At 36.4% G+C, this 72,089-nt stretch overlaps 2 protein-coding genes, 1 long non-coding RNA gene and 2 pseudogenes across 3 annotated transcripts in view; 1 reads left to right on the top strand and 4 right to left on the bottom strand.

Moving 5' to 3' along the window:
• Window positions 1–6,633: 6,633 nt before the first annotated feature.
• Window positions 6,634–11,210, bottom strand: LOC109105426 (annotated as a pseudogene).
• Window positions 11,211–25,279: 14,069 nt separating this feature from the next.
• On the bottom strand, window positions 25,280–28,867 carry LOC122135129. Its single transcript, XR_006153362.1, has 3 exons — window positions 28,736–28,867; window positions 25,795–25,883; window positions 25,280–25,641 (listed from the first exon to the last, which is right to left on the bottom strand). It is a non-coding gene; the product is annotated as an uncharacterized LOC122135129 (long non-coding RNA).
• LOC109057752 lies at window positions 27,676–32,964 on the top strand (annotated as a pseudogene).
• Window positions 32,965–32,992: 28 nt separating this feature from the next.
• On the bottom strand, window positions 32,993–51,756 carry LOC109057751 (G-protein-signaling modulator 2-like). Its single transcript, XM_042713745.1, is given in 14 exon segments — window positions 32,993–33,745; window positions 33,816–34,042; window positions 38,682–38,841; window positions 38,926–39,117; window positions 39,284–39,360; window positions 43,547–43,685; window positions 44,826–44,934; window positions 45,013–45,168; window positions 45,872–45,897; window positions 47,064–47,186; window positions 47,379–47,522; window positions 48,817–48,952; window positions 49,045–49,266; window positions 51,321–51,756. Coding segments are annotated over 14 exon segments (2,034 nt in total). The 5' UTR covers window positions 51,470–51,756; the 3' UTR covers window positions 32,993–33,571.
• A 13,541-nt stretch (window positions 51,757–65,297) lies between these two features.
• The window catches only part of LOC109057749 (growth hormone-releasing hormone receptor-like), an 11,080-nt gene continuing 4,288 nt past the window's right edge, over window positions 65,298–72,089 (bottom strand). The window contains exons 6-10 of the mRNA XM_042713746.1: window positions 71,193–71,253; window positions 70,629–70,698; window positions 70,447–70,538; window positions 68,062–68,191; window positions 65,298–65,399 (exon numbers count right to left, since the gene is read on the bottom strand). Coding sequence (XP_042569680.1) covers window positions 65,298–65,399; window positions 68,062–68,191; window positions 70,447–70,538; window positions 70,629–70,698; window positions 71,193–71,253 — 455 coding nt within the window. The remainder of the gene's footprint in view (window positions 65,400–68,061; window positions 68,192–70,446; window positions 70,539–70,628; window positions 70,699–71,192; window positions 71,254–72,089) is intronic.

The raw sequence follows: 72,089 nt of genomic DNA on the forward strand, positions 1-72,089 counted from the left end.
CCCCGGGAAAGCCGTAAAACAGTCATTTGTGCTTGGCAAGGTTTCTCAGTGAAATACGGACAGCGTGCAAGAAAAATTAACCAAGAACAAGATAATGTGTGCTCATATCATAATACGAGTCTACGTACCCTCAAATATAATCTGCTGACTGTATAAATCGTTTCACAGCGATATACCTATAAGGTTTTAAATAAAAATCCTAATAATTAAATGGAGATAAAAAAAATCAAAAAAGAAACTGTAAAAATCGTTTCACAGCGATATAATAAATGTTTTAAATAAAAATCCTAATAATTAAATGGAAATAAAACAATCAATAAAGAAAATGTATAATAAAGGTTTTAAATAAAAATCCTAATAATTAAATTTTCAATAAAGAAACTAGATTAATATTGTACAATTGAATCCTCTAAAACAGACCCCTATCTTTCACCCCTATCTTGGGCTCTCTCTGTCTCTGTGTGTGCGCGTCTTAGACCCATAGACTCCTGTCATTTTTGTGAGAGTCAATTTGCATCTCTTTACACACTATACCTTTGTGTTCAAAAAATCTGAGGATTCCATACGACGTGACCATTTGGCATTTTCCCAGAATCTGTGTCGGTTATTTCATCAGTATTATGGTCTCTCCTATAAAATCCTCTCACACACTGTAGACACATCTGTGGACCACGCGCTCAGGTATCCTGTTGCATTTATGTCTCTTTTCACCCCTCTCTTGTGAGCTATCTGTCTCTCTCACACGCACGTGTACACATTCAATCATCCCCAAGCCTTATTTTCTTCTTTTAAATGAAAATAAATAAAGCGATCTCACATGATATAAAACAAACAAAAACATTTACACTAGTTTTAATCATCACTAAAAATATAAAAGTTGTACATTTTACCAGGATCAGACAGGTTGAACGATATGGGCTACATGTTTTCATTGACATCATTGACATGTTTTATTCAGACTTTCCATAGGCACAATTCAATTCAATTCATATTAATTGTCGCAACACATTTTCTACATTTTCTTTTTCAAAACCTGTATAATTATTCATTTTTACTGTACACATACCACCACACAATACATATATATCAGTGTAATATCCATGCCACTATACAAATTTGTATTCTGATAAATCATAAACAATCATAAACAAGCACACATACACATAAACATATCAAGTTAAAAAGAGACTTATCTCTATTTTAAATAATATGAAAATAAATAAATAAAATATATAATTATATATGACAGCATGCTACTAAAGAAAAAGTATTCACCATTCACCATTCAAGTTTTCGCCATTTAATTTTATTGAACTTATAAAACACATCGTAGTAACAAACATGTTACTAAAGCAAAGCAAATTATTTATTATACATTTTAATCATGTATTCCACATTTATTTGTTTATTGAACTAATAAAACATATTTTAAACTCATTTTAATTTTACTTTTTCACTAACTACGCATAAACGCTGCTTTCTCAAAAACACAAATATGTACATTCATGCTGTTCACATATTTTTGTAGCCCAGTTCGTGCTGAATTCAGTATATTCAGACTTTAGCCATTAATACGTTTTAAGATACTGAAAAAACACAAATGTCAGGGCATGTCAAAACATCTCCAGTGCCCCAAAACCCACACAGACTCCTGGGGGTTAAAGAATATGGAAATAAATAAAATATATACTTGTATATGACATCATGTCACTATTCATGTTACTAAAGCAAATCATTCATTTTTTAAAAGTATTCAACATTTAAGTTTATTGATCTAATAAAACAAACTATTCTCTTCTTTTAAAGAAGATAGAAGCAAATAAAATTGTAATTATATATAACATGCTGTATAATATAAACATTTATTATAGTTTTATGTCACAATAAATATGGCTTACGTGGATGTCCATTCTATGAATGAAATGTTTCCAATAAAATAAAATGCATTTAGTTTAATTTGAAATATAAACAAAAAACACATAAAGTTCAGAAGATCAAAAATTTACAAGACTAAACATTTTCAGACCCACTCAGAGGAGGGTGGAGTTACAGGTCAGAAGATCTGAGATGTAGTCTGTTAACCCTTTTCCAGAGTCAACGTCTTCATTAAAAAAAGAAGAAAAAAAACTGTATTATTACTATTAAAGCACAATCTTAAGTGTTCAAATAAGATCTTTCAAAATTAAAAGATTGTTTAGATGAAATCTTAAATGTTTTCAATTAAATGTTTTTCTTATTTGTTTTCAAATGTAACCTAAATTATGATTTTTATTAACATTACCTGTTCAAATCTTACTTTATCATTTTAAAGGAAACTTGTACTTAGTTTATTTTATTTCAAATCATTTTACCGCTTAAAAGGCTAAATAAGAAAAGTGACCATATCTCAGCGTTTTCCTAGTGTCCTGTAAGGTTTCCGTACTCAGAATCTGACATCCTGATCTATTTCTTCACTTATTGTTCTATATCAGACTTTTCTGAACCGTCCTTTTATCAGCGAGATAAATATCATCTACATATGTATTATTGGTTATCCACTGAAAATATATGTAGAAAGTTACAATATGTGATGTATCCGCTTTGTATGCTGTTTTTTGAAGAGAAATTGTATGACTTTTGTAGGCACTAACCCCTGTAAAGTTCCCATTCATTGAAAATGTTTGTCAACTACAGACACGTGAAAAGACTTTCCAAAAACGTCCATGTCACCATGACACGCATTCTTTGGATACTTTCTGAGTCATAAACCTTGCTTGAATGAAAGAACACATCCTTTATGAGGGACTTCTGGGTCACAGGGGCCTCTGAAAATATTTAATTGCACTTAAAAAGCACATATCAAGCTAAATTAAAAAGTGCACACCACACTCCTGATGTCATGCAGTAGAAAATACCTACACCATTAAAACCTATATACAATATGTTACGTTTTAAGATGGACTATGTTTTCATGTATATGGCTCTAGTTTTCTATTTTACAAAGATTCAATTCATTCCTAGTAAATATTGAGGGCCAAAACATGATATTACAAAAGTGTCATATTGCACATGTGGTTGTTACATAGTTTTATAATCCAAAATAAATCCAAACAGATCCACACAACACACCACACACACACACACACACACACACACACACACACCACACCACACACAAAGATGTCATTTCCACAAGGTCAGCAGTCCATAATTTCCCCCAAAATCAAGTATTGCAATGTACATTTTTATAACACTTTCTGATTTTAAAGCATAAACTTGCATTATTATTATTATTATTATTATTATGTACTCACATAGATATAGAATAAACCTTATTGTCCATGCTTTCCCTCTATACAGACCCCAAACCTGTTCTATGGGGGCAAAGTTGTAATTTCCTAGTTACCCGGAAAGTGTATTTAGCGTCATTTAAGAAAAGGGTCATATTGTATATACAGAAAAACCTCCTCTTGATCTACTGTGACTGTCATTTTACTAAATCAGATGATCAGGATTACGGATGACGCTGTACACATTTTGTTTGTTGGACTTTATATGACTGTAGGTGAGGCCTTCTCTCTAAGATCGGCCAGCATTCAGCGTTTATAGAAATAAATGAAAATTAAGAATTTTTCTACTTGAGAGCATTTGGACTAAGTCGGTATTTCTTTTTTGGACAATTGTCCATTTCCATATTCATACAATGAACCGTCAACACGAAAAGTAAATTTGCTGTTTTACACATACACCTATTACAACTGTAAACATATTCTAGCCTTTCTCTAAAAGCTACATATTCAGTAAAGTTGAGGTTGTAAACCCTACAGACACAAAAAAAGAAACAAAATAATAATAAACAAAATAACAAACAAAATCAATAACCAAAAAAACAAAACAAAACTACTAAACGAAACAAATTATATGAATACAGAAAAAACCACTCGTGATCATTTGGGTATATTTTTGTAAATGTTGTTTTAACCGTTTTTCCTTGCACCGTTTTATCTAGAGCTCTTGTTCAGATAGCTTATGACAATGTTCTCATTTTATTTGTCATACTCATTTCTTTTCAAAATTCCCGCTAGACATTAAAGCCTAGGACCGCTTGTACTACTTCCCATAGGTCATAAATTATAATCATCTAGCAAGTGCTACATTTCTTCTGTTTTGTCCACTTTTGACAGATTTGCTAGAGGGTCTACATCGACTTGTAATGCGATCACAATTAAAAACCATAACATTATAATACACCCACACTTTGAAAAGGTTATAGACATAGTCGTTTATACAGGAAATATATTTTCACAACAGAAATATGTATCGGTATAACAAATACCTGATACTGAATCTCTCTTTTTTCTAAACTATTATGAAAGTTTTTTAATGTCGATTTGATTGCCTGCCCACCTACCTGATGTCGCTATACTTTTTTCATCGTTTGTTTTTAGATGAAGAATTTCTCAGATTTTGGTCAAACATGCGGTGAGTGTTCGCTGGAAAAACGAGAACAAACACAGTATACAAGAATTAAATGAAAGTTGAGAGAGTGTTTAAACCGAGATTGTTTTTTAGAGCATTTTCTGGTCTGTCTACAAAGCGGGCGCGCGAGACACAAGGTCTCAATATACTATACTTTTCCTCTGTTACATGTACATCTATTTCAAATAGAATGCATATAAAGTTACACATTTACAAGTTTCTGAAGATGGTGTGGAAACACTATTCTCTTCGTTATTCGTCTCTAAACATGACTTTAATAAATCAGTTGTTTTCTAAGCGAAAGCAAAGACTCAGTCCGTTTTATTCAGTCATTGTGATTTAGGCCTCAGCCTTTTAGTTTTGTTTCAGGAAACAGGTAAGACTGTAAGTACACATTGTCATGTCTGACTGTTCATCTTTAAGAAAACATGAGACCAGCAGTTTTTAACTACTCTTAACTGTATGTAAACGTACAAATCTTTTTAGCGACAATAAGAACAATATAGCCTAACAACACAAACACAAATGATTGTTCTATGCCTTTTACACACCAGGCTCATTCAGTATAATTATACCTAAAATTGCTAGATATCTTGACTTTATCCTCATGTTTAACGGTGCTGTTGAGCAAGGCCTCATCACACCGTTGTGGGATATAAACCGCAAAGTTTTTATAGGGTTACACTGTGAAACAATTTTATATGTTACCATTACTTTGCTAGTTCTTTCTGTTTGATTTTGTTTCCATCTCATGGTAATTGTTTAGTTCGTTGTTTCCTCCGATTTTGTTTTCATGTTAGATATGTTAGAGGACAATATTTCTGTTAATTTTGCGTGAAAAAAAAAAACAATTTACCCCGTTACCAAGATCGTTTCTTAATTTTTTTTTCCATCTACACTCGTACATTCAATCATACCTGTACTCTTTATATTTAAATTAAATTGATTAAAAAAAAAAATCTTGCTATGTGTACTGCGTTAGACTGTCACAACACTTAGTCCTCAACACTTCCTCACTTGTCGACAATTTATCAAAAGCTGTCAGCGAGGGAAAAATCTGGCTAAAATCATGCAGTGTGAACTCGGTATAAGCTGTTTGCCAATCACAAGGCACTGGGACAGCTATTGCTTCTATGCATTCGTTTTGAACTTTCTGCTCGAGAGCGCCCTCTGGCTTCTAGTGTGATTGAAATGTAAACTGCATGAGAGTATTTAGCACTCTGTAATCTCACTGTTTTGGATATGAATAAAATGCCAGGTCATACATAGAATATCTTTTCTCTTTGAATTTACGTTTTATTAAAAAGTGGGGAGGACACGTCCCCATATCTCCCATGTATTACATGCTATTGCATCCATATAATCCCTCACCCCAAAATTCAGTATTTAAGGTTTTTTGCTATATTTCGCCAATAGTAAACAGTGCCTGCTAAAGTTTTCATTCTTAGCATCTCTGGTCTCTTTTAAAAGGACCTGTTTACAGACTAAGCCATGGTGTATTTTTCTTTATCACTGTCCCAGTAGTTCCCCAAAATAACAAATCAAATTAGTAAAAAAAATAAATAAATAAAAAATAAAGTAATAAAGATCGCGTTCGACAGGTTGGCCACCACTGGTCTATATTAATGTTCTGAGGTTTTAGAAACAAGCAGTCTGCAAAAATTTGGATAAATGTGTATATAAAATTCTATGTTATGGAAAGTATATAAGACAAGAACGTATTACTAATTTTAAATGACAAGAGGAATAAAGCCTCATTTTAATAGATCCCTCTCAAAATCACAAACAGACACAGTTTAGTATGCTGGATTTTTTATTTTATTTGTTTTTATTATTTGAAGCTGAAGCTACACATGACAGAGTAACCAACACCATGATACAATTACTTGAGTTTTCAAATGAGGAAAAACTGGTTAATGACTATTCAGAATTACATTAAGCTTTCAAACTCATAAATGTCAATTTCTAAAAGACTACTAAAAAATCTGAAAAATGAAAAGACAACATTGTCTTGCATAAAGCATTAGTGCAATTGTACTACATCATGATTGAATGCATTGTGAGAAGTTTAAGGTTTACAACTTGAAAGTTAAGAGAAACTAACAGCTGTCAGTGTTATCTAACACTGCACAAAACAATTCAGTGTGAGCACTTTCTATTCAATTGAGCCCATGACGTTTCTTCTGTTTCGGTTATTTGATTGGTTTAACAGTGCTGTTTGACAACAATGTTGGAGAATCCATGCACCTGAGTGAGCTGAGGACAGTCGAATGATGCCAGAAGTTTCTGTGGGCCGTGACACATGGGAACAAACTTCTCTGTCAGGCACACTGTGGAATGCCCTGCAATGTCACTGTGAAAGAAAGAAAGATGATTTTATACTACTATATATATTTTATTTTTATTTTATTATATTTTTTTTATTAAATAATAACACAACTGTTTAGCAACAGATATTGAGTTTACCATTATGTTCAGCAATCATCATTTATATAATTAATTGAAAATTAAATAGAATGATGCAAAAATATTTCATTATTTTTTTGAGCAATTAAATTAATTTTACCCATAGTTGACAACTCTGGCATGCTGCCCAAGTCCCACGAAGCGGAAATACAGAGTTCTTCAGGACACAAGGCAGTGGATTCTGGAAAGTGATTTTGACTGGCACTTCTTGACCCAAGACAGCATCAGATACAGGCTGAGAAGAACCATATAACAGGCACAATTTAGCACTAAATAATTTCAACCAATCGAAAGATTAAACAGTTAAGCTCTGACTTTAAACTCACAGCGATAACAAGATCTGGTGTGCGCAGTCTGAAGTTGTACTGGGTGGCCAGAACCTGCTTCGTCTGAGCCCACGTGTCCAAAGAGGTTGAGCATCAGTGAGGTGTGATCCACCAGGTGTTCCTTATACTCGTCATAACTCAGGGACCATTCCAGAGGTCTGCCTATTATGGAAAAAATGACAAACACTGAATGAATACTCATGCTTTCATTACAAGTCTCTTTACCCATAAGCTGCATTATGCCAACTGGGTGGTCTCTATTGCAACCCTTTATCATTTCTCACATTCAGCTTTATCATTGAAATCTTTATGATTTCTCACATTCAGAGGCCTTGAGCTCGATGCATCTCTGGTCTCTCTTCAGGAAGGTCTTTCTGACTCCGGTGTAGTATGTGGCTGCAGCCTGGCTGTAGAGGGTGACACTACGAGGTGAGCTGCATTTGTTTTTTAGATTGATGTAAACCACGGCGTCCTTGCCCACACATATTCCATCCTCTTTCAGGCTGACTTCACAGACAACATCCTCAGCACAGGGCCAGTGGGTATGTGCATCTTCTCAAGCCATGACGAAGGGCATTTCCAAAGCAGTGCTCTTCTCAGAAGAACCTGATCAATAAAAGATAGAATAATATGCCCATATGGCTGAATTGCAGGAGAGACACCAAACTTCATAATTTCCATAAGCACCATGGTTTCAAAGTGTGTTGAGAGCTGAAGCAGATGTTTTAAGAAAAATTCATGTGGGTTTTACCAAATGGGTGTTTGTAGAGGTGTGTGATGTCTACACGTTGATCTGAGCCGATAGCCTTGGTACTGATGCAGTGACCTACTACATCTTTCTCAATATGGACAACACCAAAGGTCCCATCACATCTCCGCTGCCAGTAAACCTTATCATTGTTCACCTAGAGACACAACAGGAATCATGAGTCATATGTCATTATAATTTCTGTATGTAAATTGTATGCAATGGTAATTTAAAGGAGATAACGCACTTCAGTGAAAAGGAAGGGCACATCATGCTTCAGGAAGACCTGCCCGCTGCGGATCGCAGCAACAGAGGTGGGGCCGCAGCGAAAGAAGCCCTGGCCAGTCAGTTGAGGAGTGGAATCAATCACCTGCCAACCTCCGAAACCAGATGGTAGATCTGACCGAGTCATCCAGGCCTCATTCCACACATGGTAGTTCCTACATGGAAGAGGAAGAAAGAAACTAGAAACACTTCATGGAAATTCAGAGGAACTCTTGGTGACATTATAAATGGTAATGATACTTACCAGATTGGATTACGGTTCATGTGATCGATCAGCTGAAATTCCTCATCCAAGTAGACATCAGTTGTCAAATAAACATCAGTGTCATGAGCAGAACAGAAGTTTGAAACTGGAACGAGCAGGAATACCCAAACACCTCAACACTACAAGAAAGAGAAGAAGAATATAAGTTAATTACATCTACAATCACTTTCTCAAAACTTTTTCTTCTTGTCCACTCTGTAGGATAGGATGACCAAACGTGCCATTTTCCCAGAACATGTCCTGGCCAGGATTTCTATATTGCCTATAATATCCACGTTTTGGCTTCGTTTGCGCTGCACAGACCAATTGTTGTATGACAAATTACCGAGAGAGCAGACGGCTTCTTGCGCTTTTGAGTTGCTCTAACGGTACTTTGATGTCTTACACCAATCGGTATGCTCAGTGCTACTTCAAGTCGAACACTAATATGTGCACGTATTTGCATCGCTTTGACTGTTCTCTGCAGATCCCACCTTCTCACACACCATGATTGGTCGATTATGTACAATGTCTGCATGTTATTGATCAAACGATCATTACCTTCATTAAGTATGAAAACAGGAAACCAAAGCCAAAACCTGGATATTTTAGGCAATATGGAAATCCTGACCAGGAGGTGTCCTGGAAAATGGCACGTTTGATCACCCTACTGTAGGAACTCTTACATGTGTTGGTGACTCCAGCGAAGGCCAAGCTCTGTCCATATCTGACTGGTATTCCTCCACATTGGTAGTACTGTTTCAGGATGGCACTGCTGCTGCACCAGGATGTAGGAGCAATTCCATCTCCATAGTAGTGTGACCAGTTACCCACCAGCACACCATAGTTTTTGTTAGCAATAACCTGTTAAGGAGAGACAACTGAAAATATTATAGAAATACTGCATTAAAAAGAGTCTGACCATTGTGTTAGGCTTTCCAAATGAAATCAGGGTGTTTATAAAAAGGAAATGAAGACTCACCATGTCAGAAACCACTCTGGAAATGTTAATGGGGCTTCCCCACCCTGAGCAAGGTGTACAGCTCTTCTCCAACACAAACATACACGCAGACAAGATTCCCTTCTCATACTAAGAATCAGACAGAAGAGTAAAGAAATTAGAGACTGTGAAAAATCTGTCATGTTGTATTGTGCATAAAAATTCTGTAGAATTATATCTCAGATGGGATTAGAAATGGGATGTGAAAAAATTTTCCAGCAGCTACCCCAATAGGTTCCACCATATTTAATTTGCACCTTTGTTACTTAAAGGCAGGGGTGAACATAAGTTTTTCAGCCTGGTTCTCATAAGAGCACCTTGAGATTTGGTTTGGTCCTTACAATGCACATAGTGAGACCCATTAAATAAAACCTATAAAAAAATGAAACTAATAATAGTGATAATACTGAACTTTATTTATTTATTTATTTATTTATTTATTTATTAATAAAACAATAAACAAAAAATTAAGTGTGATAATACTATTATATTGTATATAGGTCTGAACTTAATTATGCAGCACATTTTTTATTTTGGTCGCGCATGCGCACCTGCTTATAAGAACACTTACTAGAAAAATAACAATTTTGTCATTTCTAACATTTTCTTTGTGACGCACAACTCCCACTGAAGTCAGTGGATTCACAGCATCTCTCTAACATACACACGAGTTAACTGTAGACACTTTTGTAATATATTAGTGAGAGTTTGGCTCTTACTTGACCAAAGTTCCATGTTTTGCAGCCAATCTGCTGCTTAGTTCCATAGTAGATTCTGCCCATGTCATTCAGCACATACTCAGCTCTCTCCGCCTCATCACTCAGGTACACACAGTCATCTGATAATGAAAACATTGGATTTTAAATATATATTCAGGTTCATGTTTATGTTAAAGTATAATCAAATATATACCTTTACACCAGGGGTTGAACAGCATGTAAATGTCATTTTCAGGAGCATAAGGTAAAGTGAATCTGCCCTCCTTGACAGTGTGTCACGACACTGAGTTGGTATCGTCCAACGCAAGCAGTTGGAACAGAGTGCACACACAGTTGGATTCGGTTTTGGCTTCGTTCAATGATCTTTGCCCCCCAGCAGTCTCTCTTGAATTCTTCCACAATTGGAACGATCACATAAGTGCCGTCCCGGATGGATGGGATATGACCTGTTAAACAAGAGATTTCAGTGATGGTAGAAATGCTGGTTCAGCTCCTCACATGTTCCTCCTCTATATATGTAGATACAGTATATCCTCTATTGTCATGAGCCATATCGAAACTAACCTAGTTTGAGCTCCAGGTGAAGCTTGTCACAACTGGGATTGAAAGGACGGCACAGATCAACCCACATGTTGAAACACTGTCCTCTGCGGACGATGAGATGATCATCAAGGAAACGATGTGTGTGATGCTCCTGACGATTCAGTCCAGTCCTGCATTTGAGAAGGTCGACTTTACTCACCCGGAGAAAAAGCATCTGAGAAAACAGAAAAGCAGAAAACAGGTAATAAGTTATCAAACAAATAATTAATTGAGCTATTATGAGTGAGAATAACACATTTCCCATCATACACTGCAGGACAAAGATAAAGAAAACGGGAAGACTCTTACTCTCTACTCCACAGACTTGCGTGCTTGTGCAGTCATCCGCATATTTCTTGACGACGACTTCCCTTTTTCTCATAATCATGGTAATGAGTGTCAAAACTGCAAGGATTAACGTATGAAGTAGCACAAGGAGTAGCATATGGAGAAGCATATGGAGTAGCATGTAGAGTAGCATATGGAGTAGCATATGGAGTAGCATATGGAGTAGCATATGGAGTAGCATACTGAGTAGCATACTGAGTAGCATACTGAGTAGCATACTGAGTTGCATACTGAGTTGCATATTGAGTAGCATATGGAGTAGCATATGGAGTAGTCCAAGAAGTAGCACATGGAGTAGTGCAAGGGTTAACGTGTGGGTAAGCATAAGGGATAGTGCATGGGTTAACGCAAGGGTTGGTGTGAACCGGTGTGTAGCATGCTGCTTTTCTGTAGCCGTCTTCCTGCAGTCTAATGGCTGGGAAACGGCCAACGGTGCAGAGGTTTTTGTATGGGTTGTATACAAAAGGCATGCTGGGCAAAAAAAAGAAAGAAATGAGAAACATGAGTGTGATCTGTAATTGGTCAGTAGATGGTTAATAATTCATAAATAAGGTATCTTTGTTCTTAGAAATCAGATCTCCAGTTTATTTTTAAGGCTGTTCCCAAAATTATCAGGCCAAAATTTTTTACTATGTAACCTATACAATCATTTTTAACCAACTCTTGATCCACAGAACAGCCTATGAATTCTAGATGTCAGCTCTCTAATAGCAATTAATAATTTAATAAAGTTTAAAACAATGTCTGAGATGATTACTTACATGGATTTTGTCCTTGTCTGTTCAAGAGAAACTGAACCGAAAACTTGACGTGCTGCAAGTGAACAGTTAGTCCTGCTTTAACCAGCTTGTCACTCGTTCTGTTGTTTGTCTCTACAGCAGACGGGATATTTATACTACATCTCCATCTCCACCCCATCCACAGCTCATACAGGAAGTGTGAATAATTGTCCTCTTTTAGATATTAAAGGATTTTGAGTCTTATACATTTTAATGGTCTCTTTTAGAGAATTAATGGGACAAGTTTACATCTTAGTGGAATTGTTCTTAACCTTCAAAGTCATTTTAGACTAACATCTATACCAGAGAACAGAACCCATTAAAATCAGTGTGATACTGTCTATGCTGAATACGCCAAGATATTGACAACAGTAATAAAACTTGAAAATATATATATATATATATATATATATATATATAATATAGTATGTCTATATATTTCTTAATGACCAATATATATTCTTAATTTGTATGTTGAATTATACTTATTGCTGTATATATTAACATTCTCTCAGAGATTAAGATCAGAAACATTCTATAAGCAAAGTATGTCTATATATTTCTTAATGACCATTTGTTAATCTTGTTATATTAAGAGAGCAGTGAGCAGCACAATGATTTATGCAGAAATATATATATATATATATATATATATATATATATATATATATATATATATATATATATATATATATATATATATATTACATACATTTGAAGGAATTAATCTCTGTTCAACAAAGAGATTAGATAAGAAATGTTAAGGCAAAATTAGCTCTGATACATACAGTAATAGTGCATTATTATATTAAATTAAATTGCAGTATAGTTAAGAGTCCATTACTCTTACATTTATTCTCATGATTGTCAGAAAAGGATGACTTTTTGATGTATGACTGTTAGTCAGTTATTAAAATAGAATGACTCATAAAATTGGAAAACAGAGAAAATGAGTATGAAAATTCTCATGCAAGACAATTTATGAAAAAATTCTGTTTAATTGTCATGTTTTATTCTTTACCTTTTTCCTTTTCCCTGACAGAAGATAAAATGTTGCTTCAGGCCCTGTGAATAAAAATAGTGGCACCTGCAGTGATGGAGGAAGAGATGTCAAGAGATGCCTTTGGATTTATCAACTATATTATAAAAGCCATTGTCAAGTACAGTATCTCATTAGTTTTTTTTTTTTTTTTTCATTTTTTTCTGAGACAATAAAATTGTTCACCATCCCCAACCTGAACCTTATCCTCCACCCAGAAGGCGTATGAGAAAATAAGTAGAAAAAGCCTTTAATATGACCAATTAAATAAAAATGACCCAAATACATCCATAACTCTACAATTCAGCACATTATTAAAAGAATATTGGCTCTACAAAGGCTTTAGCAAATTGATATAACAAACTATAGTGTGTCTAGCAATTCTGTTCAAACTTGACAGAAAACAACGAAAAGGACAATATTCATTCATTCAGTATTCATTCATTCAGTCCGACCGTCCATCCATCCATCCATCATTCTGTCCATTCATTCATCCATCCATATCTCATTTCATCCATCCTTTAATCCAATTCTAAATCAATCCATGTCCAAATGGATTTACTTAAAATGTATTTGTGTGAAATAATTTTAGTTAATTTTTTCCTGACAATTATCTTGGCCACTCAAACTTCAAGAGAAAATTAAGAAAAGTCAAGTTATTCAAGTTCATGTGCCATTTTGAATGGGAATAAATGCCAGACTCAGTGTGGCCAGCCTTGAAATAACACTGAAAAACATTATAACAACCACAATTACATTGTAACACATAGTGCATCTCCCATTCCATTTTGTTTATCACACCTTAATAATTTAGTTCAGTCAGTGAAATCAATGCAATATTGGGTGGTGTGGCACAGTTGATGAAGATGTTGGGTGGAAACTCTCAAGAAGTGCACAGTGAACTTTCAGCACTGTACTTTTGAAAAATAGGGTTGCTCTGATATGGCTGTCTACTGTAAGGCATTTTATTATAATCTCCAAAATAATCTGTATTATGTATTACAGACAACTATTATAATGCTCTAGTCAGTCTTACCCGTTATTAATCTGACATGCTGCAGACCAAGTCCATCAATACAGAAAAATCCAAGACAGCAGGAACCACACAGGACAGTGCTGATGGTCACTGGATTTGTCTTGGAAAAGAAAAACATGTATTTGTAAAGGTTGGGGCATTTTCTCCTCTCTTTTTTACTTCGCTACATCACAGAAACTAGTAGACTTTTCATGTTATGATCTGCTGTCATTCTGAAACACTTCTCAAGAGACTCAAATCTCTTAACTGTTGTGTGGAATTAAGTACTTAAAGTTTCTATCTTTCAATTTCTGGCTTCTTTAGTGCAGTGTACATAATTACGTCTGGCCACCAAATCTGTTATTTATTTTCAGTGTTTATCTGCTGTGTTTGATGTATTTTTTATTTTTTTTAAACCTCCTCTCTGCCATAAGTTCTACTAGAGTATTTGGAAGGGTTGTGTTGCTCTGGATGCTTCTCTGTTTTTTATAATATACAAAACACAGGTTTTGTATATTATAAAAAACAACACCAGTGACAAAACACTGTCCTGCTTTACCTGTACTCATAACAATACTTCATAAAAACCTGCTTTTTACATTTTTAATTGACAGCTCCGCACCAGAGCAAAAAAATAAAATTTCTTTATTTGGCTGAGAAATTTCAGCTGATTGATCACATGAACTGTAATTCAATCTGGTAAAGTACTATTTGTTGCAAACATTACATTTTACATTGTTGCAATAAATCACTCAAACCTTTGCAACAACAACACACAGAAAAAAAAAAAAAGACAAATATTGCAAAATAAATCGTAAAATAAATAAACTGTATGAACACTTGTGCTATAGATGATAATGGAATAAAATAGAGTGAGATGTAGGGATGTACTAGGATGGAGGGGTAACAAATAAATATAAGAATACTGCACATATTTTATTGCATAAGTGGGGAACATTTAACTGTTCATGAGGTAGATTGCCTGGGGGAAGAAACTGTTCTTGTGCCTGACTGTCCTGGTATTTGCGGCTCTGAAGCGCCGGCCAGAAAGCAAGAGTTCAAAAAGGGGGTAACTTGGACGTGAGGGATTCAGAGTGCTTTTCTGAGCCCTCTTCCTCACTCTGGATGTATACAGTTTTTGAAGGGTGGGCAGGGGAACACCAATAATCCTTTCAGCAGTCCGAACCATTCTCTGCAGTCTTCTGATGTCTGATTTTGTAGCTGAACCAAACCAGACAGTTATTGAAGTACACAGGACAGACTCAATGACGGCTGAGTAGAACTGTTTCAGCAGCTCCTGTGGCAGGTTAAACTTCCTCAGCTGGTGAAGGAAGTACAACCTTTGTTGGCCCTTTTTAACGATGGAGTCAATGTGATTGTCGGACTTCAGGTCCTGAGAGATGGTGGTTCCCAGGAATCTGAATGACTCCACTGCAGCCACAGTGCTGTCTATGATGGTGAGTGGGGGGAGTGCAGGGGGGTTTCTCCTGAGGTCCACTATCATCTCCAATTTTTTAGCGTGTTCAGCTCCAGCTTGTTAAAACTGCACCAGACAGCCAGCTGCTCAACCTCTTGTCTGTAAGCAGACTTGTCACCATCCTGGATGAGAACGATGACTGTAGTGTCGTCTGCAAACTTCAGGAGCTTGACAGAGGGGTCTTTAGAGGTGCAGTCGTTGGTGTAGAGGGAGAAGAGCAGTGGGGAGAGAACACATCCCTGAGGGGCACCAGTGCTGGTGGAGTGTTATGCATTCTTTACTGTGGTGTAACAGTGATCTAGTATGTTACTGTCTCTGGTGGGACATGCAACATGCTGTCTGTATTTTGGCAGTTCACAGGAGAGACTGGCTTTATTTAAGTCCCCAAGAATGATTAAAGCAGAATCCGGGTGTTGTTGTTCTGTCTCTGTGATCTGATCAGCGAGTTTCTGTAAAGCAAGGCTCATGTGCGCTTGCGGAGGGATGTAAACACTCACAAGAATGAACGAGTGAAACTCCAGCGGCGAAAGAACAGCTTGCAGTTAATGAAGAGTGTTTCTAGATCTGAACAGCACATCTTCTTTAACACAGTTACATCTGTACACCACCTTTCACTGATGTAAAAACATGTCCCGCCGCTGCGTGATTTCCCTGTTGATTCTGCGTCGCGATCTGCTCTAAACAGCTGAAAGCCGGGCAGATGCAGTGCGCTGTCTGGAATGGCATCATTCAGCAAGGTTTCCGTGAAACACAGAGCAGCAGTCTGAATAAACGTCGGAATAATTTAAATCCAGTAAAAGATTTTGTGGTGTGTTCTGCCAAATTTTCAGCAGTTCATCCCTGGTGAAACTGATCATGTTTGATAAACAAAAAAAAGGGAAAAAAAAAACAACAAAAACAGTACAAACATTGGAAAGCCAAGCACTGAAGCAGCCTTGTGCGGCGCCACTGAGAGCTATGAGAGATATAAATAAAATGTATAGACATCTTAACCATCTATAGAGTCTCTGAAGTTATAATGTTTGCCATCACTCTCCTACTTCTCCTTTCATACTTTGTTTTTCTTTCATCATTTCTTAGTTCTTCTTCAGGACTTCTTCCACTGCGGCCTCACTGCTGTTGCTGCTATCCGCAGTGGACAGACCTTCCTGAAGCATGATGTTCCATTCATTTTTTGCTGAAGTGCGTCATCTCATTAATATTCCATCATGAACATTTTGATTTTGATGTTTATACAGAATAACATACGCTGCCTGCGTATTGCTCAGAATTGCCAAAATGGTGCTACGCTGATTTGGAGAGACACAGAGGAGAGGAATTGTTGAATAAAGTCGTTATATTTTGTGTGTGTGTGTGTACAAAAAGTATTCTCAACACTTTATAACATTATGGTTGAATCACTGATAGCAGATGGACTATTCTGACAATGTTTTTCATACTTTCCTGGACCTTGACAGTGTTACTTGGCAGTCTATGGGACAGTCTCCAGCCTACCGGTTTTCATCCAAAAAATCTTAAATTGTGTTCCAAAGACGAATGAAGCTTTTACAGGTTTGGAACGACATGGGGGTAAGTGATTAATGACAAAATAGAGCGGTATTCAAGGCTTAGTGTATCCCATCATGCATCATGTTGTGGAAATAAATCGTGACTTTTTGCCAAGATCGCGAGAGATCACGGACATGGCGAAAACTCGATGCTACAGCAGATCTTCTTCTTCTTCCTTTTCTTTGATGCACTAACTCTGCAGCAGCACTTCTTCGTCATCGACTTGTCTGATGCACTCAACCAAGCGTTCTAAACCACAACTTCACCACTCCCCACCCTCCAACCGTTCGAATTTACATAGGCAGGAATTATTCTAATCATATTCTAATGGATCGTTTTGTGACATCACAAAACCCTGGAAAACAATGCAGTAGTCCAAACAAGCCTATCAACGAAGTAACTCCCTTTGGAGTGGACTTTGAGATTTGTTTAAGTTTGTAGATTTTTTTTATGCCCAAACATACACACTACACACTGACTAAAATTCAAAAAAGTTAAAAAGCATATAATGACCCCTTTAAAGAATGATCATGTGACTTTTACATGCGCCATGTGACCTGTAAATGCGACCAAACTTTGTCCATTGAAGTTTTGTGAAATATTCCTTTCTCAAATAGCCTGAAAAACCACCTCATGCAAACATACATTTTTTGTGATATATGTTTTTTTTTTTTTTTTGTTTGTTTTTTTACTAAATTTACATGTTTCCATTGGGTGTATTTGCAATTTGCGCAGTTTGAAGTGTAATGGAAACAGCTTAAGTTCGGATCATTTTACCAACTCGGACCTTTGAGTCTCGTTCAGCAAAATGAACTAATCTTTTTTCGAGTCATTTTGTTCATTTAGGTCATTCACATGACAGCCCCATAAGCTAAACATCTTTGGCCCAGTAATGGTTGCCAAATTTGACTAGGCTATGGATGTGCGGAGACATGGCACAATTAGCCACATTCTGCCCAATTAAGGACCTTAAGGACTGGTCTGATTTTGGCTGAGATATGCATACCCAGACCAGTTTAGGTTGAGTGCTGGGGGTGGGTCTCCGTTTACAATGTGGTTAATAGTATGTAGCAGTGACACTTAAACATCGTTTACCTGCCCATATTATGTTATTTGTTAGTGTATTTTTTTTTTTTTCATTTTAAATTCCTATTAATATTTTTTTTTCTTTTATCCAACTTTCTTTTTTTAACTACATTTGAAAATTAATGATTTAGTTCATAAAATGAAACAAGCTTAAAGTGGTTAAGGTTACTTTAACATTATTTTTGCTATATGAGTTTAAAGATGTGCACTAGCTTTGACATCTAGTGGCAAAACCTGACAGGCTTTTTGTGTTGCTAATTGCCAGAAGACCAGAATAACTTGCTACCCTGGTGAGTAAACATTTGATAATCTAACATATAATATCATTTTAACAAACCGTTCTACACAGATAATATCAAAGTAGTCTAATGTTTATTTATAATGAAGCTATTTTTTTTGTTTGCTGACATAGTGCTAAAGTTTAGCTCCAACCATAATCAAACACACCTGATTCAGCTAATCAAGGTCTTCAGGATTACTAGAAACTTTCAAGCAGGTGTGAGTTGGAGCTGGTTGTGCAGAGCTGCGGCCCTCAAGGAATTGAGTTTGACACCACTGTATTGCGACTGGTCTTTTTTTTTTCTTCTTTTTTTTTCAATTAGTACAAAGACATGCAAGTACAAACAGTCCATCAGATGGAGAGATTCAAAAGTCAAGTCAAGTCACCTTTATTTTTATATAGTGCTTTAAACAAAACAGATTGTGTCAAAGCAACTGAACAACATTAATTAGAAAAACAGTGTGTTAATAATGCAAAATGACAGTTAAAGGCAGTTCATCATTGAATTCAGTGATGTCATCATGCAGCTCAGTTCAGTTTAAATAGTATCTGTGCAATCATTTGTAACAAGAGCTCGTTCAAATACTGAGGTGCTAAACCATTCAGGGCTTTATAAGTAATATGCAAGATTTTAAAATCTATACAATGTTTAATAGGGAGCCAGTGCAGTGTTGACAGAACTGGGCTAATATCGTCATGCTTCCTGGTTCTAGTAAGATCTCTAGCTGCTGTATTTTGGACTAGCTGGAGTTTGTTTATTAAGCGTGCAGAACAACCACCCAATAAAGCATTACAATAATCTAACCTTGAGGTCATTAACGCATGGATTAACATTTCTGCATTTGACATTGAGAGCATAGGTCATAATTTAGATATATTTTTGAGATGGAAGAGTGCAGTTTTACAACTGCTAGAAACGTTGCTTTCTAAGGAAAGATTGCTATCAAATAGCACATTTAGGTTCATAGCTGATGACGAAGAATTGACAGAGCAGCCATCAAGTCTTAGACAGCATTCTAGGTTATTACATGCAGAGTTTTTAGGTCCTATAATTAACACCTCTGTTTTTTTCAGAATTTAGCAATAAGAAATTACTCATCCAGTTTTTTTACATCGACTATGCATTCCGTTAGTTTTTCAAATTGGTATATTTGACCGGGCCACGAAGAAATATAGAGCTGAGTATCATCAGCATAACAGTGAAAGCTAACACCGTGTTTCCTGATGATATCTCCCAAGGGTAACATGTAAAGCGTGAAGAGTAACGGCCCTAGTACTGAGCCTTGAGGTACTCCATACAGCACTTGTGATCGATATGATACCTCTTCATTCACTGCTACGAATTGATGGCGGTCATATAAGTATGATTTAAACCATGCTAATGCACTACCAATAATGTCAACAAAGTTTTCTAGTCTTTGCAAAAGAATGTTGTGGTCAATAGTGTTGAACGCAGTGCTAAGATCCAAAAGCACTAATAGAGAGATACAACCACGATCATATGATAAGAGCAGGTCATTTGTAACTCTAAGGAGAGCAGTCTCAGTACTATGATACGGTCTAAATCCTGACTGGAAATCCTCACGGATACCATTTTTCTATAAGAAGGAATATAATTGTGTGGATACTACCTTTTCTAGTTTCTTGGACAGAAAAGGGAGATTTGCGATCGGTCTGTAATTAACTAGTTCTTTGGGGTCTAGTTGTGGTTTTTTGATGAGAGGCTTAATAACAACCAGTTTGAATGTTTTGGGGACATATCCTAATGACAATGACGAATTAATAATAGAAGAGGATCTATGACTTCTGGAAGCACCTCTTTTAGGAGCTTAGATGGAATAGGGTCTAACATACTGTACATGTTGTTGGTTTAGATGATTTAACAAGTTTATACAATTCTTCCTCTCCTATAGTAGAGAATGAGTGGAACTGCTCCTCAGGGGATCTATAATGCACTGTCTGATGCGATACTGTAGCTGTAGGCTGCATGGTTACAATTTTATCTCTAATAGTACCGATCTTAGAAGTAAAGTAGTTCATAAAGTCATTACTGCTGTGCTGTTGGGAAATGTCAAGACTTGTTGATGCTTTATTTTTCGTTAATTTAGCCACTGTATTGAATAAATACCTGGGGTTGTGTTTGTTTTCTTCTAAAAGAGATCAAGATCTAGCAGTTTTTTGATGCATTTCTGTAGGATAGGTTACTTTCCCGTCAAGCTATACGAAATACCTCTAGTTTTGTTTTCCCCCAGCTGCACTCCATTTTCCGGGCTGCTCTCGTTAGGGTGCGAATGTGCTCATTATACCATGGTGTCAGACTGTTTTCCTTAATCTTCCTTAAGTGTAAAGGAGCAACTGTATTTAAAATGCTAGAAAAGAGAATTAATGAACAGCGCTCTATTTCACCCTCAATACCCATGGCTAGGGCTGGGCGATATATCTAACGATATGATCATGCGCATCTAGTCAGTAAATCTGGTTCCGTGATTACCGCTAAATCGCCATCACCTGCTTTCAAATTGAGCAGCATTTAATAGACAGAGCCGTAGATCACTGACAAGCTACGCAATATCGTGTTCGTTATCCCAGATGAATCGCCTTCGATAATGAACGCGATATTGCGTACCTTGTCAGTGAACTACGGCTCTGTCTATTAAATGCCGCTCCATTTGAAAGCAGGTGATGGCGATTTAGCGCTAATCAGGGAACCGGCTTTACTGACTAGATGCACATGATCATATCGTTAGATATATCGCCCAGCCCTACCCATGGCTGAAGTGCCCTTGAGCAAGGCACTTAACCCCCAGTTGCTCCCCGGGCGCTGGATATAGCTGCCCACTGCTCCGGGTGTGTTCACTGTGTGTTCACTGCTTACTGCTGTGTGTGTGCACTTGGATGGGTTAAATGCAGAGCACCAGTTCCGAGTATGGGTTACCATACTTGGCAAATGTCACGACTTTCATTTTCCACTTTCACTTATACTTGAAGCCTGCCCTCTGAGAAATACTGAAACCATTGTTATAAATTGAAGCAATACCTCCCCCTTTACCTTTTGGACATGGCTCATGTTTATAACAATAATCTTGGGGGGGGGGACTCATTTAAAATAATATAAACATCAGGTGTTAGCCAGGTTTCTGTCAAACAGGTTATGATCAGTGATCATATCATGTACAAAAAGTGCTTTCGTAGAAAGGGACCTGATATTCAATAAGCCAAGCTTTATCATTTGTTATTGCATCTGTTTTTTATTTGTTGAACTTTTAAATTGTTACTCTTAAATTGGTTTGGAGGTTTTTTGTATTTTCTAGTTCGGGTCAGTCTATATAGTGTGTCTCTATAGTGTGATATCTGGTTGAAAGAGTCTCTATGTGCTGAGAATTAACTGACTTCTGTAACGTGAGGCAGCTAGCAGACGGTCGGTTTAGCCAGTCTGTCTGCTTCCTGACCTGGACCCCAGTTAGTCAAGTACAAACACTAAGACTATGTGCCATATTTCTAGAGAGAAGAGCGGCACCACTCCAGGAGGGATGAAGACCATCTCTTATCAACAGGTCAGGTCTGCCCAAAAAGCTCGTCCAATTGTCTATGAAACTTATGTTATTCTGCGGGCACCACTTAGACACTCCAGCCACTGAGTGACGACAGTCTGCTATGTATCTCATCACCACGGTAAGCAGGGAGGGGACCAGAGCATATTACAGTGTCTGACATCGTGCTTGCAAGTTCACACACCTCTTTAATGTTATTTTTAGTGATCTCCGACTGGCGAAGTTGAACATCATTAGCGCCAGAGTGAATAACAATCTTACTGTATTTACGTTTAGCATTAGCCAGCACTTTTAAATTTGCCAGGATGTCAGGCACTCTGGCTCCCGGTAAACATTGGACTATGGTGGCTGGTGTTTCTATTTTCACATTCCATACAATAGAATTGCCGATAACTAAAGCACTTTCATCAGGTTTCTCAGTGGGTGCTTCACTGAGTGGGGAGAACCTGTTTAATGTTTTGATCGGAACAGAAGAGCGGTGTTTTGACCCCCGAATATGCCACCTCACAGTCACCCAGTTGCCCTGTTACCGGAACCGAACAATGTACAGGACTCCCTGAGCTAGTCGCATCCAAAGCTGTATCTAGAGCCCTCACATTCTTACTGTCCTCAATTAAAGTTTGGATGCATGTCTCTAATTCTAAAATCTTCTCTGTCAGCCTAACTAATTCCCTGAATTTATCACAAGTGAATCCCTCGTCGCCAACAGAGAGAGATAAACTATTCATGTGGTAAGTGGTGCAAATAACAATAGCAGCAGAAGCCATACTTACCATGATTGATGAATGATTCTTACCAGAATTGTTTGATGAACTTGTGAAAAAAATCAGAGTGAGAGAGAAAAGAAACGGATCGAGAGAGAGGAGAGGAGAAAAGAAAACAGTGATCGGCACGAATGGAAACACAAATGACAAGCTATTGAATGCTTACGCGCAGCAGGTGCGCTGCACTCACGGATTTAGAATAAAAGCGAACGATCAAATTAATCAGATTAGATTGATAGATAATATCAGAAATATGGTGGGAACTAAGTTTTATCACTTTAAACAAGAGAGAGTGATAGTAAGATAGAGATAGAGATTCTACAGAAAAACAAATCTACACGGAGCTACAATCACAAACCAGCAGCACGGCATAAATATAATATTTGTAAAGTGACATTTAGTTGACATGCATAAGTACATATAGACTTAACAAGGACACTGTAAAATGTATTTTATTTTGGTTGGAAGCAGATGCCATCTTAAGGATTTTAAGGTAACAATGTCATTTTGTGGACAAATTATTCAAAGCTCTGGTTTTATATCAATATATCAAGTCTTTAATAAGCATATTTTAGAAGTTGCAATTCTGTATGAGTAAGCGTAAATAAATATATATGAAACTGAGCTGACACCACCGACACAATCACGCCAACCAAAATGGTACAATTAGCCAGTACTGGCCCGAGTCTGGGTACTGAAACTGGGCCAACACAACCGGCACTGGACCACAATCACACCGATGTTGACACTGTAAATAATGATAGCGGCATTAACATACAGATTCATGTTGTTTAACAACAAATGTGACCCTGGAGCACAAAACCAGTCTTATGTCACTGGGGTATATTTGTAGCAATAGCCAAAAATACATTGTATGGGTCAAAATTATGGATTTTTCTTTCATGCCAAAAATCATTAGGACATTAAGAAAAGATCATATTCCATGAAAATATTTTGTAAATTTCCTACTGTAAATATATCAACTTAATTTTTGATTAGTAATACGCATTGCTAAGAACTTCCTTTGGATAACTTTAAAGATTCCAGATTTTCAAATAGTTGCATCTCGGCCAAATATTGTCTTATCCTAACAAACCATACATCAATGGAAAGCTTTTTTATTCAGCTTCCAGGTGATAATTTGACCCTTATGATTGGTTTTGTGGTCCAGAGTCACATATAATTTTAAATGCTGAGCCTGGTAATCCTAGGAGAGTACACGTAATTGTATTTAAATGCTGACAACTAAACACTATGGTAATTGTTTAGGCTAACGTTAGGTAGCTACTGATGATATCTTGTAAACGACATCATAATGGTATTCTTGATAATAAATAACTTACTTCATGGTCATGAACACATTTTTAAAACAGTTATAATATTTTAAAGCCATTATTATTTCTCAACTCTAGAGCTGTGCAGTAAAATTCACTTTATATTCATAAAGATGACATGAAAAATGTGCCAAAAGATGATTAAATTGACATGAAAATAGCATTATAACCAGTAGATAGCAGGAGAGGATCACTCATTAGCTCTGTTGCCATTTCAACAGGGGTTTTTTTTTTTTTTTTTGATCAAATGACTTAGAAAATGGTTTTACTACTTTTACTGTACTGAAGTATAAAGTATAGCAAGTGCAGCAAGTCACAAAGTCTCATGTCATTTAAAAAAGAAATAAGCCCAGACACCAATAGCCTAGAAGGTCTGATTATTTAAATACTAGTTAACTACAAATTTAAAAAGTTAATTATTAATGGTATAAAAATGAAATAATAATGCATTCAATATTTTGAAATATTTTTAGATTTATTTTATAAACTGCATTTTTTAAGTTTTATATTTAACTGTAGAAGCTGCTAAATATGCCTACATTCAGCCAGTACAGACTTGCTGCTGTAGTTTTATTAAAGCAAGATTTAATAAAGAGTTAAAGGGAGTTGAAAGGACAAATGAATTAGGCTCTTCTGAGTACTTGATTCCCTGGGGCCAGTTGCACTAGCTGGATGTATACCCGGCTGTAAGACTGCACATATAATGTCTAATCAAAGTGAAAGGTCAATGTCTGTCTCCAAATCGTGCCCCAGCCCCACTCCATATTTCCATGCAGGAACATGCACCCAAAACCCAAATGCAACATTGTACCCTTATACCCTCATATCACAATCTGACATTTGGGATCTTAACACTGAACAGCAGTTGATACAGAAAATCAGGCTGACTGGCAAGCTGACTGAAAATACAAAAATACTAAACTTAAATGTTTTTGGATACAAATTACATTTCATCTTTTTCAAAGGCTTTAAAATACAAAATAGTATTATTTTGTATTTCAAATACGTATTTTAAATACATGTATCTGAAATACTACCTATCCCTGGTGGTAGGTTGCCAGGTTGAGGTCACAAATGGGTTGAAGTTTGTATGATGTTTGCGTTTCATAAAGGATTTGGCAACTAGACTTTCTTGGAATTATATATATATGATAATAAAAATAAAAAAATTTTTTCCACATAAAAATTCCGGAGTATCCTCCGAAAAAAAAAAAAATGGGATAGGAGGCGACAGGAGATGGGTGTAAAATACAAATGGGGAAAAAATGGGAATGTTGACAGGTATGATCACCAGAAAGATATGAGAAAGAGACTGTGGTCTTGATCTGAATATATGCATCTAGAATGCCCTTTCAGTGTTTTCTGTCTAGTCGGACCAGAATGACTAAACACACTATAGTTATGTCATATCAATTTGCTAAAGCCCTTGTAGAGTCATTGTTGTAAAAATGTGCTGGACTGATGACTGGACTGATGATGAATGATTTCGGGTCATTTTGATTTAATTGGTCCTATTATAGGCTATTTCTCCTTTTTTTCTCATACGCCTTCTGGGTGGAGCATAAGGTTCAGGTCAGGGATGATCAGCAATTCTGTTATCCAAAAAAAAAAAAAAAAAAATTATAATAATAAAAATAGTAAATTCCAAAAATCAGGACATGCTTGACAATGCCTTCTATAATAAAGTTGATAAATCCAATCCAAAGGTACATACAGACTTGAAGTTACAAAATCATATTCCTTACTTCCACTTGTCAAATAAGAGACATCTCTTCCTTCATCACTGCAGGGGCCGCTGTTTTTACTCACAGGACCTGAAGCAACTTTTTATCTTCTGTCAGGGAAAAGGAAAAAAGAAATAAAGGAATAAAACAATAATTTTAATTCTCTTGCATGTGAATTTCTATACTCTGCTTTCTCTGCTTTTCAATTTTATGAGTCATTCTATTAAATAACTGACTAACAGTTATATATCAAAGAGTCATCCTTGTTCTGACAATCATGAGAATAAATGTAAGAGTAATGGTCTCAACTATACTGCAATTTAATTTAATATAATCATGCACTATATGTATCAGAGCCAATTTTGCAAATAAATAAGATTTTCGCCATTACATAAAATGCATAAGTCATTGTACTACTCACTGTTCTCTTAACATAACGATTAAAAAACAGGGTCATTAAAGAAAATTATACAGACACTTGGCTTACAGAATGTTTCCAATAAAATAATGTGTATACTGCAATTCTGCAACATATATATATATATATATATATATATATATATCTATATATATATATATATATATATAAATATATACTGCAATTCAAGACATACTGTAAAAATGAATAAATAAAATTGATATATATAGTTTTATTACTATTGTCTGCATCTTATTAGTGTTGATTGTGTCCGTTGTATACAAGGTATTAGTCTGGGAGATGACTAGAAAATTACTCTGTCTGAAGTTCAAAGGTTCAGATCAATTAAACTAAGATGTTAATTTGTCCCATTAATTCTCTAAAAGAGACCATTACAATTAACATGTGTGACTCAAAATCCTTTAATCCCTTTCTTAAGAGGACAAGTATTCACACTTCCTGTATGAGCTGTGGATGGGGTGGAGATGGAGATGTAGTATAAATATCCCGTCTGCTGTAGAGACAAACAACAGAACGAGCGACAAGCTGGTTAAAGCAGGACTAACTGTTCACCTGCAGCACGTCAAGTTTTCGGTTCAGTTTCTCTTGAACAGACACGGACAAAAATCCATGTAAGTAATCCTCTTAGACATTGTTATAAACCTTTATTAAATTATTAATTGCTATTAGAGAGCTGACATCTAGAATTCATAGGCTGTTCTGTGGATCAAGAGTTGGTTAAAAATGATTGTATTGGTATGATTGTAATAGGTTACATAGTAAAAAATTTTGGCCTGATAATTTTGGGAACAGCCTTAAAAATAAACTGGAGATCTGATTTCTAAGTACAAAGATACCTTATTTATGAATTATTAACCATCTACTGACCAATTACAGATCACACTCATGTCTCTCATTTCTTTCTTTTTTTGCCCAGCATGCCTGTATACAACCCATACAAAAACCTCTGCACCGTTGGCCGTTTCCCAAACTCATTAGACTGCAGGAAGACGGCTACAGAAAAGCAGCATGCTACACACCGGTTCACACCAACCCTTGCGTTAACCCATGCACTATCCCTTATGCGTACCCACATGTTAACCCTTGCACTACTCCATGTGCTACTTCTTGGACTACTCCATATGCTACTCCATATGCTACTCTACAACTCTACTCAATATGCTACTCCATATGCTACTCAATATGCAACTCAGTATGCAACTCAGTATGCTACTCCATATGCTACTCCATATGCTCCTCCTTGTGCTACTTCATATGCTAGTCCATATGCTCCTCTCTTGTGCTACTTCATATGCTAGTCCATATGCGGTTCAGATCAACTAAACTAAGATGTTAATTTGTCCATTAATTCTCTAAAAGAGACCATTACATTAACAGGTGGACTCAAAATCCTTTAATCCTTTCTTAAGAGGACAAGTATTCACACTTCCTGTATGAGCTGTGGATGGGGTGGAGACTGGAGATATAGTATAAATATCCTGTCTGCTGTAGAGACAAACAACAGAACGAGTGACAAGCTGGTTAAAGCAGGACTAACTGTTCACCTGCAGCACGTCAAGTTTTCGGTTCAGTTTCTCTTGAACAGACAAGGACAAAATCCATGTAAGTAATCCTCTTAGACATTGTTATAAACTTTATTAAATTATTAATTGCTATTAGAGAGCTGACATCTAGAATTCATAGGCTGTTCTGTGGATCAAGAGTTGGTTAAAAATGATGCTGTATAGGTTACATAGTAAAAAATTTTGGCCTGATAATTTTGGGAACAGCCTTAAAAATAAACATGGAGATCTGATTTCTAAGTACAAAGATACCTTATTTATGAATTATTAACCATCTACTGACCAATTACAGATCACACTCATGTTTCTCATTTCTTTCTTTTTTTTGCCCAGCATGCCTTTTGTATACAACCCATACAAAAACCTCTGCACCGTTGGCCGTTTCCCAGCCATTAGACTGCAGGAAGACGGCTACAGAACAGCAGCATGCTACAGACCGGTTCACACCAACCCTTGCATTGACTCATGCACTATCCCTTATGCGTACCCACACGTTAACCCTTGCACTACTCCATGTGCTACTTCTTGGACTACTCCATATGCTACTCCATATGCTACTCAATATGCAACTCAGTATGCTACTCCATATGCTACTCAGTATGCAACTCAGTATGCAACTCAGTATGCTACTCCATATGCTACTCCATATGCTCCTCCTTGTGCTACTTCATATGCTAGTCCATATGCTCCTCCTTGTGCTACTTCATATGCTAGTCCATATGCTCCTCCTTGTGCTACTTCATACGTTAATCCTTGCAGTTTTGACACTCATTACCATGATTATGAGAAAAGGGAAGTCGTCGTCAAGAAATATGCGGATGACTGCACAAGCACGCAAGTCTGTGGAGTAGAGAGTAAGAGTCTTCCCGTTTTCTTTATCTTTGTCCTGCAGTGTATGATGGGAAATGTGTTATTCTCACTCATAATAGCTCAATTAATTATTTGTTTGATAACTTATTACCTGTTTTCTGCTTTTCTGTTTTCTCAGATGCTGTTCTCCGAGTGATTAAAGTCGACCTTCTCAAATGCAGGACTGGACTGAATCGTCAGGAGCATCACACACATCGTTTCCTTGATGATCATCTCATCGTCCGCAGAGGACAGCGTTTCAACATGTGGGTTGATCTGTGCCGTCCTTTCAATCCCAGTTGTGACAAGCTTCACCTGGAGCTCAAACTAGGTTAGTAAACGATATGGCTCATGACATAGAGGATATACTGTATCTACATATGTAGAGGAGGAACATGTGAGGAGCTGAACCAGCATTTCTACCATCACTGAAATCTCTTGTTTAACAGGTCATATCCCATCCATCCGGGACGGCACTTATGTGATCGTTCCAATTGTGGAAGAATTCAAGAGAGACTGCTGGGGGGGCAAAGATCATTGAACGAAGCCAAAACCGAATCCAACTGTGTGTGCACTCTGTTCCGACTGCTTGCGTTGGACGATACCAACTCAGTGTCGTGACACACTGTCAAGGAGGCAGATTCACTTTACCTTATGCTCCTGAAAATGACATTTACATGCTGTTCAACCCCTGGTGTAAAGGTATGTATTTGATTATACTTTAACATAAACATGAACCTGAATATATATTTAAAATCCAATGTTTTTCATTATCAGATGACTGTGTGTACCTGAGTGATGAGGCGGAGAGAGCTGAGTATGTGCTGAATGACATGGGCAGAATCTACTATGGAACTAAGCAGCAGATTGGCTGCAAAACATGGAACTTTGGTCAAGTAAGAGCCAAACTCTCACTCATATATTACAAAAGTGTCTACTGTTAACTCGTGTGTATGTTAGAGAGATGCTGTGAATCCACTGACTTCAGTGGGAGTTGTGCGTCACAAAGAAAATGTTAGAAATTAATTTTTATTTTTCTAGTAAGTGTTCTTATAAGCAGGTGCGCATGCGCGACCAAAATAAAAAATGTGCTGCATAATCAAGTTCAGACCTATATACAATATAATAGTATTATCACACTTAATTTTTTTGATTATTGTTTTATTAAAAAAAAAATAATAATAAAGTTCAGTATTATCACTATTATTAGTTTAAATTTTTTATAGGTTTTATTTAATGGGTCACACTATGTGCATTGTGAGGACCAAACCAAATCTCAAGGTGCTCTTATGAGAACCAGGCTGAAAAACGTATGTTCACCCCTGCCTATAAGTAACAAAGGTGCAAATTAAAAATGGTGGAACCTACTGGGGTTGCTGCTGGAAATTTTTTTCACATCCCATTTCTAATCCCATCTGAGATATAATTCTACAGAATTTTTATGCACAATACAACATGACAGATTTTTCACAGTCTCTAATTTCTTTACTCTTCTGTCTGATTCTTAGTATGAGAAGGGAATCTTGTCTGCGTGTATGTTTGTGTTGGAGAAGAGCTGTACACCTTGCTCAGGGTGGGGAAGCCCCATTAACATTTCCAGAGTGGTTTCTGACATGGTGAGTCTTCATTTCCTTCTTATAAACACCCTGATTTCATGTTGGAAAGCCATTACAATGGTCAGATTTGTTCTCTTCTGAATGTGGTATTTCTTCACAAAGTTTCCGGCATTCAAAATAAAATAGTTAAAATCATCTCTCCTTATCAGGTTATTGCTAACAAAAACTATGGTGTGCTGGTGGGTAACTGGTCACACTACTATGGAGATGGAATTGCTCCTACATCCTGGTGCAGCAGCAGTGCCATCCTGAAACAGTACTACCAATGTGGAGGAATACCAGTCAGATATGGACAGAGCTTGGCCTTTGCTGGAGTCACCAACACATGTAAGAGTGAAAAAGAAGAAAAAGTTTTGAAAAAGAGATTGTAGATGTAATTAACTTATATTCTTCTTTTCTTTCATGTAGTGTTGAGGTGTTTGGGCATTCCTGCTCGTCCAGTTTCAAACTTCTGTTCTGCTCATGACACTGATGTTTGTTTGACAACTGATGTCTACTTGGATGAGGAATTTCAGCTGATCGATCACATGAACCGTGATTCAATCTGGTAAGTATCATAACCATTTATAATGTCACCAAGAGTTCCTCTGAATGTCCATGAAGTGTTTATAGTTCTTTCTTCTTCTTTTCCATGTAGGAACTACCATGTGTGGAATGAGGCCTGGATGACTCGGTCAGATCTACCATCTGGTTTCGGAGGTTGGCAGGTGGTTGATTCCACTCCTCAACTGACTGGCCAGGGCTTCTTCCGCTGTGGCCCCACCTCTGTTGCTGCGATCCGCAGTGGGCAGGTCTTCCTAAAGCATGATGTGCCCTTCCTTTTCACAGAGGTGCGTTAATTCCTATAATTTACCATTGTGTCATACAGCGATTATAATGACACATGACTTATGATTCCTGTTGTGTCTCTAGGTGAACAATGATAAGGTTTACTGGCAGCGGAGATGTGATGGGACCTTTGGTGTTGTTCATATTGAGAAAGATGTAGTAGGACACTGCATCAGTACCAAGGCTGTCGGCTCAGATCAACGTGTAGACATCACACACCTCTACAAACACCCATTTGGTAAAAAACCCCACATGCATTTCTCTAAAAACATCTGCTTCAGCCCTCAACACTTTGAACCATGGTGCTTATGGAAATGATGAAGTTTGGTGTCTCACCTGCAATTCATCCATATGTACAATTTACTCTATCTTTCATTGATCAGGTTCTTATGAGAAGACCACTGCTTTGGAAACAGCCCTTCGTCATGGCTTGAGAAGATGCACATACCCACTGCCCTGTGCTGAGGATGTTGTCTGTGAAGTCAGCCTGAAAGAGGATGGAATATGTGTGGGCAAGGACGCCGTGGTTTACATCAATCTAAAAAATAAATGCAGCTCACCTCGTAGCGTCACCCTCTACAGACAGGCTGCAGCCACGTACTACACCGGAGTCAGGAAGACCTTCCTGAAGAGAGACCAGACATGCATCGAGCTCAAGGCCTCTGAATGTGAGAAATTATAAAGATTTAAATGATAAAGCTGAATGTGAGAAATGATACAGAGTTGCAATAGAGACCACCCAGTTGGCATAATGCAGCTTATGGGTAAAGAGACTTGTAATGGAAGCATGAATATTCATTCAGTGTTTGACATTTTTTCCTATATTAGGCAAACCTCTGGAATGGACCCTAAGTTATGATGAGTATAAGGAACACCTGGTGGATCACACCTCACTGATGCTCAACCTCTTTGGACACGTGGCTCAGACGAAGCAGGTTCTGGCCACCCAGTACAACTTCAGACTGCGCACACCAGATCTTGTTATCGCTGTGAGTTTAAAGTTAGAGTTCAACTGCTTAATCTTTTGGTCGGTTGAAATCATTAAGTGTTAAATTGTTTCTTGTATGTGGTTCTTCTCAGCCTGTATCTGATGCTGTCTTGGGTCAAGAAGTGCCAGTCAAAATCACTTTCCAGAATCCACTGCCTTGTGTCCTGAAGAACTCTGTATTCCGCTTCGTGGGACTTGGGAAGCATGCAAGAGTTGTCAACTATGGGTACAATTAATTTCATTATTTCTTTATTTAAATAATAAACTAATTTTGCATTAAATTCAATTTGTTGCTAAACAGTGATTATTTAATCCAAAAAAAAAGATTCAACTATAATAATCACAGTAGTATAAAATAATCTTTCTTTCTTTCACAGTGACATTGCAGGGCATTCCACAGTGTGCCTGACAGAGAAGTTTATTCCCATGTGTCACGGCCCACAGAAACTTCTGGCATCATTTGACTGTCCTCAGCTCACTCAGGTGCATGGATTCTCCAACATTGTTGTCAAACAGCACTGTTAAACCAATCAAATAACCAAAACAGAAGAAACGTCATGGCTCCATTGAACAGAAAGTGCTCACACTGAATTGATTTGCAGAGTTAGATAACAGCTGTTAGTTTCTCTTAACTTACAAGTTGTAAACCTTAAACTTCTCACAATTAATTTAATCCTGACGTAGGACAATTGCACTAATGCTAAATGCAAGACAATGTCATCTTTTCATCTTTTTTTCTTTTTTCTTTTGTAGTCTTTTGGGAATTGGCATTTATGAGAGTTTGAGAGAATATAAATGTCATTCTTAATAGTCATTAACCTTTTTTCTCATTTGAAAACTCAAGTAATTGTATCATGGTGTTGGTTACTCTGTCCTGTCTGTGTAGCTTCAGCTTCAAATAAAATATTTCCAGCATATTAAACTGTGTCAGTTTGTGATGTGTTATTGAGCAGGTCTATTAAAATGAGGCTTTATTCCTCTTCATTTAGTAATACATTCTTGACATATAATTTCCAGAACAGAATTTTATATTCATATAAATCCAAACTTTTGCAGACTGCTTGTTTCTGAAACCTTAGAACATTAATATAGAGTATTGCTTTGATGGTATTAAACAGATAACATAAAACATTACAAGTCAAAGAAAGAATCAAAATAGAACTGATACTACATTTAGTGTTAAAAATATATAAAATGGTCTGACATCCTAAACTACCGCTGATAAAGTCCATCCAGTTATCCAGGTGAATGAAATGCATTCAGTGCATTGTACTGAATCCCTGAGAAAGAGACTGTGGTCTTGGTCTTTTCTGCACAGAAACATCTGAATCCAGTTCAGATCACGGTAGTAGGAAGAATGAAAGGACTTCATGCATCTCAAGATTCAAAAATCTTGTTAAATGAGAAGAGAAATCATCTTGTAGGATCTGATTTTCAACAAGGCATTGATTCATGAGTAAGACTTCAGTGAGGTTACAAGGTCCTAAAATAGTATTCTGACTTCATAAAGAACAGGTCATTCAGGATTGGTCTGAAGGGGTCTTCTGTCTGATGATAAGATGACTCTCTGCTCATCTATCCGTTTGGCCTGGGAGCGAAGGATGAGGCTAAAGAAGTCTTCATCTGGGACTGTAGGGCCTCTGGTGGGAGGAGGTGGAGGAGCACATCTCTGATCATCCAGTCTGGATCCCTATACAAGCCAAAAACAGCTATTGAACATACACTTTCAAAAAGAGAGCCTAATAATAAACAACATTAACCTGGCACTTAATCAGCATGTCGAAGAAGTCTTCATCTGGTTCTTTGTTATCGGCTGAGGCTATGAGTTTGCTGAGAACATCCTGGCTGTGGCGCTGGTCCAGCCGGAGACCCGGGAGACTGTCCACACTGGCCCGCTGCTCTTCCAGCCGACGGCTCTGTGAGTTGGCCAGCAGGTCTAGGAGATGGCCAGGCTGTGCCGAGGCCTCCGCTCCGGATGCGGAAATAGCTGAACAAGGTTCAAAACAGCACAGTTTGATTCATTTAAACACTGTTCAAAAGTTTGGGGTAGGTAATATTTTTTTTTAACAGAAATAAATACTTTTATTCAGCAAAGAAACTGGTCAAATGGTCAAAAGCCAATAACAGTGACAATAAAGTAATATATCCAAAAATTCCATTTCAAATAATGTTCTTTTCTAACTATTCACCAAAGAATACTGAAAAGGATGTATCACCATTTCCACAAAAATATTAAGCAGCACAACTGTTTTCAATATTGATAATAATAAGAAAAGTTTCTTTAGCAGCAAATCGGCATATTAGAATGATTTCTGAAGGACCATGTGACACTGTATTGATGCTGAAAATTCAGCTTTGCATCACAGGAATAAATTACACTTTTAAATATACTCAAATAGAAAGCAGTTATTTTAAATTGTAATAATATTTTACAATATTACTGTTTTTACTGTACTTTTGATCAATTAAATGCAGCCTTGATGAGTATAAGAAACATTTAAAAAAAAAAAAAATCTTACCAACCCCAGACCTAATTTTGTTAAAACAAATGAAAAAATAAATAATAATAAAACTGCTCTTTGTTAATAATTGGAATCTTTTCTGGGAGCGTCCTAGGCTTTTTCGTGCTGATGGCCTGCACCCCAGCAGAGTCGGAGCGGAACTCCTCTCAGACAACATCTCCAGGACTCTACACTCCATATGACTAGTAAGCCAATTCTCAAATAACTGCTATGATGGCTTTTGTTCTACATGCTTAAATGATAGAAGTACTTGCACTGTCCAATCTATTAAGACTGTGTCTGTTCCCCGAATAGTGAGGTCAAAATATAAATTTAATGTAGGATCTAGAAAAAATCTTATTGTGATTAAACCAGGAAAACGTAAAATAAATGAACAAAAACAATTTCTAAAGTTTGGGCTCATAAACATTAGATCACTCACACCCAAAGCAGTTATTGCAAATGAAATGATCACAGATTATAGTTATGATGTACTCTGCTTGACTGAAACCTGGCTAAAACCAAATGATTATATTGGTCTAAATGAGTCTACTCCACCAAACTTCTGTTATAAGCATGAGCCCCGTCAGACTGGTCGTGGGGGAGGTGTTGCAACAATATATAGTGACATTCTCAATGTTACCCAGAAAACAGGATACAGGTTTAAATCATTCGAAATACTTCTGCTTAATGTTACACTGTCAGATATGCAAAAGAAATCTATTGTATCTCTTGCTCTGGCTACTGTGTATAGACCAACAGGGCCGTGTACAGAATTCCTAAAAGAATTTGGAGATTTCCTCTCAGACCTATTGGTTACCGCTGATAAAGCGCAAATTTTCGGAGATTTTAACATTCACATTGATAATACAAATTATGCATTAGGACTTGCGTTTACTGACTTAAACTGTTTTGGAGTAAAGCAAAATGTCACTGGGCCCACTCATCGTTTTAATCATATGCTAGATTTAATTATATAGCATGGAATCAATCTTACTGATATAGATATCGTACCTCAAAGAGATGATGTTACTGATCATTTCCTTGTATCATGCATTCTGCGTATTACTGATATTAACTATATGGCTTCGCGTTATCGTCCGGGCAGAACTACTGTTCCAGACACCAAAGACAGATTCACAAATAACCTGCCTGATTTATCTCAACTGCTCTGTGTACCCATAAATACACATGAACTATACGAAATGACTGGCAACATGGGCACTATCTTCTCTAATACATTAGAAGCTGTTGCCCCCATCAAATTGAAAAAGGTTAGAGAAAAACGTACTGTGCCATGGTATAGCAGTAATACTCACTCGCTCAAGAAAGAAACTCATAGTCTTTAGCGCAAATGGAGAAAAACTAACTTGGAAGTTTTTAGAATTGCGTGGAAAAACAGTATGTCCAGCTATAGACAGGCTCTAAAAACTGCCAGGGCCGAGAATATCCACAAACTCATAGAAAATAACCAAAACAATCCAAGGTTTTTATTTAGGACAGTGGCTAGATTAACAAATAACCAGATGCCACCCGATCTAAATATTCCCTCACAGTTAAATAGTAATGACTACGTCCCAAAACCATTCAAGCTGGCGGTTATTAAGCCTCTTATTAAGAAACCACAACTAGATCCTTGTGAACTGGCAAATTACAGACCCATTTCAAATCTTCCATTTATGTCTAAAATTTTAGAAAAAGTTGTATCTGCTCAATTGTGCTCCTTCCTGCAAAAAATGATCTCTGTGAAGAATTTCAGGTTTCAGGCCCCATCATAGCACAGAAACTGCACTTGTTAAAATGACAAATGACTTGCTTCTTGCGTCAGACCAAGGCTGCATCTCATTGCTAGTTTTACTTGATCTTAGTGCTGCGTTCGACACCATAGATCATGACATACTCATAGATTGATTACAAAACTATACAGGTATCCAAGGGCAGGCTTTAAGATGGTTTAGATCCTACCTGTCAGATCGCTACCACTTTGTTTATCTAAATGGGGAGTCATCTGATTTATCACCAGTAAAATATGGAGTGCCACAAGGATCTGTCCTAGGTCCTCTGCTATTTTCAATATACATGTTGCCCCTTGGTAATATCATTTGAAAATACGGGATTAGTTCACACTTATACTCATAAAAAACAACCAAATATATAAACCAAACAAAACAAAATAAATAAATAAACTAACCAAACAAACAGAGTGTGTTAAAAATGTAAAAGATTGGATGACCAATAATTTTCCCCTTTTCAATTCAGATAAGAAAGAGATATTACTTATTGGACCAAAAAACATTACACGGAATTTCGTAGATTACAATTTGCAACTAGACGGATGTACTGTTACTTCCTCTACAGTCAAAAATCTGGGTGTTATATTAGACAGCAACTTGTCTTTTGAAAATCATATTTCCCATGTTACAAAAACAGCATTCTTCCATCTAAGAAACACTGCCAAGCTACGAAACATGCTATCTGTTTCTGATGCAGAAAAGCTAGTTCATGCATTCATGACCTCTAGACTGGACTGTTGTAATGCACTGCTAGGTGGTTGTCCTGCATCTTCAATAAACAAGCAGGTAGTCCAGAATGCAGTGGCTAGAGTCCTTACCAGGTCAAGAAAATATGATCATATTACCTCAATTTTACAGTCTCTGCACTGGCTACCCATTAAGTTCTGTATCAGTTACAAAGTATTATTACTTACTTATAAGGCCCTTAATTCTTTAGCTCCTGCATACCTAACTAGTCTTCTACCAGACTCAAGGTCACAAAACGCTGGACTCTTGCTAGTAACTAGGATAGCAAAGTCCACTAAAGGAGGTAGAGCTTTTTTTTCGCATTTGGCTCCCAAACTCTGGAATAGCCTTCCTGATAATGTCCAGGGTTCAGACACACTTTCTCTGTTTAAATCTAGATTAAAAACACATCTCTTCGGCCAAGCATTCAAATAATGCATCTCATAATTTTGGACTGCAGTTATATCTGATCAAATGCACATTATCATTCTTTAGCTTGGGTTAAACTAATTAATTTTACTTGGCTGGAACAGCAGCTACGCTAATTATGTCTCTATTTGTTTCTCTGTTTTGGTAACTAGGATTTACACAAGCTCCAGTCTGGATCCAGAACACCTGAGAAGAGATGATGCAAACCCCTCAGAGGACCTCAGATGATGCTAACCCTGAGACAACATACAGAACTACCACATTTTGCTATAAGTTTGATTGCATAATTGCTGTTAATAGTGTAAATCGTCTGTTAGTTTATGTCTTTTATTGATTTTTCTGAACATTTCTGCCGTATGCACATAAACTGACAGTCACCACTGATAAGCTACTCCTAAATATTGTAGAAACTAAATTTTCTGTAAAGTTGCTTTGCAATGATTTGTATCGTAAAAGTGCTATACAAATAAACTTGAATTGAATTGAATTGAATAAAATAAAATCACACGCACGAACGTCTGGTGCACTATCATTGTAGGGACTTCCCATAGGCATAATTGTTTTTATACTGTACAAACTGTATTTTCTATTGTCTTACACCAACCCTGCACCTAATTCTACTCCTCATAGTAAACTTTCTGCATTTTTACAATCTCAAAAAATCTCATTCTGTATGATTTATAAACTTTTGTACCTATGGGGACCTCAATTTAGGTCCCCACGGTGACACAAGTCCCCATGAGTTGGAGTGTATTCAGGTTTAAGTCCCCACCAGTGTAGAAAAACTTGTTCACACACAAACACGTGCGTGATATTTTATATGTTTGCTTGTGTACATGTTTTTCTACACTGTGTCTATTTGAAACATCAAGTATCTTATAATTGGCTGTGGTTTTGTCATGCGACACAATACTCTAGTGTTCAGTGTTTACAAATTGTCACTGTATGCACTTTTATACACTGGCATAATTATTACAAACTAAAGGTGCCTTCACACTGTCACTATCTGTTAGTTGCTAGTGGGTGTTTCTTATTTGCATAAAGTTAATTTCTGCTCACATTGTTTCACTTCTGTACATACAAATCACCTGCTCCTACCTTCCTGCTTTGAATCACTGTCAGTGTGAATGCACCTTCAATGATTTTGCACCTTCATATACAAGTATAGACATCTCACATTTCTTCAGGGCTACAGGTGGGGTTTCACAGGGAACGGAAGGGGCGGGAACACGGCTTAGGCCGTCCTGTAATGAGCACCTCTGGTCATCCATGCGGTTTCCTTGAAAACGGCTCAGAAGATCAAAAAAGCTGTCGTCACCCAGAGTGTCTGGGGTGTACTGTGGGAAAAGCCATTCATGGAAATTACAATATTACTAAATATTTTATAATATTTAAACATTTAGAAAAGATTAGTATTTGACCTGTTTGTCCAGACAGGCTGAAGGTGGGCTGCTGCGATTCTCAGCTGGTGGACTGGAGTTTGATCCATTCATCCTGTGTTTTTTGCTCCTGAAGCGATTGATGAAGAAAAGTTTAGAAGATGTCTTGGCTATGGATGATTTGGTTGGCGATTTGGCTTGCTGAGGGGTTGTAGTCTCCTCACAGGTCTGGCCCTGGACAAATTAAGCATTGAACACTTTTGTTATGCAAATGATTTAATATGCAACATTATGAAGACCTAGTCTCTAGTCCTGACAGAGAAAAGTAAAATTATCCAAGATCTTTGGAGTCGGCATTTAGCACACTAATAAAAGCACCACGGCAAATGTGTTGTCTCACCGTATTTTTGTCAGAGCTGAGTTTCATGAGCTCCATGTTCTCCATGCTGAGTCTCCGGCTTCCTCTGGATTTTCCATCTACAAAAACAGAAAGAATCAGGTACTGTGACTCTCATTCTGTAGTTCAGTTGTGCTAAGAGCAGTTATTGCCTATACCCTGATATCAGTGTCGTTTACTAGTATTTGTTGCTGCCAAGCATATTAATCATCCACAAACTAATTGTGTACATTTTAAATGTTTATATTTGTTTATATGGAAACACCAGAGACACAGCCCATCTCACCATACACATTATCCCTCTCTCCAGCATCTCCACTTCTATGCTTCTCACAGAAAACGGAGGAACTGGTGTATGCTGGGACCAAACTCTCCCACTCTTTTGCTGCAAGCCCCCAGATATCAACAAAAAAACGGTGGGCCCTCAACCACCAAAGCCTATGGGCCCTGCTCCTGTGAGAGCTCTCCGACCGCTGCCACAACACCAGTGCCCAAATCCTCCATTTGCTGTAGGTGAACCAAAAACAACTGATAGCAGCTCTCAGTGATATGTGTCAGGTCCCCGCTATAATAGCAGCAACATTCACAAATGTTTACAGAACAAGTGGGAACTCAGTGTGCCTTGGGTTTTCTCTATTTCTGTTTTATCACGTGATAGAAAGTCTAAGGCCTTCTCAAGTTGAAGGGCTAACTCATCTAATCTGCGGCCTATTATGCATTACACTAAGATTGCTGTAAAGACACAAAGCACTGCCATCAAGTTAGCATTTTTAAACATTCGCTCACTAAAAAATAAATAATTTCTAATCAATGACTTAATAACCACAAACAATCTGGATTTTATGTTTCTAAACGAAACATGGCTAGAAGACAGCTGCAGTGCAACAGTCCTCAATGAAGCAGCCCCTCCTAACTTTACTTTCATGAGTGTCTGCAGGACTGTTAGGAGAGGTGGAGGTGTAGCTGCTCTGTTTAAAGATGTCTACCAATGCAAGCTAGTGTCATTTGTTCAGTACTTGTCTTTTGAATATCTAGGGATTGTGCTGAAAGGTGCTCCATGCATTCTGTTTATCATTATTTACAGGCCTCCAAAATACTCTCTAGCCTCTGTTGAAGAGTTCACAGAAATATTATCAATGATTTCCTCAGAGTTTGACTGTTTTGCTATTGCAGGGGATTTTAATATTCCCATAGATAATGCAGAAAACAAAACTACAAAAGAAATGATAAGGGTTTTAAACACTTTTGACCTGATTCAACATGTGCATGAACCCACACACAAAGGTGGACACACTCTAGATTTAATCATCAGTAGGGGTCTAAACATTTCATCCATTGTTATTAAGGATGTAGCACTATCTGATCACTTCTGTATTTTCTTTTATTTATTGATCTCTGCTACCACTGAATCTAGGTCTGTCTCTGTCAGAAAGAGATGCATTAACGAGAACACTAGTGTGCTATTTATGGAGGCAATATCTTTAACACCAAGCATTTCTGCAGACTCTGTTGATCTTCTCCTTGATTCCTTTAACTCATAAGTTAAGAGTGTTTTGATGATATTGCTCCTGTAATAATCAGTAAGAAGATTAGCAGATAGAAATCAGTTTGGAGAAAATCAACAGCAGTTCAGACTATGAAAAGACAATGCAGAAAATCTGCGGGGATGTGGCGGAAGACGAAACTTGAAATTCACTATAGCATCTATAAAGACAGCCTTCATGCTTTTAATGTGAAAATAGCCACAGCTAGACACAGTTTCTTCTCAAATCTTATAAACAGTAACTTAAACAACAATCATACTCTTTTTGCTACTGTTGAGAGACTGACAAACCCCCCAAGTCAGATTCCCAGTGAAATGCTCTCAGACAGCAAATGCAATGAGTTTGCTTCCTTCTTTTCTTAGAAGATCATTAATATCAGGAAGGCGATTAGCACATCCTCAAGTAATGCAGAGGTCAGACAGATTCTGCCGAAATATCAAAAAGATACTATGTCTATTTTTGAAGCAACTGATAGCAAAATTTTGGAAGACATATTGCAGCATCTAAAATCGTCAACCTGCTATCTTGACACACTTCCCACATCTTTTTTTTCAAAAGCGTGCTTAACTGTTTAGAAGCAGATCTCTTAGAAGTGGTGAACACCTCACTTCTTTCTGGGACATTTCCAGACTCCCTGAAAACTGCCGTTGTTAAGCCCCTCCTGAAAAAGAGCAATCCTGATAACACCATTTTGAGCAATTATAGACCAATATCAAATCTTCCTTTTATAGGCAAAATTATAGAAAAGGTAGTTTTTAATCAGCCGAACAAATACTTAAACTCAAATGGATACCTGGACAATTTTCAATCTGGTTTCCGAACACATCACAGCACAGAGACAGCGCTCATTAAGATAATAAATGATATTCGCTTAAATTCTGACTCTGGCAAAACATCAGTACTGGTATTGCTAAATCTCAGTGCAGCGTTTGACACTGTCATAACATACTAATAGAGAGACTGGAAAACTGGGTCGGGCTTTCTGGGATGGTACTCAAATGGTTCATTATGTGAGGTTATTATGTGAGACTAGGAGAGCATAAGTCTAAGTGGACGTCCATGACATGCGGAGTCCCACAAGGCTCAATTCTTGCACCGCTCTTGTTTAGCCTGTATATGCTCCCACTAAGTCAAATAATGAGAAAGAACCAAATTGCTTATCATAGCTATGCTGATGATACACAGATTTACCTAGCCTTATCGCCAAATGACTACAGCCCCACTGACTCCCTCTGCCAATGCATTGATGAAATTAAAAAAAGACTGAAGTCATTGCATTTGGAAACAAAGATGAAGTTCTCAAGGTGAATGCATACCTTAACTCTAGGGTCAAACAACTAAAAATCAAGTCAGAAATCTTGGTGTGATTCTGGAGACAGACCTTAGTTTCAGTAGTCATGTCAAAGCAGTAACTAAATCAGCATACTATCATCTAAAAAACATTGCAAGAATTAGATGTTTTGTTTCCAGTCAAGACTTGGAGAAACTTGTTCATGCCTTTATCACCAGCAGGGTGGACTATTGTAATGGTCTCCTCACTGGCCTTCCCAAAAAGACCGTTAGACAGCTGCAGCTCATCCAGAACACTGCTGCCAGAATTCTGGCTAGAACCAGAAAATCTGAGCATATCACACCAGTCCTCAGGTCCTTACACTGGCTTCCAGTTACATTTAGGACTGATTTTGAAGTACTTTTACTTGTTTATAAATCACTCAATGACCTAGGACCGAAATACATTGCAGATATGCTCATTGAACATAAACCTAACAGACCACTCAGATCATTAGGATCGAGTCAGTTAGAAATACCAAGGGTTCACACAAAACAAGGGGAGTCCGCCTTTAGTTTTTATGCCGCCCACAGTTGGAATCAGCTTCCAGAAGAGATCAGACGTGCTAAAACATTAGCCACTTTTAAATCTAGACTCAAAACTCATCTGTTAAGTTGTGAATTTATTGAATGAGCACTGTGCGATGTCCGAACTGATTGCACTGTATTTTATGTATTCACTGTATTCTATGTAAAATCATTTTCTATTTTTAACTGTTTTAAATTCATTTTAAAACAATGTTTCAATAATTTTCAAAGTTTTTTCAATTTCTTTTTTAACTTTGTTATTATTTTCTTTCATGATTATTTTACTTTCTTTTATGTAAAGCACTTTGAATTACCATTGTGTGTGAAATGTGCTTTATAAATAAACTTGCCTTGCCTATATGATTCAGCACAAGGAGGATATTTAAGCCATATAATTGAAGTTTAAACAAAATGTACAGCTTTCATCCAGTAGGTGGCACTATCACCAAACTCCTAACACCAAACCTATGGTACTCTCAAACTAAACTATAATATGCCAAAATACAGGAGAGCTCCATGACTAATATAACAACATTTTAAAACTTATATATCAATTTTTTACACATTATAAAATAATTAATTATTTATTTTTTAATAATAAATAAAATAAATTTTTCACCATAAGTTTTTTTTTTTTTTTTTTTTTAAATCAGATTTTTACAATTATTTGATCATAAGACATTTTAACACTCTGACTGCAAATGTTGGAAAATAATTTTTGCATCAATGTTTTTTTTTCATCAAAGTTATTGGAAGATTTATAAAACTTTGCACCTTTAAGGATTCTTGTTCAATTCAAATTTACATTCAACAGCATCTACCATTTGTGGTTTTAAAGTTTGAGGAAAGTTGTGTGTGCTGTTACCAGGCAGACTGCTGTCACCGGGCGGACTCTCGATGAAGGCAGAGCTGCTCATGTTTGAATTGTTCTGCTTCAGACCCAAAACTAACTGCAGATCAGATAGATTCATTCGAGCCGTCAGCTCCCCACTACGGTCTCCAATCTGAGCAGCGCACACACACGAAGGAAAAAACATTAGAAAACACGCACGCGAGGCCTGTTTAAGTCATATTTCACCTCATAATTAAAAAAACAAAAACAAAAAGGAAATAAGATTTTTTTTATTATCACATTATTCTTATGACAATTAAGTAGAAAAAAAATTATCTTCCTCTTTCTTGCATTTCACCTTTGTTTCCTAATCTAATCTAGTGTTCCAATAAAGGTGACTTTGTATCCTTCATGTTCCTCTATTGTAACTAGCTTTAAAAACATCTGCTAATGCTGAATGTAAATGTAAACACATTTTCCCCAATTCTCAATACTGAAATGGAGAGAAAAAAAACTAAACTTAAAAAAAAAAAAAAAAAACAGTCTTTAATGCCACATAAGCAGAAAAGGGATGCAGAATAATGGGAACTTGATTTTTAGCACTGAGAATTTGTGGTGAAAAAGATCTTAATTGACATAAAAATAATGTCATGATCAGAGTTACTACTGTTAACTAAAAGCCTAAAAAAAAGACATTTTTGTTACTAAATAAATAAAATAAACATTAACTGAAATAAAATATTTTAAAAAAGTATTCTTTTCTTAACTACTCGTTTTCTTTTAGTTTTAAGTTAAATTACTAGAATTGCTAAAAATAAAAAATAAAACATAATGAAAAAACTATATATACATACAGTTGTGGGCAAAAATATATTGACCACAAAATATCGACCACAACTGTATATGTAAATAATAATAATAATAATAATAATAATAATAATAATAATAAAATTTTAAATGACTAAAACTTTAACTAAAATTAAAATAAAAACAGAAAATATAAAAAATAGAATTTCAATTAAAATATTAACAAAAACTATAAAAGTACAGTAAAGATACTAGAATATCACTTGTTATAATACAAAATGTTAATAATCACAAAATACTGTAAGCTTCATTTTCTTCATGTAAAGCATAATTTCTTATTAATTTTTAATTCTTGCCATGATTTTTTTTTTTTTTTTTTTTTTTGAGATTTTTCTTTTCCTTGAGATTCACCCGTGGGCTTTACTGTGCAGACAGGAAGTGTGTTGGTGTTATCTCAGTGTGTGCACACACACACACACACACACACACACACACACACACACACCTCTTTGGAGATCTCCAGATGCTTTTCAGCAAAGCTCATGGCCTGCTCGTGGTTTCCCAGTGCGGTGTAGGCGTTCCCTAAACTCCAGCATGCCCTCCCTTCTCCAATCTTCACACACAAAGACAGAAACTGCGTTAGACGGCAGGAAGAGCAGCAGCCCAAACAGGAAGTGTCAGTGACAATGTACCTGTCCTTGAGGTCCTGAGCTATGATAAGATGTTTGAGGTGAGAGTCTATGGCTCTCTCATAGTCCTGCAGTAGCGTGTAGGTGTTGCCCAGACTGTAGCAGGCCTGAGCCTCCACGGCCCTGTCCTTCAGCTGCCGCGCCAACTGCAGTGTCCGCCTGCAGGAAAAATACACTAAAATAACCTAATCTCATGACTCCAGCTCATCTAACAGCAAAGTACAGAAGTACATGTTTTTTGGACACGTATCATGGTAAAACCCTTATTTTTAGACATGAAATGTAAATAGAAAAGTTAATAGACGGATGGTTTCCCAAGGGAAAAAAATTACAATAAACATGGCTTATAATGGTTATGTTATAATGTCTATATCAATGGAAATTAAATAAATAGGAAAGTGGAAAGTAAATTAATTATAATTTGTAAATTAGTTATGATAAAACAACCAAAAATGAAAAAAAAAGAAATCATTACAGTATTTGCTTTTTTCTCTCTGTTTTGGAAGGACAAAAAGGACTAAACATTGCTTATAAGGGCTATAATATAATGTCTATAATAATATAAATTAAATAGGAAAGTGGAAAGTTAATTAATTAAAATGTGTAAATTAATTCAAATAAAATAATTCATTAAAGAAATATCACTATTGTTGCTTTGTTCATTTTCCTTGCTTTGGATATGAAGTTAAACTTAGAATAAAATATTTATCAAAAATAAATAAAATAAAAATATTCAATTGCTGTTGTTACTTTGTTTGTATTCCTTGCTTTGTATATTATGTTAAAAACTTGGAATAAAATATATATAAAAAATAAAAAAAAACATAAAATGACAAAAAAATAAAATAAAAATCAAACTGACTTGTAATGTTCAGCTGCAGCTTCAAACAATCAAAATAAAATGTAATCACCAACAATGCAACAATATCCCCTCCCCGCACCTCAGCCCCCAAACCAAACCCCAACAAAAAAACGATACAAAAAAAAAAACGGGGAAAAAAAAGAAAAAAACATATAATAATAATAATAAATAAATAAATAAATAAATTAATCGCACAATAAACATACATACATACATACATACATACATATATATATAAGTACTGTCAATCGATTAAAAAAAAGTTAATTAATCGCACATTTTTTTCTAAATGGGTAAAAATGACAGATATTTTCGTCAGTTACGGAATTACAGAATTATAACATTTATTTGAATATATCGATCGCTTGTTCGAGAAAAAAGATGACAGTTGTGTGTGTGTGAATTACCTGGCTGCATCTGTGTGTCTCTCTTTACAAACAATGAAGTTGTGAGTTTAGTTACATAAACAGAGAATTTACCTCTTCCTTGCTGAGGAATATAATGAAGTGATCCAGTATCTAAGCGGTTTTATTGATAAAAGTAGCAAGGCAGCGTTGACAAGAAGTTTATATTGGCCTACTCCTGAACGTTTCTGTGTGCGCAGCGGGATCTCCGATCTCTCTCTCTCTCTCTTTGTGCAAGTGGTCTGTGTGTGTGTGCGTTTTTGAGTGTCAGTTAAAGCAGCATTAATATAGAACGGTAATTAAACTGACTTGGAACTAGCTGTGCATTAAATGGTTTTAATACATATCTGCCAGCCAATCAGAATCAAGAATTGAAAAAGACCATGGAATAAATGAAAGTAAAATTAATTTAATTAAGGTGGACTAGACTAGACTGTAATACAAATAGTTTGCCAGGTGCATAAAACATTTATGACCGGTTTTCATGAAAGTGTTGGTCCGTTCGTCTGCTTGACAATCCCATTTTGCACTGCAGCAATAAAACTGAAGTGAGATAAACAAACTGAGAAATGTTTCTTTTTAGTTAAAACAGATGTTGCCAAAGTTTTTGTTTGGGAAAATAATTTGAAGGTGGAAAAGGGCCATAAACTGCAATATATTTAAAATCGCAGAATATTGTATTGTGACACAAGTATCATGATAATGTCGTACCATGGGGCCTCTGGTGATTCCCATCCCTAATAGAAACCACAGGTTGGTACATTTAAGAAACTCTCTGTATGAAATACCTGTTCATGAGCCAGAACAGCATCCTGGAAGTTTCCGAGCAAATAGTGTGAGTTGCCAAGGTTACCGTAGGTCCTGCCCTGTGCCGCTCTGTCCCCCAACTCTTTCACAATGGCCAGATTCGCCTTCAAACCGAGAGGTGCAGTATAAGATACAGAAGAGGGGATAAAGCAATAGAAGCTGTAGCATGCCTTTGGAAAACTTTACTGCAATCTCTGCTATGTTCTTTCAGAAATGAAATTTTTTGTCTTTTGGCACGTGTGTCGTCTACACACTGGTTTGGGTGTTCAAAAGAATGAAAACAAATGCTGGCTCGCTCACTCGTAGTACTCGGTTGCTTTCTTTAGAGCGATGTGTGCCTCCTCGGGAAAGTCTCCAGGGTCCACACCGCTCCAACATATGTTCTTCCCCTTGGCGTGGTACACATTCCCATAATTATAGAGCGCTCTGGCCTGCCCCACCTAACAAAACCACACACAGACACGCACACACAGTCAGTCCACAAGCACCGCTCATTACACACCTAAAATGGATCGAAGGCTTGCATTTAAACATAAATATGTTTATGGTCTGTTAAAATAGATCAAGGGGTGTCTCGGGATAACAGGACTTCCAAAAACATCCGAGGCAAACACAGTTTAAAGGAATAACGTGGGAGATATAAAAAATTAGACCATAATAATCTTAAATGAAATCAAAAATTTTGGTTGATAATGACAGCAAAAAGAAAATTATATTTGAACAGTTATTTTTATTTGTATTTTTTCAATAACATATTATTTTATTTATTTACATTTCATTTATTTATTATTTACATTACCAGTCAATATTACCAGTCAATAAATACACTGAAAATTTTAGCTTTTTATTACATCTGTTTGGCTTCTTTTTTCAAGCAATGAGGCTTATTTCTTTTTAGCTGAACATTTTGTGTCACAATATTCTTAAACATTTTAGCTGGTAATTTATACAAATATATTAAACAAAATTATCATATACCTATATTATATATATACATATATCAAACAAAAATTAAAAATGAATAAAAAGGACATATTACTTACAATCCTGTTACTATTTATTTGACTGAACAGTCAGTTTTATTTGATAAATTAATAAATCATTGTTTAATTTTATTTATTTAAAAAGTCTTTAATTTAAAAAACATATTTTTATTTTATCAAAAATACTGTGAATACATACCATTTTATTATTTATATAAACAGTTTATAATAACAGTTCATCATATCACAGTTTATAAATAAATGAATATATAAATAGTATTGCTTACATTAATAAATAAATAAAATCAGTCAATAAATGTATTTAAAGTGCTTTTTATTATATCTCCTCATCATATATATTTTTTTCCGAGCAATGAGTCTTGTTTCTTTTTACTTGAACTTTTTCTTTGGTTCTGCAATCATATTGTTACCAAGAGCTGTAAAGCTCCAAAAAAGGACAAAAAGTGCCATAAAAATAGTCAATACCATTCAATATGTGAGGTTTCCAGTCTGACGATGCCATATAATAGCTGTCAGATCTTATTCACACTTACACGTCACACATGTGTAGAATGTGCCTTGACACGCCAGGTTTGACATCAATAAAGAATTCCATTGGTTAGTGAGAATCATACTGTAGATTCTTTAAAATATCTTATTTTGCATTACAAATGATAAATGATGACCGAAACTTCATTTTGGGCTTCGGCTATTGCATTAAAAAGCCCCTTGGTTGTGTTAAAAACCTCACCTTATCATGGAGCATCCTGGAAATGTCCAAGTGTCTTTGGCAACAAACTGCTGCTTCATCATAGCGACCCAAAACCTTCAATGTGTTTCCAAGGTTACCACTGGCTTTAGCTTCTCCCAGCTGATCTCTGATAGTTCTGAAAGAGTCAGAATAGCAAAACATGTTATTTTAGATAAGGACATTATCCTACTAGCTTTGAAACAGTGGCATAAGCTTCCAGATTTAGACCTGGTGAGCGTGAGGTCATGCCGATGGTATTCCAGCGCCTTGTTGTAGTCGTGCAGGTGGAAGTAGGCATTGCCCAGCTGACTATAGATAGCACTCAAAATCTGCAGGTCTTCAGTGCCCACCTGGATGGCTGATTCTAAAAAGGAGACACCAGCACGGTAATCTCCCACTTTACACAAACGCTCACCTTCCAGAGCCAGTTCCAGACACGAGGCCTCCATCCTGCACAGGATAGTAGAGAAGTGAGCAAAGAGCGAGATTAGGATAAGATCATTAGGTTGTTTATGAGGTTAGAAACCAAAAAAAAAAAAAAAAGTATTCTGGTTAAAACTAAAAAAAAAAAAAAATAATAATAATAATATATAAATAATTTAATAAATAATTAAATAATATTAATCATAAATAAATAAATAAAAATACATATATAAAATAATAAATGAATTAAAATATAAATAAAAATAACAAGTAATAAATAAATAATAAATAAGATTAATTATAAGTAAATAATAATAACAATAACAATTATTTTAAAAAAGGAATAAAATAATTAATAAGAAACAAACAATCACACACACATATTTTTTTTTTTCAACCAAATGTCTGTTTAATAGGGCTGTAACTACAATGAGCATAAAGATTCAACAAAAGAAGTGGGGACTGAAATAATAAAATATTTCAGTTTGATATACACTTTAATAAGACTATTAAAAGAAAACAGCAGCTAAAGGTTATTAAACCTAATAAGCAGTTTAGTATTCTGTTCAAGCATATTCTAACATCATTCAGACACTGTACTTTAATATTTACACACAGAGGGCTTTTTAAAGGGATAGTTCACCCCAAATTAAATTTCTGTCATTAATTACTCACCCTCATGTCGTTCCAAACCCGTAAGACCTTCATTCATTTTTGGAACACAAATGAAGATATGTTTGATGAAATTCGTGAGCTTTCTGATGCTGCAGACGTAGAAGCCGGCATTCTGAAGTAGAACACACATGCGCTGCCTCTTCTTTACAAGTAGAGGAATGCACACACACAGTGGAGATTGAAGAAATTGATGAATAAAGTTGTTCTTTATGTTTTATTTGGACACAAAAAGTATTCTCGTAGCTTCATAACATTACGGTTGAACCACTGATGTCACATGGACTATTTTAACAATGTCCTTACTACCTTTCTGGGCCTTGACCGTGGTCGTTCCCTTGCTGTCTATGCAGGGTCAGAAAGCTCTCGGATTTCATCAAAAATATCTTCATTTGTGTTTCGAAGATGAACAAAGGTTTTATGGGTTTGGAATGACATGAGGGTGAGTAATTAATGACAGAATAATCATTATTTGATTGAACCATCCCTTTAAGAGGCATTATAGATGACGAAAAATTTGGGTCCAGGTCATCTTAGCAGCTTTCATTTTAAGTCTATTTAGAGTAAATGCATCTCCAAAGGGACATTAAGTTAAAATGTTTGTGGCAAACAACATCATTCCATATGGTGGCAAAATTTAGAAAGAATTATTACAACACCAATATCATTAGGTCTTTGTCTACACAAGTTCTTGAACACATCTCGTCGGCTGACATGCAATAAACATGATGACTTCCTTACAAAGAGTTCAAATTGTGTAATAGAATGACTAAGAATCTAAGCTGAAAATGCTTCCATGAACCAGCAACCAGAATGCTGACTTGAATGCTTGGAAACGGTCTAAACTATGACAAAATATATGCAAAATATAAACATATATATTGTATACTTCTGTTTGTTATTTCAGTGTATGCTTTCATGTCATAAGTCGCTAATTTTTGTCAGAAGAAAAAAGTTTTTTTTATATATATATATATATAACTGTTCTCTTTTCAGATATCTTTTAAAGCTGAATTTTCGGCATCATTACTCCAGTCTTCAGTGTCACATGATCCTTCAGAAATCATTCTGATATGCTGCTCAAGAAACACTTATTATTATTATTATCAATGACGAAAACAGTTATGCTGCTTAGCCTAATATTTTTGTGGAAACCGTGATACATAGGATTTATTTGAATCATATATTATTTTGTCACTTTTCATCAATTTGATGCATCCTTGCTGAGCAAAAATATTAATTTCTATCAAAAACAACGTAACTGACCCCAGACTTTTAAAAGGCTTTTCAAACCAACAAGCAATCACTTCCAACACCCTGGCACCACCTTAGCAACCACATAGCAATACCCTAGCAACCACATATGTCAACTGTGTGCAGGAAAACTCACAAACCAAAGCAAACCTCACCTTTTTTCCTTTTTCTTTTTTAAACATTCTGTGCACCGTCTAAACATCTCAATCTTCTGCATGACTTTCTCTCCTCTGATGTGATAGACACGTTTAATTCTCCACGGGGTGCAGCATGAGACCCACGGCTTCAACCCTCTCAGACACATCCTGTAACAGGTTGACCTCTTCCAAAAGACACTGAATTCCAGGATAACCCCCTCTGTAAGACCTTTCCCAACCCTCTACTCCACTGAGAAGCCTCTGTGCAACCAAACAGGGCTTTAGCTTGTAAAATGTTTTGTTGTTGACACGTGGTGACAGGTTATGCTGGGTCTTGCACACATAAACGGAGGGTCAGCGGTAAGCCTGCTGATAACAGATGCAACAGTGTGACATGCCAGTGTTATCTACGGACACCCGATGGCAAACGTCAATTCCAATTATGAGTGAGACGACACAAGGAGATTATCACGCATAAAGGAGGAACCAGAGTAACTCTAATGTGCTTTGAACAGCTCCTAAACCCGTTATTCTAGTTGGATGGGTCAACCTCGGTAAAAAAAAAAAAAAAATGCCATGCAGCTTCTGATTTTTTCCCACTTACTACACGCTTAAAAATAAAGGTTCTTTATAGGCATAGACGGTTCCATAATGAACCTTTAAGAACCTTTCCATTCAAAAGTTTCTTTATAGTGGAAAAGAGTTCTTTAGATTTTTTAAAAGTTCTTCACACTAAAAAAATGTATCTCTTTCATAAACTCGTCACTGAAAGGTTCTTTGGGGAACCAAAAATGGTTCTTCTATGGCATTGCTGTTGCCTTTTGGAACCTTTATTTTTAAGAGTGCTTAAATGACATCAATAGGTCCATGAAGAAACTTGAATTGTACAAAATGTTCTTTAGCTTTTTTAATTGTTCTTCAAACTAAGAAACAAAAAAATATTCTTTAAAGAACTGTTCACTGAACTGGTTTTGGGAAACCAAAAATGGTTCTTTCACGGCATCACCATGAAATCCCTTCTGGAACCTTTATTTTTGTGAGTGTAATTAGTTAGTTTTGCTTGCTAAGTCATTCATTACTATTACTTACTCATACTCTAGATTACGGATTAGAACAAACCCTTAACCCGAAGAATTAAGGATTGAGACTTAACTAGTCCTGCACCATTTCAGCAACAGACATGAATGATACCTCAAATCATTTGGCCTGTTGAAGATAGTTTATATATTAAAAAAAAAACCAAAAACATAAATAAAAAAGTACAAAAAATCATGAACCTAAAAAAAAAACAAAAAGGAACACAAAAAAAAAGCCAAAAAAACAATAAAACAAACAAAATAAAACAATCAAAGGCAATCACAAAATATTGCACAGGCAAGTGCACAATATTCTTCAGAATATATAAACATCTAGTCACTCCTGGCATTAATAAAGTTGGAGAGAATAAGAGAAAGTAGGAAGGCTATAAAGCCTTCGAGGAATAAAGAAATCCAACAAAAGTAGAGAAAAATAGTGAAAAAAGCTGATGATACACAGGGCAACTTTTGGGCAATGTTGCCGCCAACGGGCAACCAGAAGAGACACAGGGCCCACGACCGATCTAAAGTATCCAGATAGACATTTGTTATCCATTCTCAGTGTGAAAGTTGCCCGGCAAAATTGCTCAAAAAGTTGCCCCGTGTATCATCAGCCATAGGCTAGTGAACTAGAATAGAACATTATACATGTCTTTACTATTAATTATGATCAATTTAATAAATGTATATATTTTTAAAAAAAAATCTTACTGACCACAAACAGTTTTTAACTTTTTTAGGAACCTGGGAAGTAAGCACCTCAAACACCCTGGCCAAAAGGCAATGGCGGGCACCATTAAGAACACCTTAGAAAGCGTGTTCGACTCCAGCATTAGCGAGAAAAAGAAAATAATAAGAACTTCATAAGATCTGAAAAAAAAAAAAAAAACCACAAAAAACCCCACAAAATATAAAACTACCTTCCTCTGAAGTAGAGTGACATGTTATCATGAAGAACGACTCGACTCCAGCCAGAGAAACTGTCAGGTAACCAAGGCCACGCTGGGAAAATCCATTAGACCGAGTTAAATCCCACGCTTTGCCCAGAGTGCCCTCAGCGGAAGTCTGGCGGCGATCGTATGTTCTAATACTTTATCCTCAGCGAGGTGGGACGCGGGCCGAGCGGCTGACGTGATTTCTCCACTGACCGACGCAAATGACTAATTCGCACCAACTCATACTTCGCATGATGTCATGAATTTCACTGATACTTACTGAAACACCAGGCATATGTTGCTCATTATTTCTGTTCATTTCTTATGATCCAACTGTAAAATGAAACTTCTGTCATTATTTATTCACCCTCATGTCTTTCCATTAGATCTGTAGAACTCAAAATGAGAAAATTTAGCACAATGTCTCGCCCAAAAATGACAACAACAACAAATAAGTATTATAAAAGTAGCCCATTTGAACCAGAAGCTATTTTACAAGTCTTCTGAATCCAAACAAGAGCACTATGTGAGGAACAAAATGTAAATTAAGCTGCTTTCAGTGTTGTTGTTATTAACTAAAACTGTTTTTTTTTTTTAATGGTTTCAGTAATTATAATAAAGATTAAACTAAATAAAATATAACAACTATAAATGCTGCCTTGCCAACTAACTGAAATAATTAAGTTTAAGTTGTAAAACTTAAGTAAAACTAAAACAAAGCAGAAGCACATAAAATTAGTAAAACTTAAATGAAAATTTAAATACATCACTAAATGCTCATTTAAAATATTAATATATTATAATACTATATATTAAAATATAAAAAAAAATTAGTGACACTAACTATAGAAGTCAAGTCTGCTTTATTGTCAATTCTTCCACATGTACAGTACATACATACAGAGAATCGAAATTGCGTTACTCTCAGACCCCCGGTGCATACAGATAACACGAACAGTAGAGCCTAAAAATTCTAGATCAGATATAAAATATAAGATTAAAACTATACAATAAGGGAATGTAAAAAAAGACATAATAGAAAAAAAAAAATAAAATAAAATAAGGTTTAAATAAAAGCAGCGCAAGGCACATGGCAGATAGAGTGCAAACCAGTGAACAAACAGTGCAGATAAAAAAATATTTTTAGTGCATAAAAAAAAAATGCTTATTCAGTCTGATTAAAAGTGACAAAGTGACAAAGGGCTCAAGAGCAGTTATATTATTAAACTGACTGTGAGGTGGTAGAAATGAATGTCAGTTCCATGGTGAATGAGTGAATGACGGTAGTGAGCAGACCCACTGCTGCACAAAGTGACTGGTGCATGTCATCGTATGTTAGAGGGAGGAGGGGGGGGGGAAGGACCTGGGGGATGTGGGACCTGGGGGGGGGGGGGGGGGGGTGTCATAGTTCAGTGGTGCCTGAGGCAGAAGAGGGACGGGGGGGCAAGTTCGGGAGCAGAGTTCAGCTTCCTGACAGCCTGATGGATGAAGCTGTCCTTCAGTCTGCTGGTCCTGGCCTGGAGACTCCGCAGTCTCCTCCCTGATGGCAGCAGACTGAAGAAGCTGTGTGACGGGTGAGTGGGATCACCTGCAATGCAGAGGGCTTTGCGAGTGAGACGGGTTTCCATAAAAGTCCTGGAGGGGGGGGAGAGAGACACCAATGATCTTCTCAGCTGCTCTCACTATGCGTTGCAGAGTCTTCCGGCAGGACGCGTTGCAGGCGCCATACCACACCGGTGATGCAGCTGGTCAGAATGCTCTCGATGGTGCCTCTGTAGAAGGTGGTACATGATGGGGGGGGTGGGGCTCTGGCTCTCCTCAGTTTTGCGGAGGAAGTAGAGACGCTGTTGTGATTTCTTGGCCAGTGCTGCAGTGTTGTCGGTCCAGGAGAGGTCCTCTGTGATGTGCACACCCAGGAACTTGGTGCTGCTCACTCTCTCCACAGTCGCCACCGTTGATGGTCAGAGGAACATGCTGAGTGTGCGCTCTCCTGAAGTCCACAACAATCTGCCTTCGTCTTCTCCACGTTCAGAGAGAGATTTGTTGTCACTGCACCACCCGGCTCAGGCGGCTCACCTCGCTCCTGTAGTTTGTCTCATCTCTGTTGCTAATGAGACCCACCACAGTCGTGTCATCCGCAAAAAATAATAATAAAGAGGTTGGAGTTGTGTGACGGTGTGCAGTCGTGGGTCAGCAGAGGGAAGAGGAGGGGGCTCACCACACATCCTTGGGGGGCCCCAGTGTTCAGTGTGTTGGTGCTGGATGTGTTGCTGCCGGACACGTACTGCCTTGAGGTCTTCCAGTCAGAAAGTCCAACAGCCAGTTGCACAGCGAAGTGTTGAGCCCCAGCTCGACCAGTTTGTGAATGAGCTGTGTGAGGGATGATTGTGTTGGAATGCTGAACTGAAGTCTATGAACAGCATTCTGACGTATGAGTCTTTTTTTCTCTAGATGTGTGAGTGCTGAGTGGAGGATAGTTGAGATGGCATCATCGGTCCGACCGGTGTGGACCGATATGCAAACTGGAATGGGTCCAGGGAGGGGGGGAGGGCAGACTTGATATGGTGGCATGACTAGCCGTTCGAAGCACTTCATGAGGATGGGAGTAAGTGCAACAGGACGGTAGTCATTGAAGCAGGATGGGAGATGGCTTCTTCGGGACTGGAATGATGGTGGTAGCTTTGAAGCATGTGGGAACAACAGCCTGACTAAGTGAGATGTTGAAAATGTCTGTGAAGACATCAGTGAGTTCTGCTGCACAGTCTCTCAGTACACGCCCAGGAATGTTGTCAGGACCCGGAGCTTTGCGTGCACTGATCCTGCTGAAGGATCTCCTCACGCTGTCCGGGGTCAGCATCATCACCTGGTCACTGGAAGGAGGTGGAGTCTTCTGTGCAGTGGAGCAGTTTTGTGCCTCAAAGCGAGCGAAGAAGGTGTTCAGCTCGTTCAGCAGAGAGATGTTGCTGTCACAGGTCCGCTGTGGGGGCTTGTAGTCCGTAATGGTCTGTATCCCCTGCCACAGTAACCGAATGTCTATGCTGTCTCTGATTAAATAGACTTATATTACACCATATAAGTGCTGTAAAAGCAGTCCAGTGATGTTACTGTTAACTAAGACTAGAACTACATTTTCTGTGATTAAATAGAGTTAGAGAGTTAAATGAAAAACTTAAGCTTAAAAAACTTCTTAAGAATAGAAGTGTAAAGTACTACAATTACTAAACCAGAAATAAATAAAAAAAAGACAAAAGCAGTAAAACTTACACTAAATGACTAAACCTTAAAAAATAAAAATAAAAACATAAAACAGAGAATGTAAAAATATTAATACAAATAATATAATAGTATGTAAGTATATAAATAATACTAAAATAAATCTGCCTACTATAGGCCATGAATGAATAAAATGCGTGGTATGGAATACGGTTATGCTGGTGGATTTTTATGCTTTCCGGAGCTTTCACTGTATGGAAAGAAGCAGCTTGAACACCCTTTCAAACATTTCCTTTTCTGTTCTACAAAAGAAAGGTTTGGAATTATATGGAGATGAGCAAATGATGATGAAATATTCAAGTTTAGATAAACCATCCCATCCAAATGTCAGGGCCTTGTTGAAGCCATGGCCTAGTGGTTTGTGCATGTGCTCCAAAACATGCCGAATTCAAACCCATTCCCCACTCTCTCCAATATTTCCTGTAAAAGTTGCATGTGTGGAAAGAAACATAGGCCCCTGATTCATCTTTCAGGTCCAGTTTGAGATGCTCCTGCAGTATTTTTTTGAGGATGTGCAACAGCAATACAACAGACAAAACTGTGCCTCCGTTTTAATTTTTAAACAAACCTATTAAAAATTCACACACAGGAGATCTCTGGACCAAACTGAGCTCTCATTCACTCGCCTCCATCCACACGCTGTATTACATTTCAAAATCCATTTATCTAATGGAAAAACGAGAGCACATCAGTAGATCGTCTGCTAAAGAATGACAAACTCTAACAGCATATTTGAAGTTTTTTGGTTGCTTAAACCAGATAAAAATAGAGATGTGCTGTAAAACTAGGTAATATATGGCAAGACAGGTCTGTTCTCCTACCTGGAACGAACATGAAACGCTTGATCCTCGTCTTTTGTGATCACATCCATTTAAGTTCATAGTAAAAGTCCAAGTAAAACAAAAACCCAACAGCAGAGACGCAAGAGACTTGGAATTACATCGAACATCACATCATCATAACGGACAAACATTAAGGCGGAGCAAAGATGTCCATGTTTTCACCATATCACAACCATTGTCCATCTGACTAGTGGCAAGTGACACTAAAGAAAGAGTCTAAGAAATATGAGCCTCCCCCCACCACACACACACACACACACACACACACACACACACACTGAGATGCAAGTACCTAATGATTTCACTACGAAAAAAAGTCAGTGACTTATTAACCCAGCCTACAAACTAATTCTGGCTTAGTATGTATCATGTTGCATCTCATGTGGAAGAGTGAACATGAGGAAGTCTCTTGACGTCCTCGTGAGCAACCATCCAATCATCAAAAGACACTTTTTTCCTGGATGGAAAGATGTTGCATTACAGTGGCTCTTTGACGTGACCTGGGCAAGTATCAGATAAACCAGCACATGAGAAAAACAAAGAGTTTATCATGAAGACTGACACCAACATCTGAAAGGATAGTGACACAGTAGACACCATTTCCTCACCCTTACACCATTTCAGACCCACCCATATGATTTGATTTCTTCCAAGAAACTCAAGCGGAGACATTTTCAAAAACGTGGCCATGACCTGTCCAGCTACAACGCTGACAAACAAGCATCATAAAAAAGTCCATATGACTCACATACTATTCTTTTGAAGTCATATGATAGCTTCAATACAACTTGGGAAATGCTGATGTCAAACCCAGTGTGACGCTCCTTTATGTAATATGTTTGAATATATGCATTTGTGCAAATGAGACGTGCGAGTTTGGTACAAGGGAGCAATATATTTTTTTTAGAAAGTAATGACTTATATTTAAATGTTTTTATCACACAGATGTATCATATGACCTCAGAATACTTGAGCTTGAGGTGCGTGATCTTTATCACCATTTTTGACGATTGACATCTTTACTGTATTTCCTTTTGCATTCCACAGCCATGTCATTGTTAACTAAAACTACAATTATCTAATAAATAATAATATTAGTTGTTCATAAATAATAATAATAATAATATAATTCAGTTTTTGTTAACTAAAAGAAAGTTTAAATAAACTACATATTTATTAAAAAATAATAATAATAATAATAATAATAATAATAATAATAATAATAATATTATATATATATATATATTAAAACGATTAGATTAAAAAATCTTAAACATAAAAAAAAAAAATCAGAAACTAATTTCAAATACAAATTTGAAACGAATTACTAAAACTAAAAAATAAATAAGGCTAAATAGAGATATTTAAAAAAAAACAAAAATTAATAAAATTGTCAAAAATAACAAAATTACTAAAACTTCAAGTAAAAGTAAAAACAAAAATGAAAATATAAAAACAAAAGCTAATTCAAAATATGAATTAAAACTGATAGTATATAAACAATACTAAAATAACACTGCACAGAAGAAAGTCCTAAGTTTGGGAAAACAAGAGGGTGAGTGACAACCCTTTTATCTTGAATTAACTTTATCCTGATCAAAAACTGAACAGGCAGTGGGAAGATATAACAGAAATCATATTTGTTTGTACTTCAGGAATTCCTTGTGTTGAGTAGAAATCTTAAAGCATTGTTCACATTCAAAACTGAATCAACCAACAATCTATATATTCATCTCTGCAATGTCTTGTGCAAAAAAGTTAATTTGATATGATTCGTAAACACTTGGCCACATTCGGCCAAACACGGTGCTTTTGTGGCTCCTTTCCTAAAGTCCTGAGCCGGTTGGTCCAGCAAAGCCCAGGCGTTGTCCAACCATGTTTACTCAAGCATGTGATAAAGACACACTCTATGAATTTTCCTTTTTGTTTGACATATCGACTTCCTTTCCAGCATAATTTCACTAAACAAGCATGCCAGGAACATTTAACCACTCACACGCTGGTCCAAAATGACATAAAGAAACAACTGCACCATCATTTCAGTTCATGTTTTCTTTCTAGAACCATTGAGCCACTTATTCAAAGGCTCTAGAAGGGAGACAATAGCTTTGTGAGCAATGAATGACCAGATTAGTCAGTATACAACAGAATAAAACACAAAGGTACAGCCTGTGCACTGTAAACGCCTGCGATTCATTAAAAGATTCAAGCACATAAACACATGAGCTGCTGTGTCCATTCTGTCAGCCGGAGCCTGACCAGGTGTTTCTCATACAGTCCCACAGGAGGCATTCGAAAGCAGTGAGCTTTGGGGAACTACTTACAATGAGACAAGAACCCTTCGAGAGAATCATAATAATAATTCACCCCAAAATCAAAAGAAAAAAAAGATACATTTTGCATAAAAAAGTTAGCCTACAATTTCATATTTTTACTTATTCTCAAAATAATCAGAAACATGCTCAAATGTTTTTTTTATTTTAATGAAAACTGATAGCAGTTCTGCAGTTCTGCAGTTCTTACTTGCAATTCTCAGTCTGGACACAATTAAGTACACACAAAAAAAGTAAACTGTCCCATAAAATACAGATAAAATGAAATACTGTATTATACTACATCATAGGTATGAATACATGCATATTAAAGGGATAGTTCACCCAAAAATGAAAATTATGTCATTAATGACTCACCCTCATGTCGTTCCAAACCCGTGAGACCTCCGTTCATCTTCGGAACACAGTATAAGATATTTTAGATTTAGTCCGAGAGCTTTCTGTCCCTCCATTGAGAATGTATGTACGGTATACTGTCCACGTCCAGAAAGGTAATAAAAACATCTTCAAAGTAGTCCATGTGACATCAGAGGGTCCGTTAGAATTTTTTGAAGCATCGAAAATACATTTTGGTCCAAAAATATCAAAAACTACGACTTTATTCAGCATTGACTTCTCTCCCGGGTCTGTTATGAGCTGGCCGTTCACAGCACATCCGGTTCGCGAACGAATCACTCGATGTAACCGGATCTTCTTGAACCAGTTCACCAAATCGAACTGAATCGTTTGAAACGGTTCGCGTCAACAATAAGCATTAATCCACAAATGACTTAAGCTGTTAACTTTTTTAACATGGCTGACACTCCCTCTGAGTTCAAATAAACCAATATCCCGGAGTAATTCATTTACTCAAACAGTACACTGACTGAACCGAGCCAGATAACGAACGAAACATTGACTCGTTCTCGAGTCAAGAACCGGTTGCATCGGTTTTCGGATCACCGGTAGTGATGGGAAGTTCTGTTCTTCTCCGCGAACCGGTTCTTTCGGACAGTTTGATTCAATAAACCGGTTGCCGAAAACGGTTCACCAGTTATTTTGCACTCGACGTAATGACTTCATTGGCGATGATTGCCCTTGATTCAAGCCTTCGGTTTACCCGCGCTCATAACATTAGCACAGAATCAGTTCAGAATCAATCACCAAAAGAACCAGTTCAGTTCAGACGCACTGTGTGTCAGTCTGAATCACGCATGCGCAGTATCATCAGCTCCTCGGTTCTCGAATCGCACGCGTCCGACAGAAACGGTTCTTGACTCGAGAACGAGTCAATGTTTCGTTCGTTATCTGGATCGGTTCAGTTCAGTGGAGTAAATGAATTACTCCGGGATATTGGTTTATTTGAACTCAGAGGGAGTGTCAGCCATGTTAAAAAAGTTAACAGCTTAAGTCATTTGTGGATTAATGCTTATTGTTGACGCGAACGGTTTCAAACGATTCAGTTCGATTTGGTGAACTGGTTCAAGAAGATCCGGTTACATCGAGTGATTCGTTCGCGAACCGGATGTGCTGTGAACGGCGCGCTCATAACAGACCCGGGAGAGAAGTCAATGCGGAATAAAGTCGCAGTTTTTGATATTTTTGGACCAAAATGTATTTTCGATGCTTCAAAAAATTCTAACGGACCCTCTGATGTCACATGGACTACTTTGAAGATGTTTTTATTACCTTTCTGGACGTGGACAGTATACCGTACATACATTCTCAATGGAGGGACAGAAAGCTCTCGGACTTAATCTAAAATATCTTATACTGTGTTCCGAAGATGAACGGAGGTCTCACGGGTTTGGAACGACATGAGGGTGAGTCATTAATGACATAACTAACAATCTCAGCTTAACCAACCATATAAACTAAATAATATATCATTATTTTAAGGGAACTACAGTAACAGAAATGGCTTTTTTTTTTGTTGAGATAATTATTATTAAATAATGCCACAAATCACCTTTTTTCTTTATGCAAATGTAATTTCTCATTTGTCACCCTTTTTTTTTTTTTTTTCCAATATAACGTAGTGGTGGAGAAATTAACACTACGTTTAGACAGAACCGATTGTCTTCACCACCATATACTCACTACTGCTAACGTTATACCATGGCCAGCATACTGATGTGTCTTTGAGATACACTGTAAAGATCATTTTGACTTGTAGGAAGTCATCTTTTTCACGAAATCATCATAGAAGTTAAAAAATAAATGCAAGAACTTTCTGAAAAAAAAATACAAGGAAGTTCTATGCAACACATACAGAACAGATCACAGGAGGAGGAGCTGGTCAGATTTAGAAAATAAAAAATAAAGAAACGCAATCAAACTCATACCTCACTTTCAGTTTTGTACAGCTTTAAAGTGTGTAATCGCGCTACATGTCCTGTGGTGGGAGAGTTTCTCGCTTTTTGAAGAAGCATCGGTAAAGTTTCTTTCTCTTACTCCGCCATGTTTTCTCAAGACGCTTTCCTTTCCTAACTTTTTTCGGAAAAAAAAGGAAAGCGTCTTTTACTTTGGCACGCCACTCATTACACAGGAGTTTGTAAACGCCACGCCTCGCCATCATAATGCTTCAGTGCTGAAGGAATGCTCGCGAACGAATCGTTCTTATAAACAGACTCTTTTGAATGATTCGCCAAGCGATTCACAAATCACTATAAAAACTGAAGAGGGAGCAATATTGAGGAGTTATTACTAATAATTAGGGTTGTTGTTTTTAACAGACTAATGCTGAGCCGATTGTTTTTAATGTTAGTTTCGAAACAATTCACAACGTATTTGTAAATCACCTGACTGTAGAAATAAAACTTTAGGAATGACGGTAGAAATATTGTTAAAATGTGGGCAGGCTATAAACTAATCTAAAAGACATTTTAACAATAAAAATCAAAGCGAAAAAGAAAAAATTAAGGGATGACTCGCGGTGAATCGATTCATCTGAACTGATCATCTGAAAGAATCAATTTGCTAAAGTGAATTGGACGTCCCTGTGCTAGTTGCTAGATCTAAATTACTTCTCAAAATTTAATGCAAAATTGGGCCAACAGTGTTTGGGCTCGTGGCAGATTAGATGAAAATGCTTGTGAAAACATGCAAAAATTGCTTTAATAAAAAATTAATAAATAAATGAGGATAATTTTTGTCTGCTCCTAAATTTGGTTCTAATTATTCGCAAAAAAAAGGAAGAAAGAAAGCAAAAGAATAAAAAAAAAAAACATAAGGACTTTTAAAACCTTAAACATGACTTCAATCTCATTAAAATAAGTATGATGAGTAAATAGAAGTGTGATGTATTGACCAGCAGAGGTCAGTGTTACTTATAGACAAATCCAGCTGTCTTTATAAGATACCCGAAGCCTGGACATTTGGTCATTTCTGTAAATTTTTCCTGCTTTAAAAAAATATATATATTATATTTTAGACATTAAAGCAGAAAAATCAACAAAATAAAAATCAGAAAAACAATGAGAAAAACATTACGCCAGCTTGACAACATCAGCTAACTGCACTTTTAAAGGGAAAAAATGAAAAAAAATTAATAAATAAATGAATAAATCCATTACACAGATAGAGCATCATAAAATTGGTAATTTTCCATCCCTGTAATGCACTGATGATTTAATGCTTTTATACACTTAAGGCCATTCAAAGAGCATGTGAAAACAGACAAACAAATAACGAATGTATTAAAGCTGGAAAATATACAGTATACTACAATATTTCTATTAAAAATAAGTTTACAATGATTTTACTAACTGTTTATAGGCAACAGAATATAAATGCACATTTGGTGAGAATAAAGAATTAAAATAATATCATAACAAATAGGCCTACCAGTTTGTCAAGCAGCATTTGGGAATGTTTTAGTAGGCCTACAGCTAAAATAACTGGAAGTGAATGGCACCAGAAGCCTCACACATTCAAGTTACAAATGCTACGTTAAAATTAAGGTACAGCTGCAACACTTAAATACGTAAGTAATTTTTAAGTGACCAAGAAAGAATCGACCAGCAGAAAAGAGAAACCGGGGCTAGTTGTCACACTTTTAGCTTCAAGCGTGGGTTTAGTTTGAAAGTCAGTGTCTTTATAAATACATTACTTTCAGTCTTTGCTACAAAGATGCTTTTGATCATTTATACTGTTATTGCAGGAAAAAAGATACAGGAACATATGATGAGCAAATTGCAGGGCATGTTATTCACACTATGGGGTAGTGATATCACATTTTTTTTTTTTTCAGGAAAATCACGATTCTGTCACGATTCTTTGCAAGCTGTCTGAGCAGTACAGGCAACCTACGTAAACTAACTACAAATACACATAATATACAAATAAAACAAACAGTGCTTTATTTTTCAGGTAGCCCTACAGTTGGTTATTTAGCAGTAGTATTCAAGAAACTAAATGAACAAATAAATAAAACACTATATACACTTCATTGTATAAATTATTGATTCTTCTTAAAGCAATTATTTTAAAGTTCTTCAGTGACTTCCACAGTATTTTATTTTTTTCCCTACTATTAAAGTCAATTGGGACCAGCAACTGTTTGGTTACCCACATTCTTCAAAATATCTTCTTTTGTGTTAAGCAAAAGAAATAAATTAATACAGGTTTGGGACAACATAAGAGTGTGTAAATAATGATTATTATTATAATTTCTGGGTGAACTGTCCCTTTAATGACAAGCGGCAGCATGTTTAGTATTGTTAGACTGCTGTCACTTTAAGACCTGCACACACCTTATAAACAGACACGCCTCTGTTTTTCTCTCAGCTGTTTACTTTGACTTACTATGGGGTAAGTTGTCACACACGGGAACTTGACATTAAACTGCCTATTACAGGCATTTCAAATGCAAACAGAAATAAAGTTATGAAACACAAAACAGCTTGTGAAATGAAAGATAAGGAAATATAAAAACCTCTGTTTTTGCCAATAGAAAGTGTAGCTTACAAATTCTACAAAATTACAACATATAAAACATATAACAACTTGCCCCAGTTACCTGAATCTCACTCAGAAATCAATGAAAGCTTACAATTAATCTTTATATTTCCCTATTTTTAATACTGTACACATGTACTTACATACAGATAAATACATACATATTAAACCTGCCATACTGCCTTTTATTGGGTAAACTTTTACAGTTTAACATTTCCCCAAAGAAATAAACAAATATAATAATTAAATATCTGAATTTGAAGGGCAACTGAAGTATATTTTTATAGGCTTTTCTCTATATCTGGACATACTTTGTTTAAACCCACCCAGAATCCCACCAAAAGCACCAGTTTTGCTATGATAAATTTCAGTATTCACATTTTTTAAACTAATTTGACCATACTCTCTAATGAACTGTTTTGATTGTGTGTAATTCACAGATATACTGTACCCCAAATATATTCTGGCTCTTTAAGCCATTGGTTGTCATACAAACTGAGCAATACGATCTGCATTTAATAAAACGGGTTCAATCAGATGTTCTTGTTTTCTGGAGGTGTTGAGGTCTGTATGGAGGCACTGGTGAGTTTCAGTGACTCTAGAATGGAGTGTCCAACTGACTTCCTTTGGCTCCAACAGGGACGACAACGTAACTCCCCTCTTGATTTCGCATCCATCGTAAGCGTATTTCATTCTGAACCTGACAGACAAACATATATAAAGCAAGTGATGCAATGCTACATTTCTCCAAATCTGTTCCAATGAAGAAACAAACTCATCTACATCTTGGATATAGATTTTCAGCCAGTTTTAATTTTTGGGTGAACTGTTCCTTTAATATATTGGCTGTTAAAATAACTTTAATTAAATGCAAGACTGAAATACAATGCATTATTATTATTTATCCTTAATTGCATATTGGCCTTTAAGCTGTCCTCTTGTTAATTTCCCAATCGGTTTCTTAATCAAATTAATAAAGACTGGCAAACATGTTTGTCAAGGATTTTATTGGGCCAGATTTTGAGTACAAATGTTGTTTAGGCCTCTGAGAACACTGATTATCTCCATTCAAAAACAAACCTGACTTGCAGAATCAACAGTAAACAAGCCGGTTTGTCCAGATATCTGACATGCATGCATTTTTTCAGTTCGCAAATGCATAAGAGCATTGCACTTAAAGAATCTCGCTTTCAGCACATTATTATGAATTTTGTAGTAAATTTTGTAATTTTATGGTGTGAGAGGGCTAAATAATAATCACTCACCTCCTGGTTCAGGAAACAGTAGAGAATCGCCACAATAAGACCTTAAGAAAATCAATAAAGAGAAAGTCAGTGTCAGTGTCAGATTGTACTCTTCATATTTTTACTGTTGTGTTCCACAGAAAAATAACAGCCTACAGGTTTGCATACAGCATACAAGGATGAATAAATAATGGCAAAACTGTCATTTTCAAGTGAATTGTCCCTGTACTTTCAGATCAATAAGGCATGTATATACAGTATATATATATTATAAATATACATACACACACATATATACACACACACACACACACACACACACACACACACACACACACACACACACACACACAGGCTATATATGGTATCTATCTGAGAACCCTAAAATAGATGTCTTAAGATTAAACCTGTCACTAGAACCGCCGTAGGCTTTGTAAACAGCAAATAGCTGGGATCTGGAAACTTGAGCCGTTTCTCTGTCTGTCAGTCATTTTGCACATTCAGGGTGAGCTGCCATATCTGACTACTCAATATAAATAACATAGACCTACTTCAATGTTAGCCTTCAAAGAAAGTAATTAGCACTAAAAAACACACATCAGGGACATCATATTAAACCTTTACAAGAAAGCCTTCTTGTTATGTTTGTCGACCTCCTGCATGGAATTAATCTTTAAAATTAGTCACCGGCCCTTCAAGAAACTCAATTAGGGTTCTATCTAATGAAGTAATATCTCTAAAGCCCCGATGTCCATCTTCTGTCTGAACAGATCAAAGGTGAGTATGAGGTCTACTCTGAGGTTGTTTTGATCTGAGCTCATCTGAAGGCTGGAATACACCACGTCTTTTAAAATCTGAACAGAACTCTAGGCATCATACACTTTCAGATTTTGTAAATGGTTAAAAATGGAGAAAAACTGGCCATCATATACCAAACGACTGGGGATAGCACACCGAACACAACACAATCTTGCAGAAGCATGCGCCTCATTGTTAGTGTGTGACATATAAAAAAAAAGTCATTTGCTAGTTAATAAGGCTACATTGGTTGCGCTGCATGTTTTTAATTCAGTAAAAGAACTGGTTTAAAAGTTGTGAATCAGACTACTCTGGTTGCTATGTATGTTTTTGATTTACTAAAAAGAACTGTTTTAAAATAATCATTTGTTCATGAGTCAGACTACACTGGTTGTGCAGACTGTTTTTTAGATTTACTTTTTAGATTTACTAAAAAGAACCATTTTTAAAGAGTCTTTTGTTTGTGAATCGGACTATATTGTTTGTGCTACATGTTTTTGATTCAATAAAAAGAACTGGTTGACAAGAGTCAGTTTGTGAATCAGACTACGCTGGTTGCTTTCTATGTTTACTATTGACTAACATAATAATTTTAAAAGAGTCATTTGTTTGTGAATCGGACTATATTTTTTGTGCTGCATGTTTATGATTCAATAAAAAGAACTGGTTTAAAAGAGTCATTTATTGGTGAACCAGACTACACTGGTTGCTTTGTGAGTTTTTTATTCACTAAAAAGAACCATTTTAAAAGAGTCATTTGTTCATGAATCGGACTGTACTGTTTGTGCTTTGTGTTGTTATTATTGAATAAAAAGAACTGGTTCAAAGTCATTTGTTTGTGAACTACACAGGTTGGTTTTTATATTTTTGATTCACTAAAAAGAACCATTTAAAAAGAATCATTTGTTAGTTAATCGGACTACACTGGTTACGCTGAATGTTTTTAGTACCAATTGAAACAAGACATTTGTTTGTGAATCGGACTGTACTGTTTGTCCTGTGTGTTTCTGATTCAATAAAAAGAACAGACTGAAAATATTCATTTGTTCATGAATTGGACTATACTGTTTGTGCTGCATGTTTTTGATTCACTAAAAAGAAACAATCAGAAAGAGTCATTTGTTTGTAAATCACACACTAAATGTATCAACTCCCAAGTGGTGAAAACTGCAGTCTGGTTCTGATTTTTGGCAACTATAGTGTCAACACGGCCAGACTGAAAATCTGTTCAAAAATCGTGTCTTGTATTCCAGCCTTAATAAGTTTATGCGTGCTGTGTTTGTGTTTAGGCTGTGTTGTGCTGATAGTGGGCTGTATAACCTGGAAGGAGCCCAGACACAGCTCGATGCAAAGCCGCAGGCTCACGTTGAAGTAGTCTGGGAGAAAGCTGAAGACCATGTAATGAGTGCCGAAGAGAGGGATGAGGAGGAGGGTGGACTTGGTCAGTCGCCTGAGGGGAGGAGAAATAAAGTGTCATTTTAGTGTGAACTGTTCCTTTAATATTCATTTGTGTCCTCTGTATTTGCACACTGATGTAAATAATAATCTAGAAAGCATTATAAATACAGTGAGTAATGTTGTATTTATATCATCCAGTAATATAATTTCTTATGTTTGTATTGTTCTTCATATGTGAGCCAGATAAAAATGAATATGTATGAATGTAAACATACTGTATCTGCAGTGATTATCATAATTTCGGGTTTTAAAACACAAATGAAAAATGTTTTATTTATTTATAGAACCATCATTCTGAGCATAAAGGGAAAGTTCATCTTCTCACACTCCAAACCTATTCTTTCTTCATAGAATACAAAGGTTTAGTGGTTTTTCATAAAACAAATCTGTATAAAGAACTGTTGCATAAACATAGTCTATATAACTTGTACACAATATAAGTCTTCTGAAGTCAACTTTGTGTGAAATTGAAAGTTTATTCACTGAAATGTAATGGCAAAAACATTTGTTATTCATATTGGGTGAGCTATTCCTTTAAATATGAATATTATCGAAGTCCCTCAGTGTTAAATATATTATAATTTCACTCACAGTTCAATGAACTCGCTGTGTTTTTTTTTGTATATTAGCCCCACTGCACACAGTTTTAATGTTACATCTGCATATGTATGATTATGAATATAAACACCACAGCAGAAAACACTCATTTTTGGCAAAAACAAAGAGCCTCTTCATGATAACACCATTAACAGGCCACATAATCATAATCTCTCTCCAGATATTGTGTATGAGTGGTGCCAGGCAGAAATGTACTGGAAATCATCCTCCGACACCTGGATGTAAAAACAGTAGTGAAATTTGATTATGTTGCTTAGCAACAGCCTACAGTTTGGCTATATGAACCGGCGGAAGATTTGTTTATTGTGATTTTTGTTGTTATTAAAACAATCGATTACAGTTCGAGTACAATTAAGAGACTTCTTTCAAAACCATAAAAAAAATCGTAATTATTCTAAACTTTTGATCACCAGTGTATATAAATAAAAGAAAGCTCATTCAAGCTATAATAATTCAAAAATAACTCTGCTTGCGGGTTATCTATTAAAATACCTAAAATAGCGAAATCTTATTTGCAGCAGTTGTCATAATCACCAGTGCTGCTATCTGCAGGTCCCTATGGGGGGAAGTAAGTACAGTAGAAATGCTTTAGAGACTGAAAGAACAAAGGCACGGCACTTAAGACAATCACACTTCCATCAGCCGCAGTGGCTAAAAATGATCAAAGGATCAGTGACAATGACGTGTCGAGTCCACAACAATCTCCTTCAGTGGCATTCTGGGAACTCGATTCTAATTCCTGTCAGCATGTGAGGTTTGCTTTAGCTTTACATCTTAGTTTCGCTCCATGCATTTCATTACCACATCCCCGGAGAGCCAATTTTGTATGACATCCTGTCCTGTCTACTCAGATAGACTCAGTACCATAAGACATTATTAAATAATCTGACCTTACATAGGCGTAAACTAATGTTGTCCAGTTGATTCAGTCATATAAATAATAAATAATAATATCACGTTAATGCAACCAGTTAATTTTGATTTTTGCAGCATTTATTAATGTTGGTTAATGTTAACATCCAAACATTTTTTTACATTACAGTGTTAGTAAAACTCAGTAATTAACATAAATATTAGATTAAAAACTTATATTAGCAACAAATATGAGAAATGTTGCCCTGGCAACTAACTGAAATACACTGAAGATCTAAAACGACTAGAATTGATATAAAATAAATTTAATCTAAATAGAAATATTAAATAAAAATGAAAAAAGTACATGAAGGAATTCAAATTAAAAATTATACTTAAAAAATAAATAAAATCTAATTCAAAATATCAGTAACCCTATAATTGTATACACTGCTACAGTATAATATTTAATGAATATGTTAACATTAGTTCATGCATTCTAAACTGGAATGAACTAACAATGAACTATAGTATATTTATAAACAAACATTGCCTTTAAGTTCATAATACCTAATGCATTTAAAACTAAAGTTGATTTACTGAACCTAGTAATTTGTTAGGCTCCCATCACTTGAGCCACGCTATCCCACAATCCTCCACGCAGACCTGCTGCTCAGCTCCCATAGAGAATGAATTGAAAACATCCACTCATGCATTTACTGCCCCATTTTTGATATCCCTGCTCATGGGTTTGTGGTGTTGCCTTGATTTCTGTACCTGTACTGAGCTGAATTGTTGAACTGGATCAAGCGAGGGTTCAGTTTCTGCACCAGAATCCTGATAATGTTCATGAAGAGAAAGAAGTTCACCTGGTTGTGAAGGAAAATAGGAAAATATGAGCTGAAAATAACTGTGTGTGAGCCAAATTCATTAATCCATGTCCTCATGCTTTATCTTACCCCTATGGACACTACAATGGGACCCTTGATGATCCACCAATAAGGAGAATCTTCATTTATGTCCCAACACCTGAGAAAAAAAAGAGAGGCCTGGATAAGACAGAGCTGATTCAAATTTCTTCTCTCACACAATCCACTAAAAGACTAATTTCCTGTCTGATGTGAACGCAGAGCAACTGTTGATCTAAAGAGTGAAATAACAAACACTCAACTGCTCTCAAATATCATGTGACCAGGTGAAAGGTCAATCAAGTCATTCAACTTCTCTGAACTGTTTTGTTGTACTTAAACTATAGATCTTTTTGAATTTAAACTATAGATTTAGATTATGCGGTTGCTAAGGTGTTCTGAATGGTTTTAGTGTGTTGCTCTGCATTTTTCAGGGTGTTCTGGGCCATTGCTACCTTAGCCCCAAGTCTTGTAGCAGACTAGCTGCCGACTGAAAACAGCAAAGGCGATGAGATTGAGTTTGTAGTGCGTGCTTGGCTTTAAGATCTTGTTCAAATCCCTATCCCTAGTATGAACAAGCACCACTAAGTAAGGTAAAGAAAAATGTGCAATTACTCTGTGTCCTCAAAATATAGTCTAGAGCAGATCCAGAGGATGATGCAGACCAGGGGAAAGCCTGCAAGAAAAGACAAGAGACAGACAAAGAGATTAAGGCGTTAGTGAAAGGGTAAAAAAATAAAAAATAACATGATAATAAAAAGGCACAGATAATAAACCTAGAAGTTATTATTTTCAATGATGATCATGATAATGGCACTGCATGTAGAATAAGTCTTTTTGATGCAGACTTTATTCAGTGATACCCAGACAGAAGCACATTAAAAGAACCAGAGCTAAGCTGCATGAAATATAAAGTGCCTTTAGTTAAATTACCAAAAGTTGGCAAAATTCTAAATTAATAATTTAAGCAATTATGAAAATAAGCTTAAACGTTTATTGGAAATTATACAGCATTTAGACAGTGTTCATTAAGTATTAAACATTTGCACAAGAAAAAATCATTTTTTAAGTGCTTTCTATCTAAAAAAAAAAAAAAATGAAAAAAGAGGGAACTGATCTCTTAAATATCTTCATGAAATGCAGTTTGCAACCTATTCAGCCTTCAAAAATGTGATACAATAAAACCGGGAACAGGTATAAGAACAAGAACTGTGATTTGCACATGCTTCGTGCATCTCTGTACTGAGCATCGACAATGTCATTTGAACTCGTTGCTCTTTTAGTTGTCTGCTCAAATAAAAAATGATAGAAATGCCAATCACATAAGTTGTTCTGACACTTCTCAGCCCTCCCAGGGTAACAGAGACAAGGAGAGGAGAGAGACACAGAGAAATATAAATGGAAACAGAAGGATCATGCTGTACTTCACTGATTGGAGCGACTGAGACTGTAATAGCTGCTAACATAAGAAAAATAATAGGTTTCAGAAATACACATCATAATGTACAGTCA

The sequence above is a fragment of the Cyprinus carpio genome, chromosome A23 (genome assembly GCF_018340385.1).
Source record: "Cyprinus carpio isolate SPL01 chromosome A23, ASM1834038v1, whole genome shotgun sequence".
Lineage (NCBI taxonomy): Eukaryota > Metazoa > Chordata > Actinopteri > Cypriniformes > Cyprinidae > Cyprinus > Cyprinus carpio.